The following is a 72089-nucleotide window of genomic DNA, read 5'->3' on the forward strand; positions in this document are numbered from 1 at the left end:
TGCGCAAGCACTGGTGGTCCACACACAGCTGTTGGTGGCGCGGGTGCTGCTTACATCATTGGCGTTTATGCCAATTAGCTTTTCTCCCTATTTGCAGGGTGTTTGTCATGGATGGAAATAGATGGCACCCCCCCACAGCCGTGCAGCGCCATGTTGGAGACTGACTGGTGATTAGAGCAGAGGTGTAACTGTATATGTTTAAAATATATGAATAATAATAGGCTGTGAAGTTATTAAACATCACAACTTATTTCGGATGAATGAGTCAAATAGCCGTCAGGAGCTCCACGGTGAAACATCCCACTGGCTGAGACAGGACCTGTTCCTGTTAAGTGAAACGGGCTTTCCGAGGAAGCCGGCCCAGCAGTGGTCCGTCACGGGGAGCAGGGAAACCGGCGCACTGTGGCAGCCTTGATGAAATCAGCTCACACTAAGGCCGATGTGCTAACAGTGGGGATCAGGGCGGTCAGAGTTATTCCAGGGGTCCTGCCACTCTGCAAACCAGCGGCTGACCTGTGCAGGAGGCCGATAAGCCACAGACACAGAGGGGCCTTCTCCACACCGTAAACTACAGCAAAACCTACAGTTATGTTTCAATCTTTGGGGTGACCAGACGGGCAGGCAGGCAGAAGAGGGCAGTGCTTTTCTTCACTGTTACACACAGTAAAGTAAATGATAAAAAGCGTATTAAAATACCCTAAGTAAGAATTAAAATCTAAGCTTACACTAGGATACAAAAAGAGATTGAGCTATTTTTATATTGTTATATTTTCGATAATCGAAAATTTGGCAAATTAACATTTTATAATAAGAGACAAATCAACTTTATCTGTTAACTCCTATGATAAAGCCCCCCCCCGTGAAAGCATCTCCGATTGAGACAGCCACCGTCTGTCCTGCTCCAGTAAAGAGAAGTAGCGACATACTTCACTCCATTCGCTCCATGTGTTAAGGTGTCTATCATGTGTGAAACAAGCCGTTTTTCTTCAGCCGTGCCTTTTTGACTCTGATGACATAATGCTGGAGAGAGCGCGCTGGGGGAAACTCTCCCCCCCGCCCCCCCCCCACACACTCTCACTTTTATGCACCTATTTAAGAACAGCAGCCTTTCACACCGAGTTCAGCAGGAAGTAGCAGTAAAAAAACGAAATGGGCGAGACCTACAGTATTTCATAATTAATAGGTAGCAGCGCGGGGAGAATGGCCCACGCTGACGTAAAAAGATCAACAAGGTATAAAAGTGATCATTCATTCTGCAGAAAATCACGAATGAAAAACGTGGTGCCATATTTCCCCCCCAATCCCCCCAAATCAAAAGCATAACACATTTGAAATATGCACGGAGCGTTTTATAATCTCTGATTGCTTTGCTTTATTTGGAGGTGGTACAGAGCTGCTCCCTGCGCCTGCCTCTACGATCTCATTTGTTTCTGAGGTGGTCCCCAGCTCACGCCAGGTCACCACCTGCAAGGAGTACTGTAAATTACTCGGTGGGCCTAATTGCCCATGTCCGCCGTATTACTATAAACCACTAGTGCTGTGCTAACTCTATTGTCAGGTACTTAATCAGGGCCACCAGATTTATTTCCTTGCTCTAACTCTGGGGACAACCACAAGCAGAGGCCTGAGTAATTGGATCTTATTTTGCATCTAAAATTAACCACCTATTCTTAGTGAGGGCCGGGACTTGGAAATGATAACAATAATGATATCAAGCAGCACCATATGAGGCCTTGCCTTCCATACTGGGAGCTGCATAATGCATGATAGGCCCAGATGTTGCTCGGAATGACCTTACCTGGGGGGGTATGGTGCCATTATGCCAATCAAAGTGTGTAGCACTTGATCAGTCACAGGCCCAGAGCAGACTGAAGGAACTCAATTATTCAGTCTCTTACCTCACACGTGCACAGCAGAGGCAACAGGCGTCGAGGTTTCACCAGGCGCTCCCGCATGGATCTGATGGAGAGAATGACGAAAACTGAAATTAATAACTTAAATTAAACTTACGACAGGGCTGATTTAACACATTATAAGAGAGAACCTTTCATTTTCCACAGTTTTCACATTTTCCTTTGGTTTTCATATCAGACAAATGACTAAAGGAGGAAGAAGGAAGGACGGATTGAATTGATTCTGTAAAAGAGGTTTTTGTAGTGTAAAACCTGTAGGGCAATATGTTGAGAGCTTGTATCACATCACATTGGAATAAGTCAAAAACCGAGACAGGACCCATTTGAAAAAGAAACTCCTGAAAAACACCATTAGATATTTCAAATAAAAACATTAAAAACACACTCTGCCAAATAGCAATGTATTTCTTGGCACGACGATGCACTTTAACTACAATTATTATATTAAATGTTTGAAATTAATATGTAATCATTTAATTTTTACATATTCTCCATTTCAATATCTGTCAGTGAATGCCTGCACTCTGCGCTTTGTAATATAACTCCTTTTTGTCAATGTGGTAGGTGAAGCAGTGCCGAGTGAGTGGCGAGCGAGCAGTGAGCATGCAGAGGGGATGTGGTCTGTGTCGGGATGTCAGGAGCATAATGGCCAGCCGAGTCATAGGTTATAAAAAGCTGTCATTAGGGATTTCTGTCCTCAGCAGCTCATCACACAGGACCTGTGAATTATTTATTACGCTGGAAACTCAAGTGCCCCGTTACTCGAGTCCGCCTGGTTTCCTGCACTTCCCCTCTTTCCTTGGGCTTGTTTAATAAAGGCGACGCGTTTAGTTGTTATAAAAGTATTTGAATTGGATCCGATTTATAAACAGGAATTCCTTTTATTAATGTATCTGCTGTGATTATGTTTTTTATGGTGGATATAACAAATTATACACCAACAGAGTGCGCCTAATGAGGGCATTTATAAAATCAAAGTGTATAATCAAAGTGTTTATATTATTTGAATGGACCTGGTATTAGGTTTGCCTGCAGTCAAAATGACCACATAATTAGCAACACAATTGAAGGGGGATTTTTTTTAAAGACTGAGTTTCTTGCTTTCTTTTATCCTAATGGCGACAATAAAGTTTTTAGAGGAAATCGTTGCATGAATGGAGATGTGACATAAACATAGTTACCCAAACAAATCCCAGATTTCTTTTAAGTAGATAAGGATTACATATCATGAGCAACATATTCCACAAATCAGCAAAACAGAAAACTACATCTCCCCTAAATCAGTCCCACTTCATTCCCCCCCCCCACAGCTTTTGTCGATGCAAATCAGCTCAGGCGTTTTCCTCACTTTGTTTTGCTCTCGCTATATGAAAATGGTTAAAAATCCCATGGGTCAGTGAAAATGATCCTTCCACTCCGGTCGCCTGCTCTAAGTCAGCCAAAACATTCCAGACTTCAAACGGCAGCTTTGCCTACCAGGGCCATTTCAGTGTCCCAACCTCCGCGGCTCAGGAGGACTTGGTTATTTGGATAAATTAATTTCTGGAGTCTGCCTGAGTTGCAAAAACAACCTCCTGCCTGACAGCAAATTAGTCTAAGTGAAAATCCCGAGAAAACGCATGAGGTTTAAGAAAACAGCTTCCCCCCTCTTTTTGAGCACATTATTGATTTTCTGTTTACCGGCGACTCAGCTGTGTTTAAGATTTCAGACATTTTTCGGTGAGTTTACAAAGAGAATAGAAAAATATTGTGGAAAACATGCGTAAATCCATCTGCTGGCAGGTGAAGCGGTTCAATAGGCAACATCAGATCACGGGCTGTAAAATGCACACACTGTGTACAGTACACAGCTGACAGGGGCTGTATACCATAAAACAGGCCGATGTAAAACTTTTAACAGCTGTCAGTGGTATTGAAAAATGATATAAAACTGAAATCTCTTGAAGACTCAAAACGTTTAAAAACAAATAAACCGGAGAGCAGGGACTGTGAAAATGGGGGAAAAAACGGTTATGGAGGGAAAATTATGCAAACAGATGAAGACAATCCAGAATTAATGGTCCGCAACATTTTCAGGCACTCGGAGAGCTGTCCAAGGACACCATAGGGGAGACTGCATGGCCCCAGTAATTGGAGGAGCATGTAACTTCAAAAGTAAGGAGAGCAGACTGGAGAACTCTCCTCTGAAGTCGAGTCTTAAAGAAAACGTGAAGCACATGTATGCTACAGTAGGCAATCCGGTACATGTGTGAATGAAAATTGTTCTCTTCATTGCCGCGGACATGATACACTGCAGTGTCCCCGCTGAGCTACCAGACTTTTATAAGTGCATGAATTCACTTTCTGAAACTTTCAGGCCACAGCTGCTCCGTCTGAAAATACAGAATGCAGCAGCAGCAGCAGAAAAAAAAGGACAGAAAAGGGAAAGTGGGTCAAAAACAAAACAAGATATTCCACATAATGTCAATAAAACGTCCATAAAATATATCACTCAGCGGATGTGAGATCACCGAAAGAAGAAGAGGAAAAGTGCTTTTTAAAGTGTAACAACCTTTAGTCACAATAAATGTGTCTTTTACAGGGCTGGGGATTTTGACTGTGTTCCCCACCTTTCATGAAATGGATGATGTTTCAGCCGAGCAATTCCAGGACGGGATCGTGAATCCGTGGTGCTGTCAGATGACGATTCAGTCACACTATATGAGGCGTATTTCAGTATTGGTAGGTGTGGTGGTTTAAGTATATCCTAAAGCCTGTGTTAGTGTTTTGCTGCTTTTCTTTGTTTGTGACTGCCCGTTGAATCAATCTTTAGTAAGATGAGCATTTTCCATAGAACAAACTAGTTAATTAATGAAACTTCTATATCAAGAAGAACTTTCTAGATAATCCTATCTCTATCATTCATGGTGCATGTCTGTCACAGACTTTACATAAAGATGGATGACATGACGGTCCCCAAAAGTGAAGCCAAAGCATCTCATTCGCTACCTGGTGGCTGGCTGCAGTATGGATCATCAACTCTGCCTCCTCCGTGTTAGACGATGGGACATGGACTGAGCTAAAAGTCCAAGTTCACATCAAATACATTCTTCTAAAAGAAGGTTTCTGTAATTTTAGGTAGTTCTTATCCCACTGGTTCAAGATTTTACAGTTAGTTTGGTTTAAATTACTTATATGAAGCTATAAAAACAAGGTGAAACGTCATTCGACTCACAAACTGACTCACGATTGGTCGAGGATGTTTATCAGTGGTACCTCACAACCTCTGTGGCTCCAAAGGCGCAGGATGGCAGCGTTCATATCCAGACAGTTGGAGGAAGTGTTATCCATCTTTATATACAGTCTATGTTGTCTGTGCACTGAAAGCCAACATATCATTCGGCTTACGTAACAATAAAAGCTGTCAGGTGACCAACATCAGGAGTGTGACACAGACAGGTAGAGCAGTAATAGCTTTGACTTATATTTAAGTTTAAGATTAAAAACTTGGAAACAGGATGAGACAGACATACCAGGCAAATATCATCTGCCTAATCTTTTGCTTCTTTTCCATAAGCGCAACTCTGACACAAGATGGTTTGTGCAGCATGGACCCGTGGATTTCCAGCCCGACCTCAGAAACCAGCCAATACTCACCAGTAACCTCATCGTAACCAGGTGCACACATATGGCGGCTTCTTGAGTTGATATTTAGACACTGATTGAATTCCCATATTCAACAATTTTGCTAGACAAAGAAAAACATCCCATCAGGGAACCAGTCGACTCGGCGAGATGCTGATTCAGGCCTGCTGCACTATTGGAAAGGCCTGCCTCCGCAGCCTCGCCTCTTATCATGATGGCATAACTTTGACATAACATACACTTCTGTCTTGATGATGTGCTTCGGCCATACATCATGAAAATGAGCCCGGCTCGGAGGAAAATGAAGACAAACTGTATCACGTTGGAATGGGAAAAGCAGAGGGGGAACACAATCTTTCCAAGGTCCTTCTTGGTCTGAGGGAAGAACACCGTGCGTGCATGAGTCAATCCGACCTACACCGACTGAGGAGAGAACGTCCATTTTTAACCTGTTATCCATCACTGTCAAATGTGGTGCACGGTAAAAGAATAATACAAAAGAAAAAGGAGGAAATAATTAGATAGAAAAATGACTGCAGCCCGGGGCAGGATGACTGAGAGTAAAAGCGAAGTAGAGCTGCTGTTAACTTAAGGTCGAATGAGAGTTTGATGAATGTCCCGGGTGCAACTTGTACAGTACCTGCATCGCCCCTTTATTTTGTGGGAGTGAAAGCATGTTATTCTCTCTGTGCGTGACACTGAGGGAAAATGTGAGACGGCACATGCAACACAATACTGTGCAATACAACTGCACACGTGGGTCTGACACATGGAGGACTCGTACATTACATTACTTCCTAGGAAGTATTTTTGCACCCTCAATCCATGTTTTGCACTCCTCTCATCCTATCCAACGGGTGCCTTATGACTGCATACTATGTCGTACTGTGTACTACGTTTTGCGTACTTGTATGTTCTGTCTACTTAAATGTTTACACAGGGGATCACAGAGAAGCAGCATTTCAACCCTGCTCTGGCATAAATAAAGTTGACTTTGACTTTTAGCAGCAACTGAAAGATGCAGAAGTACTTTTTAAATTCTAATATTGATTACTGTTGCAGTAAAAAAAATACTTTTCAAGAAAGGTCAACACTTTCCAGACAAATTTGCAATTAAAATATAGACAAAAAAATGACATTATTGTATAACCACAGTGGGTTTGTCGTGTAAAAGCCTCAGTTCACCGTGTGTGTATTTGTCCCTGCGCACTAGTCCTCCTGCCTCAGCTATGATTCATGGAGTTGTGTCACCGTGTCTCCGCCCATGTTGGAAATGTCTCCACCGCACCACGCTGTCAACACACACACACAGGTGAACATGTGTTGACAAAAAAAAACCACACAAGTATCAGAGGAGCGGATGAAACACACAACTGGAGCCGCGTCACAGCTTCATACCTGCGCTGTGTGTCAGTCACCGCATGCAACAAGTCCTCAAGCCCACAGCCACGTCTTCTCCTCCGTGTCAGCGGCCCCCGGTGTCACTGCAGCCCGGGAAACGTGTCCGACACGGGGGGGAAACAACGCGACACCCCCCGGGAAGTTTGGGGAGCAGCGGAGTCGGAAGGTTACTCTGAGCTGACAGAGTGAGATGACACCATCAGATACATCCGCCTGCTTCCTTGTGCGCGTGCTGCTGCCACTCACCGTGTAGCACGACGAAACAAAGCTTATATTATATTATATTGTAATGTTATACTTCACTTTTAGCGCGTGTGTGTTGTTCTAATTTGTATATTTCTGTATTTATTTTACTAATGCAAGTTAAGGGATTTTATTCAAATAAATCATGTTTTTATTATGTAGAATGGAAAATTTAATTTACATGTATATTAACAACATTTATAATGTTCAAATTGTGAAAAGAACACCATCATCAAATTATGGAAGCAGTAGTACAGTACTGTTCTCCATCTCCCTGCATATGAACTACAGCGCCACCTATAGGTTTCTATAAGGCATATGTATAAATTTAAGGATAGTTTAAGGAAAAAATTAAGGAGTGGGTGCCTGTGTTTTTGACTTCATTCAAAAATGGGTAATTTTCCAATAACATAAACTATTATCATTATTATTATCTGGCCTATTATTAGTAGATGTAATAGTAGTAGTAGTAGTTGTAGTAGAATAAAATGAACACATGTAGACCGTCTTGATTTCTCAGACCTTTATCTAGTTTTTACTTACATATTTTTAATTATATTGATTTTCCTTCCAGACATCCAAATGTAACATCTGAGATCAGATATGACTGAGATGTTTACAATCTATGATGAGAGTTCACGAGCTGATATTGCTAGAAGGGGTCACTTGTAAAAAAAAAACAGATTTAGTTATTATTTAACTTCCCCTGCTCTCGTGTGCTTATAGGGAAGAAGACAAGCTGAAAACATTTGTATAAAAATAGAAATTCTGTGGTTCTTTATTCTATGAGTGTTTCTGGAGTCTTTGTGAATTCTCTCTTTCACACACTGGAGCACACAACAAGCCTTCAAGTATTTCAACAGTTTAAGATTGAGACGAGAAGCATTTGAAAACATCATTCACGTCCATAGCCTCCATATAATATGTGGTAATTGTCATTCCACTCCTTTGACAATATCAGGTGATTGGACTGGATGGTTGGATGGACAGCCCTTAACGGCCTTCAGCAATACATCACGAGACAATTCAGATAATTTGTTGCATCAATTGACTGCTCACGTAATCACATTTGGTTTTTGAAAATGCACTCATCCCAAGGTTCATGTCCGAGCCTTCATTTCAGCATCGCAGCCCACACACCTTCGGCTAAAGGGATGGAGATTGCCGCACATCCTTGAGAGCATTTTTTAATTTCTTGGTGCTCCATCTGTTGAAATGATAAAGTGCAGCCATAATGGAGTGCAACAAGATTAAATTAATCAGGTTTGTCCATTATACCGCCGCGGGCTCCTCACAGATGATTGCAATTTTCTCTGTCAGGCCCATTATTGTGAGATCTGTTTAGTGGGTTGATGCAATTAAAATGGACTTAATGTAAATTTAACAATACAAATAACACTTCTGTCTGTGTACGTTTGAGAGGGGCGCGGCTGGAGGGTCCAGAAGTGCAACGGTAAACACCCACTGCAACCATTTTTAACTTCAAACAAACGGGGCTGCTATTTGATTAGCGCGGGCCGCGGTGATCAATAACTATGTTTCATGTTTTCATGTTCGCCGCGATGTCAAAGGATCTGGTTGCACGGACCACCCTCGTCTGGATGTTGGCTGCAAGGAACACAACACCTTCCACAAAAGCGGATCATGATGCCCATAGATCATTCGAAACCCGGAGAGTTTAATGGAGTCGCAGTGCTGAAAGTGCAACGCCTGTACTCCTCTGCACGAATCTCACGGTTCGGCGCAGTATAGGTGAGGCGGACCTGAGAGAATTTTTATTAATTTTTCCCCGGCGCTGATCTAATATCTCCCTGATTGGTTGCTTCCTCCGGCTGGATCGGGTCGCTGCCGGGGGACGGAGCGTACAGGATGTGCGCTTAACAGGAGGAGATCTCGGGCCTCGCGCCACAAAGCTCCCGCCGCCATTTAAACGGGGGATGGCGGAACTGTCACGCCAAAAATGTCAAGCCACTTTTTATTCTCAGCACCTCTATAATTCCAGATTTATGCCGCCCAGTAAAATATAACAATGCACGAATGCGTTTTCTTCCGAGTGAAAATATTCGTACATGCATTTGATGGGGTTCCTGCTGCCCGGAGACACATTCCTCATAGAACTATCTGGAACCTTTAGAACCACATCTGTTTCAAGTAGTTTGACTGGATTTGAGGCGGCTGGGCTTAATGTTATTGTGGCTAAATGACGAATTACCATAACCAATCAGACAATGCACTTTATTACATTAAACATATGCTACGTTTCACTCTGAGGTCAGGTGTTTTGTGTTAGTCTTCTATCCTACTACAAGCAAAGTGAAACAACCCACACCTGGAGAAAAAAAGGCACATATTTCCTTTGATACAAAGGAGGAGGTTGTGGTTTTATTCAGATATTATTTTTTCTCTATTTCTTTTTAATCACACAATGAGATCTATAATACCTGGTGTGCAACGCTCGCCCCCTCCTCCGCGCGGGAAACCTGAGGAGGTATGCTCCAGTGTGTTTGTCGGAGGCACCTTTCACACGAGGCACATTCCAGTGGTCCTGACAGGCCAACAACAAGTCAATCAATCACATTCTGCACGCCGGTAATTTAGTAGGGTGTCATACTATCTCTTTTGTTAGCCACAGGACGGCAGAGTGAGTCAGGGGCGGGATGCAAGACAACAGAATGCTTTGCAAACAGCTGAGGACACATACTGTAAAAGAAATAAATGTCCCATCGCCTTTTCTCCCACCGGACGAAAAAGAAAACAGATTATGCAACATTTTATGAGGTTTATATGAATCACTGATGGACTATTTCATTCAAACACGCTCAATTTAATACAGTAACACCAGTAACACTTTTGTAGAAATATGATATATCTTTTACAGGATTACGGTCTGACACTTTATTGACCACTGCAGACTAACTGAGGAATAAAATGCCAACTTTAAAGCTGGTAAATAATCAGCAGGATGTATAGTCAACATAGCAACATGAAGGTCACTTTTTCAATTAAAGGTCCAATCTGAAATCCTTCCATCCATCCATCCATCCTTCCACATATATCACTCATGGAGAGCTGGAGCCGAGGTACCCCTGGACAGGTCTCCAGCAAAACGAGTTTGATACCAATCATTTGACCTTTTGCCATTCGACAACATTGTGAAAGAGACCCCCAAGCCCAAATATTGTGGAAAAGAAATGAATGCATGCAACTATTACAATATATCCACAAGTATGTTTGCGGTGTAGATCCATAGGATAAAAATGAGAGCTTAATACCACAAAATACAACCCAGTGTGCCCCTCGGTCTAGTTAATTTTATATGTTTAACTTGCGAGAAATCCAAACATACAAATACAATAACAATCAAAATACTTCCTTGCTTCAGTGGTATATGACCTCGAGGTGATCGCGTCCTCTTGCCAAACCAAACAGCCCTGCAGGTACCGTGCAGTATGTAAAACCATGAAAAATGCAGCCCAATCGGTCGTCTATCAGCGGTTATATTGGAGAGGAAGTATGGCCAGTGTGTGAGACTCCAGCGCAAAATAATGATCCACCCTGTTCCAAAAAATGTTTTATACAAACATACAAGCACCGGCATCAAATGCCAGAATCTCCCACAAAAAGAGCTCGTGAAGCCTCTGTCCAGTGGGATCGCATAAGTATGGGAAATTTGTAAAGCGGAGGAGAAGTCCTCCAAAACTGCTCAGTATGATTATTTGGTACGGGTGGATTATTTTTAATGTGACATGAAGGAGGCTGGCGCTGACTGCAGGACCTCGTCTTCCTCTTTTACTCAGTCGTGATGGATGTATGGGATGCCCAGTAAGATGGCTCCTTTGTTTAACATTTCAGGCAGATTCCTTTTTAGATTATATCCAGAATCTTTTGGGCTCTTAACGGAAAATCACTCTTGGAGTAGGTAATGTGCGTGAAGGTTAAAAACGTCTTAAGGAATACAAGAGAGGGGCTTTCTTATCGGCTCTTCTTGGATATAATATGATTCCACTGATGTGCCATCTCTCTACTTTCCTTTACTGACACCATTTTCCGCAGGTTTGTCTCACATATCTGTGCTTTTATATAATAATACAATAACTGTTAGATGTTCCGGCGAAGAGTACTTGCTTAAAAAAATATTATATGTATCAAAAATACTGCTAGATTTGAGTTTTAAAAGCATTTATGTGCACATTGTCATTTACAGCTACTATCATGCCATTTGAAAGCAGAAGGTTATATTTCATGATGATGTTATAATTGAGTTTTTAGGGGGAAAAACGTATTAGATTTGTTGAGTGTCCACCCTGCTGTTTTATAATGTCTTAAAAATAGGCCACAGCCCATATGGTGTAACCGAGTCAATCATTTCACATACATGTATACATCCAGCAGGACTTAAATGCATTGAAGGTATCAATATCCTAAAGCGGCAAACACACACTGAATGAAAATGTTTCTGCCTTATAGCTATAGGTCAGCAATAGGTGTGGTTGAGTGCGCAGATGGATAGTGATCATGTGGATTAAACTGCATTTAGCCACACTTGTCTCATGGGATTTCCCTTGGCTACATGCAGGCGGACGCCGAGCCAAGCGCAGCTCAGTATTTTGACAGCCGAGCCAGAGAAAACAAAAGTGTTTTGCTTTTCCGTTAAAAAAGAAAGGAGAAAAAAAAGCATGAGAGAGAGAGAGAGAGAAAGAAATGAAGATGTAGTGGAGAGAAACGGTAGTCCCTCAGCCACTGCCTTACTCAATCCATATGCGAGGCTTAGAGGCAGGAAATACCCACAATTCAGTGTAATCAGGGCAGAGGCCGCCTACCCCATTGGAACGGACCTGGTGGAACTGATTGGGCACCATTAAGGGCGAGCGAGAGCTAAATACGCCGCACACTCAAGTGCGTTACACTTTTCATGCAGCCCGGGACACAGTCAGAGTAATGGAAGGGAACAAGTTCTATCTCCCATGAAAATTTAAGTAGAAATGGATTTGTGGAGGTTGCTGCTGTATTAGTTTTAGCTTCACCTTTACCCCAACAGCTTCAGCCTCCTGCCAGATCCGTGCGAGCCATGTACACGCACACTTGCCGTAGTTTGGCGTGACCCATTTCTAAGTTGTCGGAGCCGTGCGCAGGAGGACACGTTATGTAGAAATCGCTGCTGCATATTCTTCAGCTCACTTCTAATCACAGAGGAACACGTGTATTGTGCTCAGTTGCTTTGTTATTTCACAAACTGACTCTTTTCTGCGCTGCCAACATTCAACCACAAGCAAGACTTCTGCAGAGCAGACGACAGCGGGCTTCCCCCTCGAGAAGACAACAGTTGTTTGACAGGCCGGTGGGTTTGTTTCATGATGAGGAGGAGAAACTGCTGGCATGTTAAACCATAATAACACTCCAACCCCCCTTAACTAGCGTGCCATAGCTGCACAGCCTTGCCTCAGAACCAGAGAGGGGTTTCCCAGATACACAAACAGAGGTCGGGCTGCAGCTTGTTGTCCGTAGGGCTTGACGTTGATGGAATCTGAGGAGTCTGCATGTTTACTGATCGTTGGTTTTTGGTTTGTGCTTATTGAGAAATAATTGGGGAGGCTGGAGGAAACAAGGGGAGCGACAGCTGATGTGGTTTCGGTCAAAAGGGGGGTGAACATCTGCACTTGATTTAACGTGTGGCCCAATAAAGACCCGTGGCATTACTGCAATATCTTTCTGTCTCTCTGTCTCCATCTATTGTTGCATCTGTCCGTCTCACGCAGTATATCTCACTCATTCCAAAAGCATCATCCTCACAAAACAGCACAGGACTTTGTGATTCCTCCTTTTAAATATCAGAAATTCGAGAGCCGAGCACCACAATCGAACACGGTCCTATACGTTTTTTGAGTAGGAGAGACGGCTGAAGTAGTTAAATCCTTGATTTGTACGTCTCAGAAATTCTCACAAGTCCCCCGTGCCGCTCCACCCCCGCTCTCCACCTCCCACACAATTCCCAGGTCAACAGAGCTCTCAATATGAGGCGCGTCTGGTCTACTGTGACAGCATATGGTTATCCACTTAAGGTGTCCGGAGACACTCGCTCTTCATGCATTTCCAATAAACAATAGAGTGAGGGGCTTATTCAATGAAAGTGGGTACTACTTTGAAGAAACAAAGACCTTGTCTGCCTCAGTCAAACTAGTGCAGTGTATGTTCCAATGGAATGGGCTGTTCTCTTCTACTTGTTGATGCTCCAGATCTACTTCAGAATTATCCCTGGTCATTAGTGTGTGCTTTCTACATAGGTTTGAATGATTCACTGAACTGCTGTTTTTTTTTCATACACTACATGTCAGCTATTTCGAAGGTCTGTTAAGCAATCTACACATCTTCAGACCCCAGTTCACAACTTTTTTTTTCAAAATAAAAGCTCTGCAACTCATCTTTTTATAAAGCATTAGAAGAAATATATGAATGGTGTGCTTTTAATTTGAAAATAACTTGCCAAAGATATTTCTAAGAATGTTGCGTTCATGATGGAGATCACATTGTTTAAAACAAAATGATCTGGCGTGATTTGACCCAGTTGCTGCTGTTGTCTATCCAATGACGTGGAAGAAGACACCTCGGTCCACAGACTGAGACACTGCCCCGCCCCCACAGACTGATACAGAGCACTGGTCGACTGTTTATTCAATTTCATTTATAATAATATTTATATAGATTCATATTTTATAGATATTGATCAAAGTGTACCAAAGTCGGCATTGCACTTTCTCGGGCCATTAACAATACACATGCCAAGTGTGCAGTTGACTAGAGGAAAGGCTCACGAGAAACAAATTAGTAGGTAGAGGCAAAAAATATAGATCTTTAAATATCATCTTCTTGTTAATGTGACATTTCAAAGCTGTATTCAAATGGTAAATTAGTAATACAGTAAATTTGATTTCAACAATTTCTTCTCTTTTTCAATTTTTTTGTCTTTCTGCAATCAAAGTATCTCCTTCCCTCCCCCCCCCCTCAAGTTGAAATGTCTGGCAATGTCTCTGGCCGTACTGTACGCGAGCAAAGAGTAAACACACCAAATTAGATGCTGATTACATCTTTTTTTGGATCGGGGGAGGGGGGGGGGGGGGGCTAGAATGGCATCACATGACGTTTTATGGGCACTGTCAGTTACCTTTTAAATGATACACTCACTATGGAGATGATGTTTACGTTCAGAAAACAAGTGTGCGTTTTGCCTGTTAGAGGCAGCGCTCCCTAAGTGCTCGGCAGCATCGCGCAGATGTTTGCACTGTAAACACCATAGTGGATATTAGGATGAGGTAAACCCAGAGCGTCTGCAGTCGATTACCACCTCTGCTACTCGGCCTCTTTACTTCTTACGTTGGAGATCTGCGATAAAGCTAATTTTATCCCATCCTCTGCAGCACATTTCACTCACGTACTGCATTGTGCGATTGGATGATGGACAGCCGCTGCCTTTCCACGGGTTTGTGCGCGCTGCAGTTGTGATGGCGACAGAGCAGCAGGCATGATGGAGACGTGCGCTCGGATTGATAGCATCTCTGAAAGGCAGCTCCCCTGGGTTAATGGGGGAGTTATCCTATTAGGGCCCCTCCTTTCCCCTCCCTCCCACGCACTCCTCCCTCTTTCGGCAGGAGAGAGCACCCATCACCGCCCGGACTCTCCTGCAAGAGGGGAAGAGGCTAATGGCCTCTGCTGCACCGTCCGCTCCTCAGTCTTCTGTCTCTCTCTTTGCTCGTCTCTCTGCGTCGTCCTTACCGCTGATTTCCAGGATCGATAATTCTCTGCGTGTGCCCTTGCACTTCCCTCCCAACATGTTGGGGCCATAAATCAGTCCTCAGCGTCTCGGGCAGGAAGGATGCCTCGGCTAGAAAACATCTCAACCAAGTGCAGGTCAGGCGGAAAGGTGAGGACAGCTTAACGGACTGTCCCCAATAGCAGGCCCTCCTCCATCGTTTCTACAAAAGGGAGCTTTTTTTTTCTTGAGTCAAAAGATGGGTGGGGAAGTAAATTAGGAAGCCACATTAAGCTGTCAGCCGGGACTTAGAGCAATACAGACATGGCTTTATACATACGTGCCTTTTGAGAAACCGCACCAAGCAACGCAAAGCCACATTCATAAATATAAAGCATTAGGTAAAAAGAAAAAATGGGAGAAGTTAACTTTATAGTGTGTTTACTCCTCTTGAGGTTTCTAGAATGGAGTTAAAGGAAGCCAGGGAAAATGTTATACTTTAATGTGATTTATTGTCATTGCCTGATTACGTATTGTTTAAATATCTCTGCTCAAATCAACCGCAGCCGATGGAGAGGCCGCACCACAGGAAAAAAACAAAACCACCCTCTTTTAAAATCAATTGGGGCCTGTTCCAAAAGAATCTTGTTGTTTAAAACTATTGGACTGCTTATAAAGATGGACGACATGACTGCTCCCCAACAGTAAAGCCAAAGCATTCCTTTCGCCACCTAGGGGCTGGCTGGAGTATTGGTCTTGAATCCCGACTTCTCCATGTTAACGGAAGTCAAAGTACGCATTAAATCAAAATTCCCCGAAAGTTTCTGTAATTTCAAGTCAATCTTATCAAATATTGTGCACATTTCGTTTGGCTTCTATTAATTATTTGATGCTAGCGAGTTGAAACGTCATAAATGAAAGCTGAGCCTGACTTGCAATTGGTTGAACATGTCTGTGGCTGGGTCCAAATGTACAAGATGGCTGAATCCTGCATATCTCTGGATAACGGGAGAAAGTGGAGACGCATCGTCCATCTTGTAACCGCAAAAACTTAACTCTGCTTTTCCATAAGTCACACTGTCTTCCTCTTTCAAAGATAGGTCCATCATATATACAGTGTCCTCAAGGCATTTTCTGTAAGTCAGAGATGAGAGATCTTTGAAGCTTTCAGGATCGTGAATCTGTGCTCCTCGCAGACTGTTCACTCCTTCCTCCAGAGCTGCTGCTCATTTCCCCGTGGCTTCTGAAGGCAGCACAAAGACGTTGACCTGTAGGCCTCGGTAATGGCCCCTCGGTGGCCATCCTGTCCATCGTCAGCATAGCTGAGTGCTGAGGCGCATGACATTTTTATGCTGCAACATATGCAACTCAACCATATCGGCAAGGGTGCGCTTGCAAGACGTTACTGCATCGGAAGTGAGGAGAGAACCGTAAAAAGTTGGAGAGATTAAAACAATCTTATGGATCACAGTCGATGAGGGTCTACATGTGGCCGCGCTCTCGCTCGCTCGGACAGTAATTAGGAATTGTGCTGCAGGATCTTCAGGACATCAAAGTTGGTATGGGTGAGGTGACTCACCCACAGCGGGGGAGGCTGATATATGGTATGAGGAGGGAGACGGTATGAGGCTCGTTGAGGGGCTCATGAGGAAACCTCTTGGACAAACTCTAGCTGCTCCGCGTTCGCCCTTGTGACCCTTGATCCTGACAGCGTTTGGTCGGGACTGGAGAAATATTGTTGCTTTTTTCGAAAGAGAAAATTCTTCAGGCAGAACAGAGTTAGGCATTCCCAGTGGTTTTTAGTTTTTTTTTTACAGAGGATGAAGGATAGAAAACCTAAGACAAGGATCGTGTTTATCTTTCAGCCTTCCACTGTTTTAAATGATTATAATTTTCAATGAGCACTGCTCCACTTCTTGGGTCTCAAATCCAAGCGCTCTGCTCCTTTATTTCTTTAGGATATGAATATTAACAGTGGAGCCAAAAACTCACAACTAGTTCAAACAGTGTGAAGGAGTTTCTCTGCCAACACTTTAGGATTTTCGAGTCAAAGGTATTTCCAGACGAAGCCAATGTTTTCCCCAGCAGACTATAATTGTGCTGATTTACACCAGGGGACACTTCATTTCTCCTCCTCCCTCCTGCATTAAGCTTCAGTGCAGCACAGACCCACTATTATATCTCTGCATTACCATAAAGAATACACAGATAAGTGGAGACCGCTACCAGACAATGGCTTTTCTATTGCAAGTGTGGGTAATCGTCTTGAGGAGGGAGGCACTGTGTTTTGGCAAATTGCACCAGATTCATCTGGCTATAGGCATCCCCTTTCCTGCTCGCTCCTCAGGTTTCCCCCGCCCCGTCACAGTGGAGGGGCCTTATCGTGCTGCCCGCTCTCAATAGGCAGGGGCCGACACTGAGATTTCAGATGCTGGCCAGCGTCTCTGAGGGAACAGGTGTCCCCTCTGTCTGGCTGCGGTCGAGGTCCCGCGGTGGAAGCATGGGAAAGGGCAGCCACCGCAGAGGTTCTACCCCAGCGGACAGGTAACAGTGCGCCTTTCAGCTCAGCCATGAATTCAGCTAAATTGGCATCCTTTTAGGGACCACGGAAGGCAGTTGGAAGTAGAAAATAAAGAGCGGAAATTCGCCCAATGATTCCCTGTTGGCTTGAGGAGCAAGGTGTTCTCACAATGGGGAAGAGAGAAACGATTTGGATGTGTAAATGAGATAAGAAAAAGGGGTTTTGTCCTGGACTACTTTACCAAGAATGGACCAGACTCCAGTAATAAAGTCATTACATTCAAGTAAAGGAATTATTTAGGCGGTAATTGTTTTCCTCTAATAGCGGATTAGAAGTATATCAACAAAGACACAAGGGTCACCTCCTGGGGACAAACTCTTTTTGTCAGAAAAGAAAATCTGACATGAGACGAGAGGGATTTGGGGCCTTGTGGTGAGCAGGTCACTCTGAGATCAAACGAGCGGCGGTGTCAGCCCTGAAGCGTCCGGCTCATCAGTGTGATCTGAGATCAATGGTGCAGGTGTGGAGGGGAACACAGGGCAGGTAAATATCTCGGAGGCTCACACCACCCGCTCCTCGTCCCAAATTTGCATGAGCGTGGACAGATGTGGTGGAAATAAAAACTTCAAACCAGGATTTAAGTCCTGAAGTCGTAACCGGGGGGGGGGGAGTTTATAGGTCAGGAAGCAACTATAATTAATGTCTAAGTAATGAAAAGTAATTAATGTTATTGGTCCTGCAACGGTTAGGCTCTTCATGTTAACTCTCACTGACAATACATGCGCCCTGTGATCTCCTCCATTCATAAACGTGGCCCAACATAAACAGCTAAATCATCACAGTCCACCGTGGCCTGGAGGAAGCTCCGGGGCTGAGGGAACAAAGGCGTTTGCAGATGTCATGACGTGACCTCTGCGCAAAAAAAGAATTCTGCAGAGTGATAATATATCGATGGGGATGCCATTAAAAACAGTTTCAAGGTCCTCCGCGGATTCATTTGCGCTGACCCAGAATGCAGTATTTTCTTAACACAAGCAGCAGGCCGCTTTGATGTTATCTCCCTATCCAAACAGTGGAGGGCCGGCTGCCCCCGCCCTGCCTGTGGCCGCGGAGGACGGCGTCGATTAATCACAGTGAGGCCTGCGAGAGCGCGCCCATAAATCGCCTCTCCGCTCCTTAAACAGGAGAGTCCCAGGGGAGCAGCGCCGTCATTTATCAACACTCTCCCCTCACTCCGGATGAGGGGTAAATAAAACTCTGAATATGTGGCGGTGGGGAGCAGGAGGAGGGTGTCCTGGGATGTTGAGCATATCCAGTGGTGTAATGGTAAATAAAGAAGTGCCTAAACTCTGACCTCCAAGCAGTCATCAATTTGTTTGGTTTGGTTACTGAGTGTTTTCACACATTTACCTTTGAGGTGCTTCATACCGGTGATATTGTACTTGGTTAACAATCATATAGATTACATCATTGATGGCAGAGAGTTTACTCATAACAATAATGGTAATAACTGTGTGATTATAAGGAAGAAATGCACAAAAGACAAACATTCCATTCTATTTGAGTCTCTTTGTTTAAGTTTTCTGTAAAAAAAAATTAGCTGCCTTTGTTTATTTTCTTTTTCTGTGTAAAAATCTATCTCCCTGCACCAAAAGGCACCTTATAGGATTTTTTTTAACCCTTATTTCCCAACAGATGAGAGTATTGATATCTTTAAGCAAGCATGTTAAACATCACCTGGATTTGTTCATCTTATTTTACTATTATATGGGTTGCTGCTTCGCAAAAATATTTCGAGATGTTGCTTTGAGCTTATGAAAATGACGTCTGTGATAAATAATTGATTAATAACAAAAAAAGGCATATTTAAAAAAAACTGATCTGCATAATTGTTGTCATTTGTTGTGTTGTTCAGAGATAAATGGTGATTGAGCTGCATAATATTTCCCTTGAGTGGAAGTTGAGAACATAATTAAATAGCTTGCTGCTATTTGTTTGCAGTTTTAATATAGTAAAACTAAGTGCAGTGGATTGTGTTGGATTATATTAGACAAAAGCTTGGAGAATGTCAGTTGATAAAGTTGTGCTGATTTCTATTTGATTTCTAACTATAAGGTTAAAATAGTTTTGGACAAGCCAGAACAAATTCTGGATTTATATTTCATACATTTTACTATTTTATCACAGAGAAAACAACAACTCTCACACATATATACATGTCAAGGTCACACAAGAAGAAAGTAACTTGCTCAGTTCAGCTCCCGTTCTGTGGGTTTCAACTTTGGATCCTTGTCTGGACGGATGGAATTTGGTAACTTTTGGAGGAAGACATACTTTAGCATCCATCCTAAAACACAACATCACGCTGGGAGCAATCATGAGTAAAAACATTTTCCCAGGATTCCTCTCCGGGACCGGCGGTGGGGGGTGTAAACATTGCTCCTCGTGTCCGGCAGTAAGACTAAAGTCCTGTGAGACTCTGGGAGAAGCAGCAGCAGCAGCAGCAGAAAGCACTATCTCCATCATCGGTGCTCACCGGCCCTGTCCTCACACTGGCAACCCCACAAAGCCTGCCCGGAGACAGATGACAGCGCCACAAAGACAACACAGGTGGCTGGCCGCAGACCACCTGGAGCAGAAAGAGCTCGGCCACGCTAAGACCTCTTGGAGACTCCACAGAGTTTGGAAATGGCAGTGGGGGAGAGAGGGAGAAATATTATGAATAGGGTGGTGAGGGGCAGACGAGATAAAGAGTCGGATGAAGAAACAGACAGCTATGAAGGGAAATCAACAGAGTGAGCTGAGACAGTAGGAGGAAGTTCTTAGCCATGCTGGGATCTCCAAAGAGATTTTGGTAAATGCACCTATTTGTCGTTATAGCTAAGAACGTAAAGAAAGTATTGTCATGTCCTGGTGGTAAATATGAACCACACCTGCATCCCAGCACAAGCACAACTCCTTCACTGACTTATATGTTACATGTTTAAGATACCAAGTGAGAATTAAAAAGAGAATTTGTGGTTTTGGACAGTATTTATGTCAAGCTTTTTCCAGTGTTATCGACCACTCATAGCACTTTACAATATCGGCCTCATGTACCCACACATTCATTCAGCGCGTCTATATGCAGCATGTTTATCACACATCCATTCATGTCTGATCGGCAAATCTGGGGTTCAGCAGCTTGCCCCCAGGGAGCTAGGGAATCAAACCACTGGTCTTAAGGTTAGTGGACGACCCTCTTTACCTGTCACTCTAGGAGCAGTGTCTTGCAACTGCTGTTTTTTTCACCTCAGTTTTGATCTCGATTAAAAGACACAATTTGTGTAATAGTGAGATGATTGTCGGCAGATTTTCTTAAACTTTTTAGATGTATCCAGACCAGATATCTGCCCATCTGTCCGGTGTTTGTGCTAAGCTAAGCTAACCAGCTGTTCCACAGACATTTGAGTGGTGAATCTCAATCATCTGAATCTCAAGCAAGAAACGAGTTGTTTATGTGTGTCAGTTAGTAGGACTACCTAAAAACTACTGGACATAAACTATCCTAGGAATATTTTTATTTGTTTGTGATCTTGAAAATTGTACAAAGTGTTGTTTTCTTTATGCTGGAATGAGCCATTTATATTTTAATACTTTATATTTACATCGGGAGCAGAGCCCCTCTACTGAGGCAGCCATGCTTTCTACAGGAGTCTAACTAAACACCTTCATAACGGTTTTATGACAACTGAAGACTGCAACAGGTTCTCTTTCATGTTTGGAAGGGGGGGGGGGGGGGTTGAGGGGTATTCAGCTGCCACATACAACTACACCACTAGATGTCACTAAGTTCTACACACTGAACCTTTAATAAGGTCTATGGCTTACCTTGTATTTCCCCCCTTAATTTAATGCAAAACCAGAGTTTAATCAGATGGACACCAAAAATGTTGAATTATATTTCGTTCCACAAAATTTGGGCTCTTCTGTCTTTTTAACCTTTTGTAAAGGGATATATCAGATGTATAAACATTAATGTCAGTATAAATAACATAACATACTTGTCACCCTTTAATGACACATACTCCATGGTTTTATTTATATTGATGGATAAGCTCATCAAAGCGAAACCTACATCTATCACCAGCATCAGCGAGGGCCTCATCTCAAATGTCACAATAAGGCGGCTCACATCAAATCTGACCTCTCCCTCTTATTTCCTTTAACAATAGCCTGTACCGTTTAATGATGATATGGTCTGTCACGCTCCATAGTGCAATTACATGCATTACTTTCAAGAGGTTTTCTCCTGACCAAGATGAATCTCTCCTCGAGACCCGTGTTCGTGTCCACCTTTGAACTGAGAGAGATGCTTTAGTGCCGTGACCTCAATCCATTCCCCTCTACAGAGCGCCGTGAACTTTTATCCAGACAGCACAATCCCCTGGATCAAATTCTCCAGCACCACGGTGAGTCTCTGGAGCCAGTGGTGGACGTCGAAGCCTTTCAGACCTCAGATCAAGTTTTTATTTCTGTGCCGGACATGACCAAAAGTTAGGCTTTGCAGAAATGGAAGAAGGTGAAAGACACGGAGAGAGTCAAAAAAATTCAGACAGCGCGCTGGTCTGGATCAGGGTTGATTTGAAATACAGGACGTGGCTTGTACTCCCAGCGGTTGCCAGCTTCAATTCTTTTGACCTCATGCTATTGCCGGGGCTTTTACACGGCTGTATTAGCAGATATGACCTTACCTGCTGCTGGAGGAGCAGCATTGGAACATCATCATGGCAGTTTGATAAGCCTCAGCTCTGTCATTGTGCTGAAAGCCACCCACAGGAGGTTTCCTTTGAAACATACACATACATACACACACAAAAGTCAAGGGTCTGTTATTCTTATGTTAGCTTTGGAAAATAATCATTCTCCGTCCATTCTGTTCTTTCCTTTTTTCCCTTTTCAGTTTCGTTGTTTCCGTCTGTCCTTGTTGTCGAGTGTAATTTGTTCTCCCTCCCCGTGTCAGTATCCCTCCATAGCACACATGTCTCTTTTCAACCTATTGATAATAAAATACTCCCCCCCGTCTCCTGATTTCACCTCATCAGTGGCACTTCCCCATATGCGCTGCAGTCTCCCGTGTATCTGCCTGTCTTCCATCTGGGTCCTTGGTTGGGAGCCCTTCACCCCCAGCGCGAGGCCTGTCTGTCTGCGAGCCACCTCAGCAGCTGTCATGAAAACCAAACAGACACTTTTAATTGGTGTTCCAGACTCGGGGAAACTGGACAAAAATATTTGCATAATTTCACAGAGGACGGAGGAAATTGTTAAAACATGTGGGGCCAAGGCCCGGGCTGATGTAACCCTACACCCGCCAGCCGAGTGGCTCTTTGGTGCCACCCAGCGCCAGCAGTGCCAGGAAGGAATGGTGGTGGTGGTGGTGGTGGTGGTGGAGGAGGGGGGTGGTCGACAGGGGTGAGGGGAGGGCAGGCGAGGAGAGAGAGGTGAGGAGTGAAAAGGTCATTCTGGCTGATCCTATCAGAGCGTCTCACCTTCTCGTTCTGCTCAGAGCCAGAGAGGACCGACACAAGCGGAGCCGAGGCTGTGGGATCATATGAACACTGCACTGGGTGTTTCTTGTTAGGGAGAACTTTTCTTTTTTTCACTGAAATTTGCTCTATTGCTCTTAAAAATATATGCATGGCTGTTTGCATTTCTCACTTAAGTCTTGATTTTTAGAAAGTAAAGTTAGTTCTTCTTGTATCACTTTTTGTGTGTGATCGCATCACAGTTTAGAAAAGAATAAAATATCGCTTATAATAGTAATTTCCTCTATAAATCTTAGGGCTCACCAGATGATTAACAAGTTAAGAGAGATGAAAAAATAAACATCCTAAATAATTGCCAGAGTACTGGACACTTTTAACCAGATGTTTTCAAATAGAACATTGTGCGCATGTATATAAAACATCTATTACTGTAAAACATTTGTTAAATTAATGACTCTGTGTAAATGATGGAAAACAAACAAATAAAATATACATAATCCAGAGTCCAAACCCCAAAAATGCCCTACTTTCTTAAAGTTGATGTTTAAAAAATCCCAACACATGGTTCATTGTTTTTTTTGGTGATGTTATCGACATGTAAATGCGCTCTGTCCATCATCTCTTGAAGATTATAGTATATAGTCCAAACTTTCTCTCTGGAATCTACGGGAAGCATGTCAGTCCATTATTGTGCATCCAGGTATAAGATAAAATAAGATTAGATATCATAAGGTAAGACAGACTTTATTAATCCTGAGGGAAGTTCTTGTGCCATATTACTGAAATACAATAAAATAAAACAATAGTGTAAAAAATATATAAATGAAAATAAAAATATAAATTTTGGGGGCAAAAGAAAGTAGTAATGACTGTGTGTCTATGTGGTCCTATATGAGTATGCATAAGAACAATATAGAAACTATACAGTATTTTTTAATTTGGACAAATTATTGTTTTAATTGCTAAATCAATAAATCAATCATAAAAATAGACATAACAAAAAACATGAGGATTAGTACATATGAGTGTTGTGCAGCTCTGGTGCAGACCCTGTCCTCCTCCGTCCTGGTTCCCACATAACAAACCCGAGTGGTGGGCGTTCACGGTCACTTCTGAGGCCGGGCAGGACAATTAAACTAGTCTGGGCCATGTGGAAAAGACATAGAGCTTTAAATGCCCTCGCTGGAGATAACATGAGCGCCATGCAGATGGATCACGTGGGAGCCCCCATTTACTGGGGATGCCAGCTGCAGCGAGACACTGCGGCGAGCTTTGTCACCTTGTAAACTGAAGACGAGAGACAGGGAAGCGTGGGGGGGAGGGGGGGGGGGGGGGGGAGCCCGATGCAGCGGTGCCACAGTGGGTCTTTTTGTTGCACACCAGAGGCGGAGGGAACAGAGAGAGGGGAACAAACTGCACGGGGCTTCATAAAAAACATGGAGGAGGCCGGCACGAGACGCCTGAAGTGGCTCAAACCAGCATCAGGTGTCTGTGGGATTTCAAGGGAAATTTCATGTTGCAAAAGTGTATTTTATGGTCGTCGGCGAAGAGAGCCTGTGAAACACAAGCCAGTGATTGTTGAAACGAGATATCATTCGGTTTTCCTTTTTTTTTTCTTCTCTTGCAATATAGATGCAAATGAGCCATCACGATTCCTACACTCCAGTTTAGAGGAAAGGGCTAATTATGAATTCACCAGCGCTACAAGTAATTATTAAAAAAAACATTGTATTGCCGAGGAGCGATTAGATCTAATCAAGTGGGGATAAAGTGGGTAAACAGATCATTAGACATCAGTTCCTTATGAATACAACATAATTATTAAATGATTATAGTGATTACACACCCACCAGGGTTTGTGGCTTGTCTTCATTATCACACTGATTAATCAATGCCACCGCAGGCTCAGGCTGCTGCAATATCTACAGTGCACAGAAGATGCATTATGAGGTCAGGAAACGAGAACATTTCCATAGATCAATGAAAAATATAGAAAATAAACTCAGATTTCGGACATCTGGTTGTAAAAATCTGAAGTAATGTTTTTTTGCAGATGATGCACTCTGTTATATTTTTCTAATCACTACGATTTAAAATAACCAACTTTTAATTAAATGTATGTGAGAACTTACCTGGTAACTATATCATCATACAATGTATATCAGCTTTTTGGATACCAATATATAAACAATGGAAGAGGACTTTTCCCTGATATTCGTTGTGTCTCCTCCCAAATGAATCAATGTCATAGGCCCAGAGCGCAGGAGAAGGATGATGGATGGAAAAGGTCTGCACGGCACCCAACCATGTGTGTGTGAGAGCATCTGTGATGTAGTGACAGAGGAGGAGAGCGAGCATGTGTCCGTCTCACTGGTGCGGAGAGGGAGGAAGAGACGGCCAGGAGAAACAGTGTGCGTGTGTCTTTTCAAGTGTGTGTTTGAGTACGTCTTTCTATGCTGACAGAACAAACGACCTCCCCCTGTCATGCGTGGCCTTGAGAATCCTCTGTGGAGTCAGGGCTCCCATCAGCCCCGCGGCGCTCTCCGGCCGTCCTTGGAGCTGCCTGTTTGTCTCTTTCCACACCGCCGAGCGGCCAAACAGCAGGGTCCTCCGCCTCTCCCACGGGTCAGGTCCCTCTCAACCCCTGGGAAGCTTTGATCTGACGGACAGAAGAAGGGGGTCTGAGAGGGGGCTTTGGGAAGCTCTAAGCTCTGGGTAAGTGTGATGGGGGAGCAGAAAGATAGACAGGAGGGGGGATGGTCCAGGTCAGCGGGGGTCAAAGGCCGGTGTCCATCCTGACTGTCCTTCTGTTTGATAGCTGCAGAAGAAAAACTGCTACCACACACTCGGACTAATGAAGACACACCATTTAATTCTGAATACACTTGCAATAAAAATGGATCTAATTACGTAAACCTTTCCTGAATGCACTCTAGCAAAATCAGGGATTTGCTGGTGAGCACAGTGGAACATCTAATGTTTCGGGTTCCTGATATTTCAGTTAGATTAGTGTGGTGACCAAAACGGAGTTTATAGAAGACCGAATAATCAAGGAGTGAAAGCTTACTGCAAATAAATGCTAATCCTCTCTTTAAAATGAAATATCAGTCAGTCTTAACAAAATTATAAAAAAATACAAAATTTTATGACATTATGAAGCAGCGTGGGATCATTGGAGTTGCTGCCTCCACCAGCATTGCCGATGAAGATCTACCTGACGGGACTCAGGCACAAATCATGTTTGCAGATGAGGTAATGTTTCAAAATGTTTATTTTAATATGCAACAAAAGGCAAATGAATTAGCGTGATCCCTTTCGAGTGACAAATGCAAATAGTGACTAACTAAAGTGAGTTATTCCTTCTTCATGCGTCATTTGCCTCAGAAGTTTTAGCAAAGACGGACAAAGCCACAGGTGAAGTGGATATGAAGCAATCAAAAGGTAATAAAAAAGAAACCTTGGATAATGTAAATAGTCAAAAGAATATATAGAACATGGGTCTAATTTATTTTGAGGATTTTACGGAAGCATTGCTACATATCATATTTTTAAAAGGTCATTTCTGTTTTACACCTTATTTTTGCAACAAAAAAGTATTGCAGGTTTACACAATCAGAAATATAATAGGATATGTTTGTAATTATTATAAAATCTGAATTGAACAGTTTCTTTTATTTATACGCATGTGGATACAGCTAATGTGTCACATTTCCAACAGCAATTACGCCCAGAACAGCCACGACCGGAGAGGGACTGAAATCCACCTTTCTGCTTGTCCACCTGTGTGAGTGGTTGACGTGTGTGATCACTGGGTATGAATGCAGAGCTCCACATGTGACCCCCCCCCCCACCCCCCTCATCTCTCTGCCTCTTCCCCAGGGGCGGCCTCTCTGACCACCACACAGCCATCAGCCGTCCGCTCACTCCCACACAGGACAGCCCCCTTTTGAAGGCTGAGTAATTAACGTGCCATCCGATACACCATCCGGCCACAGAGGCTCTCTAGGGTGACACACGCACACATACACACACACACAGACACACACACACACAAACCTGCATGTGCACTTGCATGCTTACACGCACAGGTGATCCATCAAGCAGTGTTAACTGGCTGAGTGTCGCTGTCAGCTGCGTCTTGGTGTATGATGGTGACCCTGGGGTCGGCCCGAAGAGACCATCATGTGCCATAATGACAATCCCCTCTTCACATATTTGGAACGGGATGCACAATAAAACCAGTCCTGAGGATGTGAGGCTTTAACAATTACCCTAAAGGGGCAATTCCAACATTTTTTTCTCTCTCTCTCTCGCTTTAAAATCTAGTTTTATTCCATTTTGTGAAATATGAGGGTGAATAAAGCCTCATTTTGTTGGATGTCTAATCTAGAGGCTACTTTGAACAGACCTGCTCCATTATTGAGACAATTTATTTTTTCTCCTGGCTTTTCCTTCAGTAAAGTTTTCACTCATACAAATACAAAAAACAAAATAAGAAATCATTATTTAGTGAATGTTGACAACTGTAAAATGTTATATTTATAATTTCATCAATATTAGCAAATATTTTCTGTAATTATAAACATTAATAAAGATAATTTACACTTATCACTCAAAAAAAGCTTGGTTTTGGTTTTAACAATGATTTACTTTTTGTATATGTGAACGTTGTGTATTAGATGTGTGTGTGTGTGTGTATGTGTGTGTTTTCCTGACGGTGCTTCATAAATTACACATGAAGCTTCCTCCGTGTTGCAAAACACTTTAGTTCTAACAAAAGTCACATTAAAAAGAGTAATTGGGGGAATTGTAATGATGATGAAGTCTTGGAAGGCAATTCATTTAAAGCAAGGATCATTATCACCCAAAAGTCAGTTACTTGGCCTCTGTTCTCCAAATGTATAAGACCCACATTGACCCACGTTGCACCTGTGCCGACTCCGCTGTCTTCAAAGGCAGTAAACAAGAAAAGCGACCACGTCTCAATAAAATTCTCCCATTTCTCCGAAATCTTTCCGGGCGTCACGTTCTGCAAGATGACCGTGAAATCACTTTGATTTCTGGTGTGGTCATGCAAAGTTCAGGCCTCTTAAGAAGAAAGGTTGGATTTTGGGTTTAGTTGCTCGTATTTGGCCATCGGAGAAGCATGACAGAATATTTTTTAGAACAGGGTCAAAGGTGATGCGGGAGGCTGTCAGAATAAGACGGATGCCGGGGAAAGCTATCCTTCCTGACATTTATTTGGACTTGTACAAACATTTAATTTGAGTAATTAGCTTGATGAAAATGATGCATCCCTTCTGAGACTATTTGTCAACCTTCCAGAATAAAAGCACCCTGGATAAAAGGCGCTTTTATTTGAGATGATCGCCTTCACATCCACCAAATTCACCTCGATGAAAAGACAACAGAAAGGTTCTGCTCTCCATGAGTTGTCCACCATTGCTCTGGGCATTTCCATGGAAAGCCTGTTTTATCTTTTTTCTTTTCTGTGTGAAAGAGCACTTTTGATGTGGCCAACTCTGCCACGGGCAATGTGTCAGAAGAGAGAGACAAAAAAAGACAAGAGAAGAGAAAAAAAAAACTTATAATCCGTAGTTGCAGGTGTGTTTCACTTTTGTTGCCCCACCAGAAGTTCACAACAGAGTTGACGACAAAGGGCCGAGCCCCATGCGGCCCATTGTGGCCCGCTGAACAATATGGAGGCTGTGAATGGCTAATCCCTCTGGACCGCTGACAGGTTGGGCCTTCAAGCAACCTGGGGACTCATTTCTCCACTGGGCTGGGCCGCTGTCTGACAGGGATGGGAAAACCCAGAGTACTTACAGCGACTGAGCCTTCGCCCCTGAGCAGAGACTGAGAGCCATTGTGAAGGGAAAATATTATCTCCATTGTCGGGTTGTGGCCGTCTTTGTAATGTCAGAAGATGAACTTGGGCAGAATGTGCCACCGGAGGGGGCGATGGAACAGCGGAGGAACCGGCTCTGACTGTGTGAACGGTCTGAAACCGTGTCTCCAAACAAGTTCTTCTGACCTCATTCGGGTTACACATAAAGGATGGAGTCTAAGTATCAGTTTGTGTTGACATTTTCATTGAGTTTAACCATGGAACAAGAAGCAAAGTAGCTAGAATCTGGTAAAGGGACATTAATACCTGAGCTCTTCTATTAAGGAACATGTGTGTCTCAGGAAAGAAAGAGGAACAAACGCACAGAGTAAAACAGTGTGACGGAGTTTCTTCCAAAATTTATAAATCAGATATTGATAATCCTCTTTCAATCAATTATCTGATATCTCAAAGTTTTAACTAATATTATTCATGTGATTCAAATGAAGAGTTCTTTCAACAAAATATATGTAACTTGGATATCAATGCATTGTTTTGTGTATTATACATTTTCCAATGTCTCTATCTCTGTCCACTCATTGGGACAAAGACGACACGATTCCTGACCTTTGTGCGTACATGTGTGTGTTTGCATACCTGCAAGAGCACACCCCAGGTGGACAAAAGGGAAACATGTAGCTGGTGTGTGTGTGTGAAACAAGCCGGGTGAAAGTACACTGCTGGTGTGAATGTCTTTCTGCGGGAGACAGAAAGGCGAGAACATGATAACAGGCCAGAGGACCACCGCCCAGTGCTTGTAAACAGGGCCCGGATAGCTCCACATGCCCCGAGCGCTAACGCTAAGATCCCTTTCTCTCGGGCAACCAGGACACCACCCAAGTAGTTCAGCGCCTGCTCCAACCCACAAGCAGAGCAGGGACAATAATCACCTGTCGCCCAGTTCAGGAGACAATGGAGGATGAGACCGGAGGGGGGAGCCTTGTGAGGATGTTGTTTCGTCAACCCTCCCCACCTCGCGGCCTCCTCACCCGTCCACGCCAATTAATGCATCTTCCCGTCCTGTCGTCTTCCACCCCTCCTCGTCCCCGTTTGGCTCGACCTTCCCTCTCAGAGGGTCCAGCTCATCCTGCCACAAAGAGCCTCCATTCTCTCCTGAGAGGAGGCTGCCAGTCCCGCACTGTAACCCAATCACCTATCTAACAGAGGAGTGTGTCATCTCCGCAGAGGAACAGGAAGTCTCGCACACAAGGCAGCGCTCCTTCTCTCTGCCTCCGTCTCTCTCTCTCACTCAGGGATTACACTTAGAAACGCAAATCAACAAAATCCCTGACAAAGGAGCTTGACATTTAGATTTTGGAGGCGTTTCTACTCCCTGACATGGACGCTTACTTTGCAATGAGCCCTCTCTTTCAATGGCAAGCCTGATTAATATATCAGATATAATAGGTAGATAATATAGAAAATATACTGTATTATACGTATTAAAAGTCCAATGAAGAGGCCAAAATCAATTCAAACCTTCTAAAATGTGATAACTGTGTAGCTGAAGCCCAATATGTGTGCCGTAGACAACTATTGTCACACACACGCACACACAGACACACAGACACACACACACACACACACACACACACACACACACACACACACACACACACACCTGTCGATAGGCGATAATGGATCAATACTTCCTCCAATCACAGTCCAGCTTTGGATCAGTTGCATGTTTCCTGAAACCGAGTTCCTGTTCCACTAATTGTCCAAACACAACATCCCTGCATCGTGTTGCAAAACTATCACAATCACAGCACGTTCTAGAAAAGCGACACCTCCACCGTTACTTTAAATGTCTATTTTAGGACGACAGCTCTAAGTTCAGGGGTCAAGATTTTCATACCTGGAAAGAATGCCTTTTCTAAACAAAGCCCGGACACTCGAGAGGAACTAATCTCCCTACGAGGAAATATATGCATTAGGCCGACGTGATTAAAATAGTTGGGGATTTGCATATCCTTTTTCTCATTAGTGGTATTGAGTGACTGGATATTGAATAACAAACATGTCCGAAGTGGGTTTGGGAAGCTCCGAGGCAGTGAGGCCTATAGTTAGTGTTTCTGAAGCCCCGATGTTGGCTTTGGATCTGTAGTATCTTCCTGTTCAGGAAAATTCTTCCACAAATGAAAATTGCTACCGTTGTCCTCAGTCCAAAGAAGGTTTAACTGAGCTGACCCTCAATGGCTGCTGATCTGATTTTATATCAAAGCAATGTTCAGCGTTTTCTAATTTAATATCTGATCATGTTTTTTAAAGATGTAGAAAAAAGTAATGATCATTTAAACAAAACAATAATAATCATTTGAAAATCCCACAAGGTTGAATAAGTTGAATAAGTCACATTAGGTGATCATACAGACGTCACGTTGCCAGGAAAGAGCTTCACTCTGTTGTGACCATGTTGGCCAATGTCCACAGTGAAGATATGGTGACCTCTGCTGGACACAGTGGGTACTGTTTCCTAAAAATCATAGGGGTCAAATTGTGATCCTGTGTCCTTTAACACACCGACAACTGTCATGATGTTACAACAACAACAACAACAACAACAACAATAATAATAATAATAATAATAATAACAATAATAAGCAGCTTGTTTCTACTTACTTCACAATGTCTCCACCTGAAGTATTTAATCATATCCTCTTTCTTTCAAATTAATGAATTATTAATTACCACCTTTTCATAAAGCAAGCGCAAATTCCGCAGTTTGTAAGATCACCCTACTTGTTCCCAGTGTTGCTTGTATATCGTTGTATTAAAATCACGTACGGTGCTACTTCAATGTATTTGCATGCTAAAAATTAAGTTTTATGGTAAAATAAAAAATAAAATTGATCATAACGATAATTATGGAGAATTGTGCAGCGTCAACACTCTTAGTGTCTTAGAGAATTAATTAAATAATAATATTCAGTTCTGCACATGCACTTGGCTGGGGCGATAATTGCAACTCAGCAACACTAATAATAATGTCCTTTAGTTTCTCACTGAAAGGCTCACACTTGATATCCACAGTGAAGTGTCCATATCAGCATTAAGAGACACAAAGCATTGGATGCTATATTAAAGTCCTCGTGGCTCAGCTGCTCCATGTGTTCACTTTCCTCACCACTAGATGACACTCATGTATCATCATCATCTGCAGGAGCTGAGATGGAACTGGCCACAGCAGAACTGGGCCATCTCTCTGTTTAGCAATGTTTGCAGCCGGCCTTGGCACAACTTGGCACAAACTACTTTTGGTTTCACGGTTTTCACTTGTAAAACGTCTGAGATGTGAAAGCTGAGATCAACTAACTGCAGCAAAGCCAGTCCCCCAAACTCCAGCATGTTGTTGACATGCCAGGTTTTGATTTATGGGACCTCATTTTGGACGCAGTCAAGATGCACGTTGGACAATTGCAAGTAGCTTTCCGCGGGTGCCTCATTGGAAGTGGGTGGCAGCAGAGAGGAGCTGAGACGGAGTGTGAGAAGGCAGCTCATTAGCTGTCCTGCTCCAGCAGAGTGGCTGCTCTGTCCCAGGAGAGAGCTTCAGAGTTCTGGGAATCTCACCAACACACCGACAGCTGCAGCTCCACATGAACCTGATGAAAACTCGTCCTCTCTTCCTCTGCTTCTTCATCTGAAGCACTTTGTTGGTGTGTCCCTCCAGACTGGCCCGGCCCTGGATTTCCATCCATCTGTACTCACATCATTTTGGGGTTTAATTGCATTAAAGGACTCGTATAGGTCAAGAGATCACTGTCACAGCTACTCTCTGTTTGTCAGTCAGATGTGTGCAAGTGGTCATGAGTGTGTGATTCTGCACGTACAATGTGTGTGTGTGTGTGTGTGTGAGTGTGAGTGTGTGAGAACTTCAGCTTTCCCCTGAACTTTGTCCCAGTTTTTGTTACGCTTTCTTTTTTATTTTATTTTCAACTTATGCTGATCTTTGGGTCTCCTTAAATCCATCAATTTTAAATTTACAAAGGATCTTTGCACATTTAAATATCACGCTGTTGTGTGTGGTGCTAATTAAGTAAAAATTTTAGATAAGAAAAAATGAACAAATGCTTATGCAGTGAACAATAAGCCTATGAATAAGAGTAAATTGTGATCTGAGTCTTTCCAAAGTGCACAAATAATTGGCCATTGGTCATTGGCCACAATTAATTTAAACCATCGAGGACCATGAAGCTGAAGAATGTTCATATCCAATCACATTTACAACCTGTGCCCTGTGACTCAGACAGTTTGACATGTGCAGGATGTCAACACAACATGCTGTTAAAATCAATGGAAAAATAAACACTCCAAGTTTAAGAGCAGGAAAAATACATTGGATGATCAGTGTTACCAAACCTTTATCTGAAAAGAAAACATTTTAAAGCATAAAGCATACAACAAACACAATAAATAGATCTCCATAACTGCTGCACACGTGGGCCTTATGATGCTTGATATGTTCAAATCTAATACAAAAACAAAAACTACTTAACCGCACTCAAATACCTGTCAAAAGTACCAGAATACATAAACTTCTATCTAGCAGTGATATACTTTACGATAGTCAACAGCGTAAAAACCCAAATCCAGAGTATACAATTAAACATAAATGAAGACAAGAGGTCACACACTCATTGTAAACTTGCACGACACAATAAAGTTCCAGAGTTGAGGACGTGGGGGCCACACATGCACACGGGCCACACAGGAATAGTATTTTCAAAGATGGGAGAGAACAGGATGTTTCTGTATCATCTCCTCTCGCTCCAGGTCCTATAGAGTCTTTATGCTGTAGCTCCGCAGAGTCGAACCGCAGCAGTGGAGATGTCCTGGTCCTCGGAGCGGACTGTCATCATGAAAGGCCACGTCTGTCAAAGCAGAACACAACAGGTTCATCAGCCAGGAGACCCCGGTGCGAGACAACTCTCCAAGAAACACCACGAAACGCACAGCAACAAGTCAAATGGATCTGCTGAGAAATCACTTAAGGTTCACTTTAAAACAGTTATTTCACTTTCTCACTCTGCATACTTTCTGTCATTATACAAATCAAACTGAATAGACGAAGTTGTGTCCTCCTACCAGGCTGACTGGGCGCGCAAAGCTGTTCTCGAAGCGGTCCTCCTGCAGCAGCTGCCTCAGGTGGGATATGTAGCTGGAGGCGAGGCGCAGCGTGTCCAGTTTGGACAGCTTGGTGTCCGCCGGTACCCAGGGCAGGCTGGTCTTTAGCCTGGAGAAGGCTTTGCTCAGCACTCTCATCCGCGCCCTCTCCCTGGCGTTGGCCGCGTTCCTCTGAGTCTGGCGCGCCTCCCTCTGGTGCGCCCTGGAGACCCTGCGCTCCTGCTTGTCCTCCGGCTCCTCGTCCGAATATGGGTGAGGGTCGTAGCAGCTCGTCTTCCTCACAGCCCTGCCCAGAGGGTCTGCGGCTCTTCTGAAACACGTCTCATAGTCCTCGGGGTCGCTCGCTGCGGAGCCAGTGGACATGGCTGCTCCACCTGCGCCCTGGAGGCGGACAGGAGTGGCACCTCTGGGCACTTCTGGAAAGTTTGACTCTCAGCTTGATGCGATATTTGAGTGAAAGCAAAAAGTTTTCAAGTCAGCAGTGTGTCCCACTTATTTCAGCCTCGAGCTCCAAAATGGCACAAGTTGACAGGACTACAACTGCATGAGGTCACATCTGAAAATAACACCCAAAGATGCCTCATTGCTTTGCCACCCCTCTAATTTAAGTGTCCTGGACTTGGCATGTGTACAGTTTTTTTTTTGTGTGTGTAGGACATTTCTCCTCCCACTTTTTTCTCCAAAGCCACCATGACCTCAGCCAGACCACAACTGTGTTTAAACCTTACCTCATCCGCAACTTGACTATCACACTAAGCCCTGTTAATGAACGCCTCATTATTGGGGCAGAAATGACTCGGAGGATGTCAGAGGATTGATTATTTCCCAACAGGAATAATAATCCCCTCTAATGTTGGTGCACGGAGGGGCATAACTTTCCCCATGGTGGTAGTACACACACAACCCATGGCAACATTTGGGGAATGCACACACTGTGTAAACACTTCCCAGGTTTGTCGGTCCCACAGATGTGTTTCGTTAATAAAGATGTCTGAAAGGACCTTATCAAAAGTGCCTAATCCTCTGCTGGTTTCACAGAGGGATTGGGTTTCTGCAGATGGAGCAGCTTTTCACACGCAGCCCGAGCTCGCCGGGCCCAGCTGTTATCGGTTCCCATGACATCTGGAGCGTTGGCATGACAAGGGTGTGGCAGAGGGACGAGGAGGAACGATCCCCATTCCCATAGTGGGGCGTTTTTCTTCCCTTTACTTTTTTTTTTCCCGCATTTGTTTTGTGTCCACCAAACTTTTCGGTTGAGAGTATCAACCAGCAGCGATGAAAGCGGGTTACATTCTACTGTGGATTGAGATCTACAGCAAACAGAGGGGAGTGGGGAAGGAGAAGATGAGATTGCTCCAGGCCTTGGAGTGAGGCTGCAGAGTTGCACAGTTGTGTTTGCAGAGATTTCAGAGCTGCCGGGAAGGTTTCAGAGAAAGAAACGCTGTGTGTTTGTTGTGCCAAACACTACAGCCTTCAGACAGAATATCAGATGCAGGCTGTCAGATTTGAGAGTTCCACAAAATAAAACGCAGCGGGTATTGCAATGCGAGTCAAGCTGTGGGGGTAAAAAACTGGAGTTTACACGAGTGGGAGCTGCCTTTTCTCTGAATGACTGGGAAGTCCTGGGTCCATATAGCATTTACAGGAATCCATAGATGTTCCCAGAATACCCCAGGTCCCTGTTAGCTATTACTCCATATAATATGTGTGAAATTTTGATATTTTTTACGACAATTCCAAGACTCTGCCAAGGATTACCTAACCGCAGCTGAGATGCATGCTTGATTTTTGGTAGCCGGCCATGCCAGGGTCACTGGAGGGAGGAATTATTGCTCTGCACTGGTCTGAATTCTGGAACCCAACAGTTCTGAGGGCGGCGTGTGATTTAAATCATCTCACTAATCTGCTAATAAGGTCAGTTGTTAAATATTTGATGCCTTCCCTGTCCACATTTGTTTGTTTATCTGTTATTTAGCAGCATTAAACAAAAACTACTGGATGGATGACCACAGAATTAGAAGAATGCTGTATGGGCCACTGAAGAGCTTTTGGTGTGGATCTGGATCAGATAACAGATCCAGAATTTTTTTTTTAACTTCTTTGACATTGTGATATAAAGCGTTTTTTGATGAAAACAACAAATCCTATTTAGGGAACTGATATATGAGTGTGCACTATTCGGTGAATGTGATTGAATTGAAGTGGACTGTTGGGCCTTGGCGGAGGATATGGGCTCTTCTAGTGCTACTCTATAATATCATTGGTTTATAATGACGTTCCAATTCAGTTTTTCGGTGTCAAAGTGCATCTCGCTGGGATTTTGAAACGCTCGGTGGTTTTCCTCTGCTCAGATATCCGGCTCCCCTCTACCAAGAATGCTTCTTAATCCAAGGACACATTCCTGTGCTTCCCACAACCCCGATCTTACCCCACTTTCACAAAACCCCCAACATCAGCTGCACCTTTTGCGGGATCCCTGCTCTTAGCTTAGCCTTGGTCCAGGCAGGCTGCCATCTCTATCTGCCGTCACTGCATCAGTCAGCAAGGTGAGCGGCCTGACGGAGTCACTCAGAGGTGCAAGCAAAGGGATCCTGCTGTTTTCTGATTTTACTCCCACGTTGATAAACCGTCTTTTTTTTTTTTTTAAGCATTACATTAAAAAAAGAATTGGCTCGCTGACATATTCCAACCTCCTGCTTCAGTCACTGCCAAACGGAGGCAGGTTGACACGAAACACTCGGCTCATTAGTCATTCTCCAGACGCTCGAGTAAAAGCAAAAAATATTGTGGAAAAACATCAGTGTAATTGATGGCTACATGGTTATTGTATTAGCCCTGGGAATTATAACATTCAGGGCCAACGGTAATAAATATCACTTGAGACTTGACTTGAAGGGGGAGCCAGGGTTTATCTATCAGCAGAGACTTTCAGGGGGTCGCGACCTTCACTGGGGCCCGGTGCTGGAGAAGCAGAGGGACAGGTGCTCGCTCATGATGTCAGAGGCCTTTGTCTGCTTCTCTCACAGTTTCCTATGATCCCCATTATGGCAAGTGTAAGACCGTACACCGTACCAATCATAGGCAATTATGAATTCAAAGTTATGCCGTTAAATTATTATCGTCTCTGTGGCTTACGAGGCACCACAAGTGAATACTAAGCAGATTCAGGACGCTGTTTAATAATTAATAATTCGAGGATTCACTCAGACCTATGTCTACACCGCATGTTTCAATTTAGTAGAGTGTGAAATTTTTCCCTGAACCGGCAGTAGGCTTCACATCACTTTTCCAGCAGCAAGAAAAGTTCTTGTCAGGCACTAGGCTGAAATACTAAACAGAATATTCTACAATGTTCTGTCTTTGAACATCTGAAGCTTCAGACAACACTTTTTTTTCTGTCTCTTTTGAAAATACTGTCTTTGTGAGATGTAAAGACTTGATATAAATAATTATTCTGCAGTGATTTTACTTCAAGCTCTTATTGCAGCCATTAATTATGCCTGTATTGTAAATTAATGCAAATTATACAAAAATAACACCCATTGCTTTTCATTTTTACATTTGAATAAATGTTTAATGTCAAGGAGGAGGTGACACGTTGTATTAAATAGATGGAGAAGCACATATTTCACAGAAATGCGTATGTACGTATGGAAACACTGATTCCACACAGCTACAGGATATTTATTCATATATTAGTCCCAGTTAAAAGTTACTAACAACATATATTATGTATTTCCTGGAACACCACTATGACTATAAAGTTAAACTCCATATGCAACAGTATTTAGTCTGTAACCTCTAATTCTTAAAAAAAAACACAACACCTACTCGGTTAATTGCACTTGATTGAATATATGTAGATATTAGATGAATTTAAGCTTCACATAGGTTATCGCTTGATTTAACAGAACAACATTGTGCAGGAGTCATGTAATAATGGCCAGATTACCTGCATAATGTGGAGATATTTCATTAGGTAGGGTTAGATAATTGCTTCTGTATCAGTATTCTTATTTCTTCTCACTCTATGGCCTTCATCAGGGGGACCCAGCGAGACACGCTGCGTTTCCTCGGCTGAGTCCGACTCAGAGTCGTCCACTTGCTGCCCTTGACGTCCGGGGGGCCGTCGGCCTCGTCGGCCTCCGAGGTGATCTCCATCTTCTGGATGACGAGTTTCAGGAGGCTGTGCTGCTTCTCCAGTAGACTCGACATCTCTTTCATCCTGCAGAGGAGAATATCAGTTTGTGTTATTCAGTGGCAGACCTAGGTTTGTGTGGAATTGTGTTCAGGCTTCTAGAAGTGATGCTCCTGCGTGGCTCCATAAGCTCATCAGAGAAAAGGGACACTTCTATCTTTGACCTGGCCACAGTCTTTGTTTCTTTAAATCCACTAGGGGCTGCTCATGCATCAAGAACAACCATTAATTGCTCTTTAGCACAGTGACTTGTCACCTATGCATGAGATCATGAACCATTTAAGTCGCATTAAAGCAATTCCTTGTATCCGTTCTCTGTAATCTCAAAGGTCATTTTTTATTTCATGAATCAATGTATTGAAGAACCCACTCTCATATCATCACCATGTGTTCCTCTGGGTGCTTTACCTGCTCTTCTGCTTCCTCAGCTCGTTCTCCAAGAATGTGCAGCCCTGAGACTTGGCCTGCACGCGACTCCAAGCCTCAGTTGGCTCCTCACGGCTAAAGAATATTAGCCATAAAATGTTCTGTTTAAAAAAAGATGGTCAGGGTGAATGAAGGGGAAAATCCCTCTGACATACACAAGTTAGAGAGACAAATCCATATGTTGCAGAGTATCTGTTCGGAGAGTACCCGGGAGCACTTGCGGTTGGGGTAGATGGTTACGGAGGGTTTGTCGACTCGCTTCAGGAACCAGTAAGGGAGCTTATCTTCCAGAGCAGTGTGGAGTTGAATCTGGGGTCAATAAAGTAAAGTAAATCCGTCATATGAAATTATCTTAATCCAACAGGCTGTGTTTGTATTACAAGCTGAACATCCTTGAAGCGTCAGTTGGGTTTTGCTGCATATCGGTCTCATCTTGCACTGTAGTATCTCTGCTCCAAGTGTTAGAAGGATTCCAGAGTAAAATAATATCATCTAGTCCGCATGTGCTTTAGCTTCTCCTTACTTATTTCATAGGCTGTCCATCATGTTTTAAACACAGCAGACTGAGTGAGCGCAGAGAAAGCAGGATAAAATATGTGATGCCTTTTTTTTTATCTGCAGAGTCTACATGTATTTAAACTAGAATGACACTCAGAGAATACAATCGTCCACCAAGGCCCAACGGTCACATTACTATTTGGCTCTGCACCTAATTGCACACACTCATGATTATCGGTCTCCTAAGCAACTTTTTATTTTAAGTGACTTTTTTCAAAATGAAAGTAAATAATAAATCCTGTAACATATGTAAATTGGTTAAGCAAGTTTTTACAAATGCAGATGAGAACATAACCTCCTTGTTGGAGGTAAAAACTATAACCACATGCAGCCTGGTTCAATACATACCTGCATGGCTATTCTTTTCAAGACAGCATTTCTTTGTACTTCAGCAATGTCACCAACGGCTAAACCAATCTACAATGCAACCAAAGACAAATAAGAACCACTCAGTATATAGATCCAATGTATAAATACATATAATACATGGATCATGCACGATACTAATGGTCATACTTAGAAAATGATTGTCTGTAATATGCGAGTTCCACTTTGGATTGTACTCGAGAAGCAGGATCCTCGCCACCAATGAAATGTATCTTTTAGCATCAATACTTACTTACATAGCTTTATGAAATCCTGAGAAATATAAAGACCCACTTACCATCAGGTTCACCAGCAGTATGGGCATGAGCAGCACAAATTGCACCAACATGAGGTAAGTCAGCGGAGCGAAGGGAAGCTGGTTTTTCATGTACGGTCCCAGAAAGTTGCTTTGGTAGTTCAGCTCCCCGACCATCATCACAAAGGTCTGCATCAGTGAGAGTGGCACGGTGTCAAACTCTTCCTGAGGGGGGGACAAAGAAATGGATCTCACAGTGTTAAAAGGTTACACAACATCATGTATTGTACGTGACATTGTGATAAAATATGTATTGACTTGTAGCTCATATGCATAGAATACATGCCACACACAGCATCTGCAATAAACTGGTGTGATTTAGCAGGAGACAAAACAAAAATAACTGTCGCTGAACCATTAGAACGAGTCCTAAAGATGGTGATGTCAGCTGTTTCTCGATAATATGCTGAGTCCCCCCATCTCTTTATTACAGAGCAGATTATTTCGACAACTTTGGCCCACTAGTGATGATATTTGTAATGAATATTCATGCTATAAACAGGAGGAATAGGTTTGGTTTTTGTGATCTTATAACTTGAGACAGTGGACCAGCTCCATCCCCTTGTGAAACTGCTATTTTGCTTATTGCACAGATCAAATATAAAACATGCACGTTAATTGATGAGTTTCAGAATAGTTGGTATCGGTGGATTTTGCTGCCTGAGTTCAGACATGGGATATATCATCTCATCTTTTGGCGAAAGTGAAAAAGCAACTGCTTCTTTGAAATTATTTTGTTAACTTTGACCCTGAAAATCAATGGGTTAAAAATAATTTTTGCTAAGGTTTTTACCTTTTTATCCACACACAGCATAATTTCCATGTATAAAAACATCATAATTGCTAAAATAAGAATTAGACCGGGAATACAATTTTCAATAGGTGAACTGCAAAAAGCCCTACAGCCTCTTGATATTTGTTTTTGTTCTCTCACCTGGTTGAGCATCAAAGCATGGAACGTTAATCCAAAAGCTAACAGCAGGAACAAGAACAGCATCATGATGCCTACTAGGGTCTTCAGGATCTCTCCAAACATCACAACATAGATTCCAATGCCCTCAAACCTGGAGAAACATGAGGGGAATTCAGTTTTTACCTTGAAAAAACTGGAAAAAAATCACCTGATAACGAAATGGGAGCGAACGTTACCTCTGGAGATAAAGGAGAAATCCAATCCATGAGTTCAAGATTGCAAATGCCCCTGCCTGCCAGTGTAAGGAACTTTCCACGTTGAGCATGATGGGGATGACGAACAGCAGGGAGAAGATGGCGGACACCCAGTCACTGCTGTTGGACGAATCTTTCAAGTAATTCCAGCGCTTTACGAAAGAAAAAAACAAAAATAATGTGACAGATAAAACAACTCTACAGGGAGAATATCCTTGACCTGTGAAGCCGGTGCAGTGTATCATCGAAAAAACACTTGAACTGTTTATTACAGGACGTATAATGTGAGGTGACAGTGCTTCTCACAGCTCTAATCAAAATGACCGAGTGTGGAGGTGACACTGTGACTGCTGTCACCCAGTTATCCTGCAGATCTAAATCACAGGGCGCTCATCCGTCACACCTGATCGCTACTGTGTCCATACTGTGTCCGCTGCTGGTCGGCCATATTTATGAGCACCGGCTTTATATGGGCTAATGACATTTTTTTGGGGGGCGTCACAGTACCTCATGTTGTATCTGCACCAACTCCTTCACAATGGAATAGATGTTCATGCCCAAGACCATCCCCATAGAGATGGACTGGAACACACTTTGCTGCGAAATGACAACAGAGATTTACTTAATCTTGAGGGACTGCTTCAAAAAGGCACATGAATCGTTTATCTATAACACAAGGTCTACGTATGAGCTCTAATTGAATCCCGATCAGCACTGTCGTGAGTACCTCTTCGAAAGAAACGGGCACCATGATGACATCGGGCTCCCCGCTGGTGGTGTTCAGGCTGGGCCTCAGAGTCACTATCAGGTGAGTGAGGGGCATCAGGCCTAACATGTACACAAACATGTTGAGCAAATGAGCCTTGCTCCCATATGCAATCCTGTGGATCACAACAGACAGTCAGTTGTGACATTAGAAGAAAGACATTCACAGTAAATAATGCATAACTAGTTGAGTAGAGAGAATCAGTCAATCCGATTGGTTGTCAGAACATCTCCAAACGAAAACGATGACTCTCTGGGGGGTTCATACACACCACTTTGTTGTCAGGTACTTTTTGCTGACAGGGTGTTCGAGAAGCTCGAGCCGGTTGTACTGCACCATCGCCTGCGGAACGAGGGATCACAAAAATCATCAATTACTTCATAAGGTTGACAAAGGAAAAAGAAACACATGTACACATAATGCAGAGCAGAAAACACATCTCACGTCTTATTCCCACCTGGGCCCGCGAAAGATAAAAGCTAAATGATGTGACAGCTTCCTGAAAAAGGTGAGCTAAATAATCCTGGTCGCCGCTTGGTGATTGGCTGCAGTATTGGTTATAAACCAAAGAGAAGGTGCATATTTGCTCACAAGAAAAAGTTGCTTACATTGAGTGAAGCCAGTGGTTGGTACTTCTTGGAAAGGTCCTCTTTTTTTGTTATGAGGGGAGCTTGAAGCCATTGGAAGTTATATTCAATCTACAACACATGGAGTTAACATTTTTTTATTTTGCATGGCAGACACAGTACATTTAATAATGTGTATATAAGTTATGTAGAGGTGTGCTCTGATGTTTACGTGGTAGTCAGGACTGTTGTTGTCATCGTCAGATTCCTTAACACAGCGGTCCAACAGATACTGTTGAGGAAAACACAGAGTGCAGAGTGAGAAGTGAACTCAAAGCAATAATCAAGAGGATTTTTGTTCTCTCAGATGTACGACATTAATGTGTAGTCAGTCGCAAACCTTGAAGGTCTCAGGCAGAAACTCGATCATGTCTAGTATGGGACATCTCTGACTTGAGCCAGGTAGGAACGTTTGTATCGCCTCAACACATCTGGAGGCAGAAATACAGAAATCGATCTTAACACCTAGAAATGAAACAGTTATGACATTGAAGAAAATAACTCCTGACATCGATCGACACTACTTCTCCCAGAATCTGAAATCTGAAATGAATGTAACTGAAAATCTGGTCATTTGGGCTTTTTTCTAATAAACCGGAGTACCGAGAGGGTTGAGAAAATTCTCTGGATTTCTTGAAAAATGCATTGTCGCAAAGGGACGGGTTTTTCTTTAATGACAATTTGGTGTTTACTCAAATACATGTTTTTTGCGAAACATCATCGTTTGATAAATGCTGAATAATTTCAGTCCAATTCCTTTCAGACTGATCTTTAGGCTCCTGCAGTTTTAGGGTATTAACAAGGTACCTGTCACTGTCGATTACCGCGTTGACCACATCTTTCTTGCCGTTCTGCAGCGCTTCATGCAGGAACGAAGTGTCGTTCTTGTTTAGGATGAACTCCGCTCCCCGAGTCAGCATCATCCTGACTGCAGCCACATGTCCCTCTTTGGCTGCGATGTGCAGTGCAGTGCTCTGGTTAATAGCAGGAGACAGACTGGATTTATTATACAACAGCGATGACTGGATTATTCACTGCCACTCGTACAGTATTTATTAGTGACCTGCCTGATAAATACTGTACGGCCTGAAGACTGAGCAGAAAAGTGCTGAACATATTCAAGTCTTCTTAAACCAAAATATTCATGAACTGTACAAAATGATTACAGTGGCCATCACATATTCGTGCAAAATTTATTATGGGCTGAACTGTTTTGGTTTAATAATGTTTACCCCGTCCTCGTCGGTGTTGTCCAGTAACTTGGGATTGTTTGAGACAAGGATGTCCATCGTGTGTGTGTATCCTTCAGAAGCAGCATGGTGCAGACAGCTCCAGCCCTTATAATCACTGGAGAAGAGAGAAAAACAACCAACAGGAATCGGTGTGAGATGGTCTGAGTCGAGGGGCCATAAAAAAGATGGTAGGCAGGCAGACTCAGGAGACTTCTTGTAATTTCACAGGTGAATAGTTTTATTTACAGTGCTCCCCAATCGCCAAGTAACTTAGACCAAATAACAATTAAACTATAAAACCCAAACAACCCATGCTGTTGACAACACAGTTTTTCCCCTCCTGCGGAACTACCGGCACAGCTGATATTTATAGTGTGTTCAATTCACACCTTCAGCCTGAACCATGATGAGCAGGTAACTAGTCACAGTGCTCCTTCTGCACAGATGTCGTTATTATCTTTTAAATTAATTTACCCACTAAAGAAGCTCATTCGCGTTGATCTTTTAAATTAAATATATGGAATCAAGACTTATACTGCTCAAAAATAACAAAAGAAAGAAAAAGGGAACCCCTTCACTTAGTTTGTCCCAGTGATGTCAAGCATGACATCACCAAGAGTATAAAAAACAAGAAATGCTGGGCGGCGCCCTCTCATGGACAATAATGCATAGTGGGTCTGAACAAAGGTACCAACTATATAATAATGTTTTAACCTGTAACATAATGTCTATGTCTTTCTGTGTCTATCTCTCATTATCTCTTTCGCTATAAGTCTCTCGCTCTTTATCTTTCTATCTCTGTCTTTGTATTTATCTCTCTCTATTTCTCTCTTGCCTTTTATCTCTCTATTTCTTTCTCCATCGAGATCTCTCTCTAAATCCCTTTCTTTGTTTCTAGCTCTCCCTCGCTCTTTATCTCTCTGTCTCTCCATCTTATTCTGTCTCTTTCTCTGTCTCTATCCCTCTCAATTTCTCTATCTCTATCTCTATCTATCTGTCTTCAGCTATCTCCGTCTCTACCTGTGTGTCTAATCTATCTATCAGAAGACGCCGGTGACAAATGGTGAGAAAAGACGATTTTTCTCAGACTTTATCACAATCTGACCCACACATGAGAAAACTGAACACAGATGTGAACACTGCAAATAGCAAAAAAACATCAAAACAGATGTTTGCGCTTTCTGTGGACCTACTTGTGAAAGAGAGCTCCTTTACGCAGCAGCAGCTGCACCACCTTGGTGTGCCCCCCTCTCGAAGCCAAATGAAGCGGAGTCAGGCCTCGATCGTCACCTTCGTTCAGCAAACGAGAGTCTGTGATGTTCTCCAGTAGTTGTTGACACGTATTGATGCGGCCGTACCTTAAATAGAAGAATCACAATTAGAAGAACCTTTTTCAAACGGAAATGAAAATCCCCACATCACACTAAAGCCAAAGGTCGGGGGCAGCAACACTTCCTCTTGGTGATTTAGCATATTGCTCAAGGACACGGTGTGGGGCTTGAACCTGTAGTTAAAATATGGAATAAAAGTTTTGCGAGTGTCATTGATAAATGGAGCCACAAGCTGCGAGAAGACCTGAACAGAGTTGAGGTATTATCTTGCTCTGTGATCTTTCTTCATCTCCCAACCTTTTACGAAAGGTCAGCAGCACTTTGTGTGGAGACAGGTGGATGAGTGAAAGTATGATATCAGAGCAGCGCGGCCTTCATTCGTCCTCCAACTCTCATACAATGGCTGAACATGAGAGCAAAATCAATAACAATAATGTCGAACGTCCCCTTATTTCACACTATTAGCAGCATTTCTTCACGCTAATTGAATTCTATTCTTGTGACAATTCAGTCAGGTCTCGGTGTAATAGGTGTGTCACGGCGGTTAATCTTCAAACGGAGGACCGGGTACAGCTGTTCTCACAACTGAGCGGTGGGGTAACGGTTTCATAGGGTTACACTGCTCATTTTTCATCTGACCACTGTTATTCAATTACAAAGATGAGTCTTCAACAAAAGTCTTTAAGGCCTTGAGGAAAATTGTGTGTCAAAGTCCTTTAAATAGCCTCCTTCTAAAATAATTTGATGTCATTGATTAATACACAAGACTTATTATTGTAGAGTAACAAGAACAATGTATTTTTTAACGCGGGGTACACAACGCATTTTTAAGCGTACCCGCTCTTGCTAGTTTTTCCAGGATTACCCACCTAGCCTTTAAGTTGCTTGTGAAAGTGAATTCTTTAGAGAGGGAAACTGAGTAATATATTAAATAAGAGCTCCACAGTTTTAACAGTAATACAGTGGGATACTTTCTGTGGGTGTGAATATTATAAAAGAAGCCAGATAACAGGAACATCCCACACTGGTCTGCAGCCGTGACATCGCTGCTGCTTCTCGGAGGAAATTTGCAAATTCTAAGCAACTCAAATCAGTATTGTTTAGTCCAGTGGTATGGAAATCCCTGATGCCCTCAGGGACCAATTGAACTCACTGGGCGGCAAAGTGCAATGCAGACTTCTTGTCCTTGGACTTGAATGCGAGGCCGACCTGCCCCGAGAGGCCCAGCATGCTCTTTACTGATTCATGGATACCCAGTCTGCAAGCGTAGTGGAGAGGGGTGCAGCCGTCGTTGTCCTCGCAGCCCAGCAGCACCTTCACACTGTTTTGCTGGAGTTAAAAAACATTACAAAGTCCATTGCATTGAGACATTATGACGAACATTTCAAGGTACCGTTGATTTAACAATGCACAAATCCAAAACTTGAATCAGCTGCAGCAGTCATGCAGCATAAATGTCAAACTTTTATAGCCAAAGTTACAGCATCCACTCCCGTATACACATATACTGACATTTTATAAATAAGCTAATAAAGCTGTGTAATGATATTTGTACAGTGACTATATTCACACACTGTCAGAATATAATTATTAAATGTAAATACATCCCCCTTATCTGTGATTCATTTGAGGGCTTTGGCAGGACTCTAGCGTATTATTATTATAGATAAACCTTTCAATATCTTAAAGGACTATAATCTGGATAATTGAGAGTGTAAAGAACCTCCTCCGCATGTCTTTAACACACACAGCTGAGACTCAAGGCAAATTGAACGAGCCATTACAGAAATTGGATTGCAATCTCTTGATGACATCTTTACCTAAGCGGCACACAATGCATAAGCAAACAGGCGACTCTGATTGACAGTACCTGCAGCAGTTCATGGGGAAGATTCTTCAGACCCTTAGGCTGCAGAATGGCCAGGTGGAGGAAGTTACAACCGGATCTGTCTGCAGCATTTACATATGCCCCTAAACATATATAAAGTCATGAGTGTGCACAGCCTGCATTTCATATGAGCATTACTTATGGTGAAATACAAAAATGGGGCTCACCTTTCGACAGCAGCAGAGACACAGATTTCCATGCCCCACAGCTCGTGGCCAGCAGCAAAGGAGAATTTCCTTTACAATCAATGTGGTTTAGGTCTGCACCCTGAGTAGACAGTACACTAAAGCCTTAACATTACAATATCAGTCACCACATCAATGGTAACACACAGTGAAATAAAATTGTAAGTAATTCTTGCACTGCCTAAGCTCAGACATGCACCGCAAATGAATTGAAATGGGAGTCTTCCGATGCATTTTGATATTGAAGATTATGTCGTATGTTAATAACTACCAAGGCCACTGAGACGTTGACCTTTGACCACACAAATCTAATCAGGTCATCTGTGAGTCAAAGTGAACATTTTAGCCAAATTTGAAAGGATTCTCTCAAGGTGCACTTAAGATAACGCGTTCACAACGCAATTAACGCATTCACAAGAACAGGATGGATAGTTCCACAGACAGACGGACAACCAGAAAACCTAATGCCTCTGTCCACTTGCATTATTAAAATGTGTAATGTGCCAGACAGACACAGTTGGAGAGGGGAGTAAACTCTGAGCAAATGTTTGGATTACTTGTGCCAAAAACACATTACTCCTGTATAGTGAAATAACAGAGTAAAACACCATCTTACAGGGCGGATACTAAATGATGGTCAGTGTTCAGTGCCAGGTGAGGTCACTATGTCGGCCATTTAAGTGACAAACACGCTCAGTTTGTCTCCCACTGCAGTGTTTGCTAACAGAACGAGTTGGCGGGAGATAAACGTTCTTGGTTTTCCTAGCAACACAGTTCTGTGTAAATGGACCATTGAGTGTAACAAGTGGTGACAGATGGCATGCAAGCAACAGGTATTCTACTATTAACCTCTACTGAACTGAGAGGTGTGTTTGTAATCCCTAATCGTTTTCTGATGGCAATTGAGCAGTGAAGCCACTCAGATTGGAGATGGTTTATAAACATTGGATAAAGCCCAACTCATCTTGATCGCCCCCTGGTGACTGGCTGCAATATATGGTCATAAATCCCGCCTCATCCATCTTAGTGGCTGGGATCACCAGGGCCCAAAGTCTTTAGCGCCGCCCCTGTCTTAAAATGTTAATTTTTAGCAGTAACTTTGGTTTTAATTAGTTGTTTGATGCTTACTTTTTTATTTTAAACATCAGGATTGGCAACTGAGACTGATTCGTGATTTGTCAGTCGCTCTACTATGGCTCCATCCCCTGATCGTGACTGTGGCTCCAAATTGACAAGATGGCAGCATTCCTATCAGGGATTTTTTAGCTGCATTTATAGTACAAGGAACTGGAGATGCAACCCACATCTTTATATACACTCTACCAACAGATGAAAAAAACATGTATTTGCCCTTTAATTTGCACAGTTTCAGTTTTCACGAAAAAGAAATACAGTTGTTCTGTCTTTTCTGTCACTTAAGATTGATAAAACTTGATAAAGAAGTAGGAAATTGCCTGAGCATAACTGCTGTGAAAAGTGTGTGTGTGTGTGCCATATTTACCAAAGAAATTAGATACTCGGCCAGCTCTGTGTGGTCAAATATTGTCGCCCTGGAAAAGTAAACACAGTTGACTTGAACGAGCCGCACACCATGTGACTTTATGAGTTTAGGTCTTATTGTCAGATGTTAAATAAGGACGTTCTGATTCTGCTGCGTCATAGCATGACATAACAAGCAGATTTACCTTTGTCATTACATCTCTTAGCTGCGGGATAGTAATGCTTCAGTGACGTGCTTTAATAACTAGTTCCTGGTACTCTTGTGGTATTCTCTCTCATAAGTAGAGGAAGGATGATTTCAATGACTGAAATCTGCACACCACAGATAATGCTGTAGCTGGGGGACAATAGGAGCATTGCTGTTGTTGTTTAGGCAGATATAAGTGAGACCTTCATTCGGTTTGGGAGGGGCAATTTACATCAAGGGCGTTAGTACCAGAACAAAAATGTAGGGTAAGGACTTTCTGTTTCTAGATTAAAGAAAACAAAACAAAACACATGCTCACATCGATCTGACCCTTTTACCATGCAGCGGCTCGTAATCTGCTGCTGTATGTGCCAACACAAATAGCTTTGAGATAAAGTTAATGTAGGAAGCAAACCTTATTATGCATTCGTCATTATTATTGTCCCCAATTAAAGTTCATTATTCTGCCGGCCCTGCCAAGCTTTTTATATCTTATGTTCTTTGTTTATTACAGTGTTACAGAGCTGTTATAATGCAGATTGATTTGTGAAATTTTGTCGGGACAATAATCACAAGTCACAGTGAATGCAATGGGTGTATGTTTTAAAGGGGTAGAATCAGTGCTAACGAGTATTTGTTAATGATGTTGTGAAGACATGTTATATCTAGAATTAATAGAAAAGATCGATGCAAATGTGCAATCAACATATGCTACAGCCTGCAGTTGTTAGCATAGGTTAGCATAAAGACTGAACATAGGGAAGCCGCTAGCCTGGCTCTATGCAAGAGCTTCTAAAGCTGACAAATGAACAAGCTCTGTGTCATAAAGTAATAAGTGATAAGTATTATGGTTTTACAGGTGATTATATGCCAACTTTCTTTACAATACAGGCATTTATATTGGTTGACTGGCAATTTCCCATTGACTCCAGTCACTGAGCCCAGCCAAGACACACACATAGCAACTCTTGACGAAAAAGCAAACAAAATTATTTCCTTACATATCAAAATATGATTTTTAAGTCCTCAATGGTAAGCTCAGTGTTTAGCTATAAACACGAGCATTGGACCGCCATAAGCGTGATTAATGAATTAGTCCGTGTGATGGAGGGATAGGTTAAGCCCACCTGTGCAGAGGGGTCTGACATGCCCCGTCAGTTAGATTGATGATGTCGTCCACATGGTCGAAGGAGGAGAGCATCAGTTTGACTACCTCAGTCGCACCCTGGGTACAGGCCAAGTGCAGCGGCGTGGACCTGTCATTCTGGAAAGCATCCGACATGGAAGCATTATGAGTTATGAATATTCACAAGCTCCGCAAACATGCTTGTGTCTGCTCCATATGGCGACACAGTGACATACTGAGTTGGACAGAGGAGAAGATAAACACACTCCAATTAGTATGCATACAGGCTCTCTTATACATGTACACTTCCCCTCATGTGTATTAGCATTAGCAAAGTATCTCCCAGACTTGCTGTCTGAACACCGGGGACTGTAACACAAGCCTTTAACGAGATAACCAGGACAGGCAGAAGGAGGCCAGTGATCGCTCCTCTCGGCGCCACAGTGTAAATGGAGGTAATTTGTATCAATTTAGCCAACTGAAGCTATTACTGTAGTCACTATTCCTGCTGTCGCCCTGGCCACTAGCCCAGGGCAAAACACAACGATCACTCCCAGACGGGCCCGATGAGACTGATGTTTGAGGTTGAAACCCTTTGCCAGGGAACACTTTACACATGTAGGCAAATGCGAGCGAGATTCAAAAACAATGCAAATCTGACATAGCATGGAATGATCATAAGTCCGTAGCTCCCAGGTGTGTATGTATTGTGTATATATGTATGACTGATGCAGGTGGTTGTCTAAGGTTATAGCCATACTTCTACGCTTTAGCAAGGAACTAAACTATGTTCACACAAGCGTTTTGGTATAGTTTGAATCCAGGACCATACGAACATACCCAGCAACGCAAATCATGTGACCACACGTAAACAAGGGAAGCATTTGGTTCCTAGCAGTTGTATCATTGTAAAATACAGAATATAACTAAACAACAACTGTTAACGAAGACAACAGGCTCAGTTACACTTGTAATTGATTATCCATGTTGCACTCTGCACTGGTAGACGAGGCTAATGGTTGTTTTGTTCCTGTCACATGATCGGAGCTTGACAAATCAGCAAGCCTACGTTGTGACTGAAAGACCTAATCAGCAACATCAACATCTCAGTTTCTGCTTGCCAAGACTGAAAGCAGCCCCCCAGTAGTATGGACGCCAAGTGTGTCCGTAAGCAGAGTTGATGGGTTTTCATTTAAAAACTTAGTAGTAGGGATGTACCCTAAATTTACTTAAGTGTAAACCAATGAAGTGCTTTCAGTACCTGTTGTTGGTCAACTTTGGCCCCAGAGGCAATGCAGAGGCGGATGGTTTCAATATTCCCACCATGAACAGCCAGGTGGAGCGGACTACTCTTCGACTTGTCTAAATAGTTGATGTGAACTAAAGTTGAGTGGCCAAGCTCCTCTCCTACAGGGAAGAAGGAAACAGTTGCTTAATTGTCAAAACTTTAGTTAATGCTTGTTGGTATAAGCATATTTGTTTTTATTGCTAACAAGCTCTCAAGGGAATTTCAACTGCAGGACCCCTTTTTTTTTGCATGAAATTAACATTTAGGTTCTTTGATTTTTTTTCAGAAGGAAAGGAAGTGATGAGCAATAGAATCCGTTTTTCCTGACCTTCTCAGTGGGATTTCACAAACTGTAAAAAGAACCCATTAATTCTCTTGCCATACAATAGCAGAGTCATCATAAGTATTTTGTCCCCTGACTGAGCCTTTCTCCAAAAAACAAGATTTACCCAGCGACCTCCCACTGTGGATAAACCCACTGTCAATCTGTGGCCTCTAGACTGTAGACAAAGTGCCATGAGAATTTGTCTTTGCAGACTGAGGTGAACTCTCTTGTTATCTATCAGCCTAATGTGCAGTTCGGCCTTGAAAAAACTTTTTCATTATTGTCAGCACTTTCAGCTTTTTGATGATAGATCATTCGTTGTGTCCTACCGGCCTTCAGGATCACTTCCATGGCTTTCTTTGCACCTGCGAAAGCAGCTGCGTGGATGGGATAATGGCCGAGCTTGTTCCGTTGGCAGAGCTTCGCTCCATGCTTCAACTTTGACAGATCGGGGAATTGATGGGGAGGAAGACAAACAGAGACAATTGGTTGTCAGAGACATCCGCAGTGTAGTGACTGTCAGTTTAAAGCAGAGCTACGTAATCTGTTATGTACTGACAGGCAGTTTTCCTTTAAAGACTGGTGAAGGTACAACACAACTGAACAAAAACTTTTTCTACATACCAGTATGCCTATAGCCTCACAGTTATTGACAGAGCACGCCAGTATCACCGGGTTGTTCCCAAGGTCTCCCTCCAGACTACAGTTTGTGTCAGTGTAAGACAGCAGCAGCTGTAGGGGGCAGAGATGAAGACTCAACAGTGATCTCCAGCTTGTCCTCTATAAATGCGTATGTATATGCATATGTGCGTCCTTCATCTGCCACCATACTGTGACTGCAACCTGTGTCAGTTTGTGGACAGCAGCCAAATGCCATGGGGGTGACATTACAAAGTCTTTCCAAGCAGGCCGTGGAGTCCACCTTTGTCAGTCATGTAAAAAGTTGCCAGATGACTTTAGAAAACAATGGCCGCATGCAATGACAAGTTCATGTGGTTTCAAAGATATAAGAGATTATGTAAAAAAAAAAAAAGAGAGAGAGAGATTTCAAGGCTACATTCTTTGTCCTTCAGCCCACAGTCAAGACAACCTTTTGGTATGATGGGTCCATCAGAGAGCGCTTCTAAATATGATGTATAACCAGCACTTTTCAGGAAAAAAGTGCTGTGTCATTCATATCTATTCCATAGCAGACTGTAATTAAAGATGGACACCTTGTTGCTGTAAATGTGGAAAGTATTGATTAACAGCAGGTGACTTTGACTCTTTCTTTTCTTTAAACAAGATGGCATCGTTTGTATTTGACAAAGTTCAGCTTCATTCCTGTATAGTAGGAGGAAGTGGAGATGCACCGTCCGTCTTTATATATGGTTTGTGATCTATATATTATGATGTGTTACTTTACTGTGTATGTGCACATATCTGAACATGATCAGTGTATCGGGTTGTGTGAAACGCCTCTGCTATGTCCTTGCCATCACTGAGATAACCCTTATTTCACTTGAACACTTTTAGCCTGCTCACCTCCACCAGGTTGTTGTGTCCGCGGGTGACAGCCAGGTGCAGAGGGGACAGCAGGGCCGTGTTGAGGATGTTGGGGTTGGCCCCCAGGTCCATAAGAGCCCTGCAGCTCACCTCTCTGTTCCTCTCCACTGCCCAGTGTAGGGGCACGTTACCCTGCTCATCACAGCTGTTCAGCTCTTGGAGAGGACGCGACAACACAAACACACACACACACAAATGTGAATACATAACGATTTGTGTACTGCCACTTCCTACACGTGCCAGATACAAATCAAACACTCCGTTCGATACAGTAACTTAGAGGCAGAATCATGGTGATTCACGATCCACATATTTTACCTGTGCTGGAGTGCGGCTGATGATCGATGACTGAGGCACGCTTACCCTGTGAGTCTATGACAGTGGTGATGAATTGGATGAGGGGGACGTGGCCCCCTGCGGCAGCGTGATGAAGGGGACTCGCTCCGCATTCATCTTTCCCACTCAGGACCTTTGGGCTCTTCCTCACCAGGTTCTGCAGGAGAGCGAGGTCGCCCCTCTCGGCCAACTGGAACATAATGGAGAGGAGAAGTGAAAAATAACTTCTATCCACGTGGACCAACAGATCATTTAACAATTGCCTTTGTGTGGCTTCTGATGTAATAGATGATATAACAGATATTTGTCACTGCACTCATGTAACATTATTATACAATCAGGTATTTATTCGGCTCTTCACAATGGCTTTCTTAAACGTTGCACAGAACTGGGATTAGTGATAGAGTGTTACATAACTTACATTGTTAAAGACTTGCAGAAGAAAGACATCACGTCTTCAAATTTATTTTAGAAACCTTTAGTTTTTCATGTTTGTCTATTGACCTCATAAAAATTTATATTTTTCAATATGTATATGTACATTTTTCGTACAGTTTCATGTCAGTTTCACCTCAAACACATTTAGGCTCGCCAAGGCTGGATCGTCTTCTGCTACCACACACGTATACGAGCTGTTCTGTCGGGTTAGCTCCCTGTTGAAGTTCATCATTCAACAGAACCTCCGCGGAGACGAGCCCTCATGTAGAGGGACAACAGTGACACGTGTCTAGACACAACCAAGTACACACACACACACAAACACACACATGCACAAAAAAGAATAGTTTCAATTAGGTCCTGTACAGTAACCGAGCACATAAAGCCTGTTTTAGTCGCAAGGGAAACATTAAGTGTTTGTGCCAGAGAGGGCAGATGACGCCTTGAACCATAGACTCCTCTTGAGGAGTGTATCCTGAGAGGGGATGTGGGTAGAGATGACTTTGACTCCACCCAGTAGGGCATTCAGATCTGCCGAGTATTCGGAAGGTCGAAGCCCCTCTGTTTGAAGAAAGCAATTATGTTCTTCACAGCTGGGGGGCAGCGTGTTTGAATCCGTCCCAGGTGTCCTTGCGTGATCCTCGGTGAGCGCGACTGAGGGAGACCTTGTAATTTGTGGCCCCTCGGTCACATTCATAAGGCCAAACGACATGTGACATTCTCTTGGTGGGCGAATTACTACGGTGCAGTTATGTCGGAAAGTCCTCTCGACCTTATGCCGCGGCGCTTTCCACTCGGTGTACACTGTGATTGATCAAAAGTGTTTCTCAGGTCAAAACAGCAGCCCCTCTCGGGAGTTACATTTTCAGGAAATTATTTTCTGTTTCCGTCACTCACTTTTGATTTAAACCACATTTCTGTACAACTTTTCTCAAACACCACATCTCAACAGACAGGCGTTTACTGGCCGCTTTAAGGTGACTCTGACTCCGATCTCCGGAGTAGAGGTCACTATTTGGTGAAATTACAGAGATTAGGAGCAAAATGGTATTTTGATAAATGGCATGAATCTAAATACCTAACTTATTGTCTCAAAAAGAATAGCAAATTTTCTAATCTTTTGTTTTACTTCTACTTTTTTTGTTTGACTGTCCTTGGTATGAGGACAAAATAGTTTTTCTTTTGAATAAGATTTCCTTTACTTGTGCTCATTTCTATTGGTTGGAGGATTTTAAAGGTGTGCTTCAGTCAGGGAAGTTTTGTTTTAGTTTGGTTGTAAAGATTTTATTTGCGAGGATTTGGAAAAAGGGCAGAAGTTTTGGTTGACGAGGTGTAAAATAATTGACAGAGCACTGAAACTGTACTTCTTGTGTCCGATAAACCGATGTTTAATGTGCGTCACACGGAAATTAAGAAAACAAACTTGGAAGCTGGTTTTATTTCTCCCAAGGAATAACCACATATGCAAGCGATACATTCCAGCCATGTTTGTAATGTGATATTGGCAAATCATTTCTACCCAAAAAATCCATTATGATCCATCAATTATTAAATATTCAATATACTTGGATCAGCCTTGCACTTAAGTCGTGACCACAATATAAAATAAATGATGATGAATTTGCGGTGGGCGACTGTCATCTGCACCTCATATCTGTCATCCTCTATGGACCCATGTCCATGTTTACAGCCCAGCCTCGTTTTCCTCTAATTTGGTGACCTCGATAATGACCCAGCGTATGTACCCTCCCTGCTGATTCCTCATTTCCGATCATCAGCGGTAAATAAGTTTCATTGTCCTTTGTAAATGAGACTGTGACTGATCTGTTTGCAGAAGCCGAGTGTGCAGGATGTGCGCTAATGGGCAAATGTTAAACAGATTTCCACAGCTGAGGAACAAGGAGGATATGAAATGATCTACTTGCATGTAGAAATGTGCTTTTATATAGTTCAGTCTGAAATATTACTCACTCGTATGAAAACATACAGAATTTAATTAAGAAGCTTAATTAACTCAGAACACTTTCAATGACCACTCATTTTTTTTATAATAGACAGATTTCTCATGAAGAAACAATGTACAGCAAAATGGCAAAAATCCAATTTAAAGAGGCACAACTATTAGACAATTGACCATGGAACTTAAAAAACTGTGATTATAAAACTGAATGTAAAACTTAAAAAATCATGTGATTATCTTAAATGAATGTAGAGCATATTAAATGAGTTGCTGTGTTCAGATGTTAAACACACTCTGCAGCCTTAGTTAAGTTTACATTTCTAGTTCAAGTGACTTTAAACTAAAAACATATTTTCCTCAATGAAAACATTTGTAAGCATCCAAACTCGCCCTAAACATTTCCTGGACTGTAAAGTTGTGAGCGTCAAAGAAGGAGCTAAAGTCTACTTACTGTGTTTGCGTGGTGCTGCTGACGAGCTGAGCAAACAGGACGCTCTTCCTCGCCACTGCAACAGGGTTTTAAATACCACTGGGAGAGAGCTACTTCCCAGTCTGACTCCTGATGCCCACAAGATGCTGCCCCCCTGCGACAGAGCGACTCTCATGATGCTTTCCCAGACGAGAGGGCGAGCCCGCATGTTGTAATGTGAGAGCGATGCATTCAGCAGCAAACACTGCTCACTGCTGTCTCCACTCCTCATAAGCTAATTAGCCTGGATGCTTGACACCCTATTTACGAGAAAGATGATCTTCAATTTTAATGGGCGAAAAAGTGTTTTGGGGTTTAATTTCCGAACATGAAACTTGTGCGGGAGGAAGCAGAGCACGTGCTCATGTCCATGACAACCTTTTTCAATCGTTTTTCAAGTTTCCAGTCCCGTCCTTGTTGCTGTATTTGATTTGATGTCATCCTGACTTTTAAACAAACTAAAGCAGCAACCTGACCAACCAACTGCGTTTACCATATCGTGTACCATCAATCAAACAGTAACCCGCCGCCCTAGACAAGGCCTGGTTGGCCGCGTATGCTCAAAAAGCCAGAGACTCTTGACAAGAGGGAATGAAGATGACCTCTGAAACCTCCTTGTTGATCGTGGGGATTAAGGAATATTCCTCAGGGAATCTTTATCGGGCGGGATTATCAGATAAGGTATATCATTAACTGAGGATTATACTCGCATTTCTACCAGCGTGACCACATACTTTGATCCTGACTGAAATGGCTTTTTATTAAAAGTTAATTAAAATATTTAGTTTTGAGGTATTTGTGCCAAATTGAAGTTGCTGTCTAATTCAGAGGTAAATATTGTACCTTTATTCAAATACATTGACCCGAAATTTGAAATTATTCTTTGCAAATTCTGAATAACCAATAGATTATATGATCAAATACATTTAGAGTAAGCTCCCCACCTGTACAGAAAGCAGGTAGTAACCGCATCTCAATTAGCTGGGATATTAAACTTTAGAAGACTTTTGCTTAATGGTGAATTCAGGACTTTCTTTCTAAAAGTAGTAGGAGTATTTATTCCACCAGACCAAATGTATTATTATCATATTTAGATTCTAGGGGAGGAACGGTATATTTGAACATTAATGGTTCCAGGATGATGCTTCATTATGACTTCAGATTTTAGCTTTTAGTGACTTTTCTCTTCAACTATCAAATGAATTGTGGTGAAATGAATGTGACTGATATTCACGTGTTCCAGGATAAATTCTCTTAATTTTGAGAAAAAACTTAGATTGTGGACATCATGTAAATCCAAGTTGTTAAAGTCGTGTTTTACTTTTGCATTCAACAGAATTATCACAGTGAGTTAATGTCAACATCTCATTTATCTGCAGGATGGACTTAATATTTTTAGAGGAATATTAAACAAACTGTTTTAAATCCAACTCAATATCAGCATATCCAGTTTGTTTTTGTTAAATGTCATAAAAACTTTAAAAAACTAAATTACAGAGGACTGATTTATTGCAGCCGTAAAATAATTAATGAACCAATACATCCGCAAACAAGCAACTAAATTACTTTTATCAAATTCTATTTTGCTGCCAAACAGCAAAGTACTATACTATCCATCACAGTAAATGTCAGCAGGTATGCTTTACCGAGAACCAGAGTCCACTTCTACCAACAGCACCAAACAAATATTTGCACCGGTTATTGTTCTTATCTGTGAGATCTCCTGTTGTCTGAGCAATATTTGCAGAAAAGCCACACATGCACTAGAAGCAGAGCACAAAGGGGGATCATTATCTCTCCCGCTTAGCTTGATGAATGGCTGGGATAGGGCTGCACTACAAATAAAAACATGAGTATTACCTGCAGAACAATCGTTTGAGTTTATCTTGGAAATTGGCGGTGGGGGCTGACGTGCTGCACACAGAGGGAGATGGAAGTGGAGGAGAAGTCTGGTCAAGTGAGGAGCACCTGTGGTGTTTTGACTACGTTTGTTTTGGGGAGTGACTTTGAGTGTTCCTGTATGTCCAATGCATCGGCAACAACAACATGATTTGAATATTATGCCATTCAGACAGTGGAAACATGTACTTAGCGGTGAAGGGATTCTAATGTCCGGATAGTGCACTTCATCTGTCGAGAGAAAACCACAACCGCTAACGAGTCGGTGCTAGGAAGGCAGGTACCATTATTACTAATACACATAAAACATTGATTTTTCCGTTTTACACACTTGCCCTGATTTGCATATTGAGCGTTTTGCTGGAAACAGAATTACCTCGGGGATCATGTGACAATCTTTGAAAATCATGTCAACCATGAGAGAGGCCATTGGTTTACAGAGTATGAAAAGATCAAGTGTAACGTGTTGCTCACCATAGATTTTCCAATCCAGGGATGAGGCCAAAACATCCCGGATACGGATGTGTGTCTATGGTTTGGAGCCGGACTCTGGACAGTAGTGATTGGGGGTGGGGGGGGGGGTGGAACTTCGGTAGCAAGGTCCAATGGAGTCAGTCTCCGCTTTCAATTGTGATGTTTCACCCTGTTTTTATAGCCTCATATAACAAACTGAAACCGAACATAGTAGAAAAACAAACACAATGTCAGAAACCGTCTCTGAGAAACATGTCCATGTCCCATCCACTCACATGGATGAAAAGGTTTCGTGATTTATGCTGCGGCAGCAAAAACATTAGAAAACAAGAGAAAACCTGCCCCCCCCCCAAAGCTCTCGTTAAAGGATTCAGCCGTGTTGTCAATCTTAATACACAATCTGGTCGCGCCACACTGAAAGTGGCTGAGAGCAGCGATATGCAAAGTGCATTTACCGCTGAGATGTCAGTCCGAAGTTCATCCCGGCCTGAGTGGTGTTAGCGTGTGTGTTCATGTGTGTAGCGGTGGTAACATGTGGCATTGCGTCGGCGTTCCATCACTTATAGATGAGGTTTACCCCATAAGAGTGGCGGTGTCCTCGGGGACGGAGCAGCTGCCCCACAGCTTTCTGACACTTTATTTGTCGCTGCTGAGGAGGCACTCAGTGTTTGACTCTTACATCCAGATCCACTGAATCGTGAACCAAAGCCACTTCCCACGTCAATTAGCCCGTCGTGACTCAGCACAACTTTTATAATAATTCTGCCCACTGTGCACAATCTCCTGCGGTGACAGTGGCGTGCCTTTCAGACAGTGTAAATCATCTGGAAACGGGGATGCGAATTTCAATATAAATGTGTTTGCACGGGGAATCTCTTTAGTCATACCGGGGATTAGATTCTTTCAAAGCGAGGAATTAAGAGCTCAAAGGCCTGCTCTTCAGGCTTTAATGAAATATGGAGTTATGCCAGAGAGACATATTCAAATCATTCCCTTTCCTGAATGGAACAAATACAATATTTGTGTTTCTCCATGTTCCTTTTCTGGGTAATTAGGGCTTTAAAAGAAATTTCGGGGGTTACCTAACAATGACAAGGAACAGTAGAACACATTTAAGATTACAATTCTCCCGACTATACTCAATACACTGAATCTCAAAGTGTCGCTTCAGCCGCCGGCTCTTTAACTCTGGATTTGCACGCTGCCATTACTTAACTCTGCTTTACTCAAATTTTCACTCCTGAAAAATATTGTCAACTGCCCTCAGAGCAGATGTCTATATAAACAAATCTGTGACAGGTTGACAGCAGCATTTTCAGTGATCTGACATCTGAGGTTTTTCACAGGGATTATTGAAACATAAATTGTTAGAAACTCTGACTGCATATCATAAATGTTGATATTATGGATGGGACCCTGGAGATAAATATACAAAGAATTTGGTAGTTTGACAACAAATACATTTTCGGCTGTTTAAAAGAATCAAAGTTTCATAGTTTGCTTTAAAACTTCGATTTTTGCCTCATGTTTTATTTTTTAGCTTGATCCTTGGAAACATTTCCCCTCTGAGAGAAACATGTTGTTCTGACAACTTAACACAATTCCGTTCAAATGTAATTATAAGTGACCGCAAGATAGACGGTTGTCCCTATCTCCAGGAGACATTAAAGTCTGGTTCTCGAGTTTCTGTTTGTGTCAGTCCATCAGCCTCTTCCTCTCTGAGCCTTGTTTTCCGTCTCTAAATAACCGGCGCCGGTCTTTGCTAAGCTGAAGTGAGCTCAGACGCACAGTGTCTTGAGACAAGCATGAGCATTATGACTGCTGGAGCCCCCTGAGGTCTAAATCCCTGATCCCGTTGGCCGTGATTATCCGTGTGGAGTCGCACCGGTCGAATTGGAAAAACAATCATGAGCCACCCAGGCTTGGTAGGTCAGAGACGGTATCATTTTCTATCCCGGTGACACCATCTGCTCAGTTTGTCAGGCCGCGCCCTCGCTGGAGCTTTAGTCTGTTTTCCGGTTTATTTATCAAAATGTGAAAAGTTGTGATCATGTGTTGTGTCTGATAAATTGCAGTTCGCATCCAGATACCATTATTGAAATACACACAGCGTATTACATTTATATACAGATTTATACAAAAACATTCTGCAACTGGTTTGTGTGTGTGGCATAAATTGCCCTATTCCCGAACCCGCTTCTTCATGATCTTTTAAAGACACGTCTGTGATTTGTAACTCTCTGTCCCCGACCAAATCTTACTGATCAGCAACAGCTCCGCGCCGGGGCCGAGGAGGAGAAGGATGTGAGCTGCAGCTGCTTCCGCAAAGCGATCGATGCCCTTCATGTGCTTCCAGGAGGACCACTTCCCCTGAGCCAACCTTTAATCCTCTTTAGAAGTATTCTTCCATCTGTCAATGTTGTGCCCTGCTCCAATCATTACCGCTGCATTTACACTTCAGCGATCCACCTGGTCGATCCGCTCCCCCCCCCCCCCCCCCCCTCCCCCCCATAGGGGCTTACAACGTCGGCAACAGCGAAGTAAGCTTCAACTCCGCGATAAGCAGCGGTGCGAGCAAACAGAGTGAAACTGTCCAAAAAGGGAAGGGACTTATTATTTAGTGTGTGGAAAGTGCTTTTTTAAGTTCTTAGTTAGAAGCTGGGAAACTGAATGATTCACCCCATACATCGGAAGTCAACGTACCATCACCCGTTCTGACATAACTGCAGCGGCAGTTCTATAGGAACAGGGAAAGTCTATGCTACATTAAACTGACAGTCCTCTGTACATATAAATAATACTTTGGACTTAGTGTCAATGACTGAACATAAAGATGGTGGACGTGTCTCTACTTTGCCCGAAGAAGCCAAAATATCCAAGATACATTCGCTGTCATCTTGTGCTGGTGAGGTCATTTGGAGTCAGCATCTGTGGCGTAGAGGACAGTGTGGAACCTTGGGATCGAACTCACAGTGATACACCCACCCAACCAAGAGAGAGTCAATTTCAGCTGTCACTCTTGATGTCTCATCCCATGTTTACAAATCGAAACCAAATATAAGAACTAGATATCACAGCAGAAATTGTCCTTGGTAAATCTGATTCACAAGTATCTTTAAGTTTGTTTTTTGTTTGACCCCACATGGGCCACCACGGTGGGGCTTATGACATATACTACAGCCAGTCACCAGGGGGCCATCAAAGTGTTTTTCTTCACGTTGTATATTTTTAAATAAAGACATTGCTTGTCATTTGTAGAGTTCATGCATATTGAGCGGAGTTAGCCGAACAGATGCACTTTAGATATTTAGTAAGAAATTATAAGCTGGTTTGTAAATACAGGGCATATAGTGGTATTTTTTATAAATAAGATATATAACACGTTTGTAACATACATCACATGAAACATGTCACATCACATGTTTTCATCAATAGTAAGATCATATGACTGTATATCTTGCATTCATTCAACTTAAATGACATCTTGCACCCACAAAAAATATAATAAAAAAATGTAAGTTGACGATGAATCTATGGAAAAGAGAGCTTTTATTATTATCATTATCCATATAAAAGTTAGTAACAAATGTGTGAGCTCCTCACTATAACACAATTCATAAAGTAACAAAAATGATATTTGATGCATTGGTTTCTGACGCTCGGTCAAAATGAATCTGGTCACATACAATTGTCTGGTCAGTGTTTGCAGTTCAATGATCCAATTCATGGAAGCTTCCGATGCTGGTGGTGGCTCAGTAATCCGATCATGAGTCATGGTTAGTTCCACTTGGCTGCAGACAAAGCTTGTTAACCCTGACACCAGGGGGGTTATGCCCGAGTAAACCCTGCCACGACCAGAGCTGACCACCCGGCAGTGTGTTGCCCGAGACAGAAAAGCGGTTTATGTATAATTGTGGTGTATAATCACTTGTCAGCCCTCGGTAGGTTAAACATCAATAAGTGATTGATTACTGATTAAAGTATTAAAAAACAAAAACAAACAAGAAATTAACATTTTAAACCTCTAGTGGCTGTTTAAGATTTGAAAAAAAAAAATATTCTTGCAATGCAACAGTTACAATATACAAGAATATTTTCCATTGAGACCAAATTATCTAACCTAAATTGTTTGTATGTAGCCATAAAGAACCCTATATTTGTTATTAATGAAGTTCGTGGCTCAGCGCAGTGTGTGAGCTCAATATTGCACGTGATTGCACTACTACACTATTATATATATATATTATTCTCTTTGGCTTATTTGGATATTATGGATTCTTATATGATTTTATTCTTTATGACTTTTAATAGTTGTGCTTGGACTTGGATACAAATACCAGACGGTGGTCTTTGACTGAGGAAAGGATCAGTAGATAATTGATTTTTCCACCATTTGGACCTTTCAAGGTAAAGTGAGGACTCACATTTAGAAACCATTAGAATTGGTGTCTTTCTGAAACAGTTCAGGACATACGCTACCATCCCATCATCCGAAACTACAATGGACACCACATTTGAGTTTTTATTGCACAATGGGTTGTTTTTCTTGTTACATGGCACGGCAAAAATAACCCCCTCATCCCCGTACATGAAATCCTCTCATGTCCAGGAATTTTCCCTGTTTCAAGCACTGGTTATTTGCAGAGAAGTGGAGCGAGGGAGAGTTTAGGTGACGACGAAGAGAGAGGATGAAACGCAGGGAGAGACAGCAGAGGAGATTGGGTTGGAAAAGCACAGCGGCTTGAAAAAAAAGGGGACAAATAGGAGACAGAGATGAGAGTCGCCACTCTCCAATGTCCTGTTTACTCGCCCTTATTAAGTGATCGAGGACGTGCGAGCTCGTGGACCGACGGGCATCGTGGGTAATGAACTGTCTCCGCTCTTTCTGCAACCATTATTTTGAAGGTCAGTGGACGGGTCAAGACAGCCAGCTCCACGGAGCGATACCTTCCAAACCGTGGTAATGACGCCTTCACCGCCTCACTTCACTGAGCCGCTCTGAGCAGTAAATGCTTTTCGTCCAGTCACACTCGGCAGTCCACACTATGGGATGGTGAAGGTTCAGAGCCTCTCCACTGACTCTAATGACTGCAGAAAGAGAAAAAACGTGCTCGTTATGCAAATCTTTCTTTTTCTCTTTTTTGTGTTAATTACAGGTTTGCTTCGCTCTACATTACACTGTGGCTTGCGGTGAGTGGTGCAGATGTGGGGGGGGGAGAGGTTGTATCACCCACACAACCAAGGAGATGGATGGACTTCCGTGAACATGAGCTGCTACGTTCAGCTAATGAGCATGACTCCACCTTGTGGAGACAACGCGGACTGGACGCTGAGGGACTGGTGGACACTCTTCATGAACCCATTCAGAAATGTCATACTGTACTGAGACAGGAAATCTGCTCAATTTTTCATGTGAGAGGAAAATGCTTATCAGACAAATTTACAAAAAAAGTGCTTGTGGAGTGCAGTTCCACCCAGAAGCCAGACACCTCTTATTAATCTAAAAAACATTCATGTTTACCTTGTGGCCACTCTATCCCACCTCTAAGGACATTGGTTTTGAAATGTGTTCCACTTCATTATTTAAGAGGTAACACCAAATCAAATGGAGCCACCTCCCCTTTTCCCCCGTCTGCCCCCCGAAATCCAATCAGGGTCGATGAATCTGAAATTGATAGCAAATCTTTATGAGCGCCGGCGCTTACTCGTGCGCGATGAGGGCCACTGAGAAATGGAAGAGAGGAAGAGGAGGTGGAGGGAGAGATAGCCGGTAGGAGACAAGAGAGAGAGAGAGGAAGGGAGAGGGGGGGGGGGGGGGGGGAGGAGTGAGGATACACCGGTAGATTTATGACTTCTCGTTTGGAGCATACTGCTGAAACAGACTCATAAATGTTTTTGATGGTCCGCAAATAAATAACTCCCAGCATGTCTGCTCAGCACACGATAAATAATCCTCAAAAGTTTAATCATTCTCAATCCGCCCCAATTTATTCTGGGGATATTTATGTGAGCCTATATAGTCTGTGTGCTGTGAGGTCCATACAGACGAGGCGTGCACTGTCTGCACCAATCCCCCGTGTGTCAACTTTGATTCGGGGAGATTTTGACGAAGCTGTATGCCGCATTGAAGTGAAAATGTTGGGCCTGCAGGCTTGTGAGAAACCGAGAGTCGGACGTGTTTTTGTTTTCTATCGGTTGTCTCCTCTGTGCAGGAAATTCAGTTTCTTGTTCACCCTCGAACCTCCTCCACGCTCACGGCAAACAGCTTCCCACACTCACAGGTCTGGAGACTCACTGTAAAGACAGCTTCGGTATTCAACATAAGGCAGGGAAAGCATCAGGGGCCGCATGTGTGTGTGTGTGTCTGTTTGTGTATGTGTGCAAAAATGTATCTCCTCTAAGTATCTGCGTGCATGTGTAAAAAGGTGCAGTTTGTACTGTAAGTGCATGAGCATGCGCCTACGAGATGCACTCCTGTGTAGGAAGACATTTGCAGTGGTGCATGTGTTGGAGAGGTGCCTGCGATTGACCAGTGTGTGTGTGTGTGTGTGTGTGTGTGTGTGTGTGTGTGTGTGTGTGTGAGCTCATGTGTGTTGGCGGAGGGTTCCCTGGAGAGGTCGAGCAACAGAGCTGACCTTGCAGTAAAAAAAAAAAGACGATAATTTATTCATTGGCATTGCACACATTTTTCTCTATCTGCTATAAGGTGTTCAGTTGTTATCTCAGCTGTTTTGAAGCGACTCTTTCCTGCACTCTGCGCAGTATTGATTTCTTCCAATACTCCGTCTTGACTCTAGGACATCCAGATTGAGATCCAAATTTATGATGTCATCAGTGCTCCCTCAGTAGCTTCTCCTTCATAATTTGGACTCAGTTTGATGCCGCTTTACAGAGCCACACTTACTCGCCTCCCCGCTTTGTGTATTTTTAAACCCTGAAGCTAAACCTCACTGTAAAAATGTCTCCTGTCGGACAGGGTCCAGCTGGCAATGTCAAACCAATGGCTTTATACCCTTTAGGGTTTCCATTCGGAATAAATTTGATCAATAAAATACCAAGAGGGCACTTAGGGAGCGGACAATTAAACACCTTGCATAGAACCCAGTCCAGCTGCATTTCAAATGACTGAAAGATTATACTGATGAATGCCGTCATTAAAAAAGACAGCACTCAATAGCGCTTCGACAATGGAAAGTAAACACATGAGCCGAGTGAAGACGGATTCAGAAATCACCATTCTAATGCAAACTTGGGCTCAGTCTGTTCTATGTAAAGAGTGCATTATGGAAACACATGATGTTTGCATTGGGTTCAAATCTGTCACCCACTGCGACGTTGAAAGCTCTCAATTTGTGTTTGATGCACGAGTGAAAGTTCTGCCACCGGTTTTCTTGACAACGTAGTCACTGTGCTGTGTAAACACTCTAATTCATTGCAGTAATGGGAGCCGTCTATTGTCAGCGGGGGTGCGTGATTAAAGGCTTTTAAATTGCTTGGTTTTAATCAAACAGGCTGCAGTTTTGGGATCTTAACTCGCGGATTTTGTCGAGCAGGGATAATGAACCGTCACGAAAATGCTACTTTAATGACTTGAATGAATAAGTGAGGGAAGACGATTTGTTTTCCAGGACTACCTCCCCCCCCTCCCCCTCCCCCCTCCCCCGCCCCTTGCTCCTCCTCAAGTGAATTCTCTCAGCACCCGTTCAGGGATTGTATCCAAACCGCTATCCGGTGACAACTTGTCGGTGGCACGGCAGTCCCGCATGGCGTTGCACCGCCAGAAGCCACGGATAGCGATGAAACTTTAATTGAATCCTATACTCAACGTAATTAAACTCTATCAAGTTAATTACCTCTGCTGCTGTCACAGTAATCAAATGGATGGAGTGCGGCTCTGCGCTAACCTTTTCTCTCAGGTGTGAGTTACAGAGCACCCGGGGGATAGCGTTACCGGCGCCGCTGAGGGGCCTGTCCTGTCCTTTCTTCTTGAGGGCTTCATTTCTTTTTTTCTGTCCGTCTGCCAGGCCCGGAAAGGATTTTCTGCCACAGGAGCTCCTGGATGCGGGTCTCTATCAGTGCCGTCCAAAACCCAAAGAAAGTATTCATTGAACAATGATCCAGCTTCCTGGTGAATGTCCCGCCTCAGCCTGATCCCTTCACAAGATTTGGGTGCCATGATCCAACGACCACCACCTGTCCTTTGGGAGAGATGGGTCGGGGGTGGTTTTACTCTCTTTTTTACAGTGACAGCAATAACTCATTTTGTTACTTCTAATCAGGAACTCCGCTTTTGGACGAGGGCTCAGACCTTTGCGCCGGGCACAGAGGACGTGCTGAGCTGTGCAGGGTTGCGAGGCACACACCGCATGATGGACGAGGGGGAAGAGAGTCTTAGTCCCAGCATGGATCATTCAGCCGGCCTCGTCATCAGGGATTTGGAAGCGCGGGGCTCGTGTTTGGCTTTTGAAAGTGCCGTGAAAAATCAATCAGGAAACTGTTTTCCAAAAAGAGGAGTCAGAAGGCTGAGATGATCTTATCCCACTCACATTTTCACCTTCAGATAGTCTTGAAACGCGGATACTTCACCTTTGAACGACTTATCCAGTACATGTTGGTCTATCATCACTTTGTGGATTAACTTTCCTTTTTACACCTCCAGGAATGTATCCAACAGGGTTTTTCTTTGGCTCAACAGCAGTATGTGTGTCGGTACCTAACAGGGACACAAGGGATATGCTCTGGTACATCGAGTGCATTAAAAGTTTACGATTCGCCCAAACAGCAAGACTGCCCTTTTCCCAACACAACTTATATAGCAGAGAGGCAACATTTAAGTGGCCTGGGTCAGATTTACAGTGATAGGAAAAAAGCCTATTGACTTCCTCTGATTGCTAAGTGTATTAAATTTAAAGGCCATCAAGAACTGTGTGTAAAACTCATGACATGCGCCACACAGGCAGACCTTAAAAATACGCCTAGCTAAACACACATCAGCCTCGCAGCACATGTCCGCGTGCTATTATACGACAAAAGGGCGTGCCAGTCAGAGCTGTGCATGCAGACATAAGTGTGGTTGTCAGATCTGTTTTTACCAGGTATTCAGATACATTAACACAGTCAGAGATGAATTCAGGGCATCAGCCTTTTGAACTTCTGCTAGTGAGAGCGAATGGGAGGTAAAACCCAATGAAGCCTTTCCTTTCCTGGGCAGCTTTAAGAACCCATTAATGACACAATATGTAGCAATTCTTTATTAAAATGTCTAAAAATGGATGTGGATCAACGGGCGGATATCTTTCTTTCATTTAAGAAAATGAGTAGGTTATTTGACCACTTCCTTTTTTCTTTTGGAAGCTCGAAACACTTTTTTTTGTCTTCATTCTGATGACAGAGGAGAGGAAACAGGGGATGACATGCAGCAAAGAGCACAGGTAGAATTCAATACTGTGACGCTGCAGTTAGGACTCAGCCTTTATCCATAGTGTTGCTAAAGTGTGCTAAAAGAACAGCCTCACCCACCCTCTTCTTCCTCTGTGTAGAAAAACAATCTTGTTCTAGTTTCAGCTCCTTGGAGATATCTCATGCCCAATTTACTGACTTCTGCCTCTGCCCATCCTATTCTGTGTGGCATCCAGAAATAATAAGGGTGAACACATGCACCAGCCTCAACAGATTGAATTTGAGAGCAACTTAATGTGTGTGTGTGTGTGTGTGTGTGTGTGTGTGTGTGTGTGTGCGTGTGCGTTTGTGTTTGTCTGTCTGTGGTTGTTGTTGGTAGAAAGTCCGAGAGAGCAGAGGGCAGAGAAAGACACACAGAGAGGACAGGAGCAATTTATCTATTTCACAGAAAAAAGCAAAGGGATCCCTGGACTGCGCCATTTGAAGAGAGCACTTGTAGAAATGGTTCAAGGAGAAATGGAAGAAGACGAAACAGACAATTTAAGAATGAGTTGCAGCCATGGCTCTTACAGTAAATGCTAAACTGGGATGACGACCAAAGTGATATCATTTTACTTCTCTGTCGCCTGATGGTCCCTGTCAATCCCCCCGTGTTCCCCTCAGCTACTTGTACAGTTTTCATTTTAAACGCCCGAAGACCGCCTGGATCTAATTTGCAGTTGGACGCTTTAATTTGAAACCCGTCATTTTAGAATCAAAAACCTCCAGGTAATGTATTTAAAACCCGATTAGGATTCTAAACAGTCTGGAGATGATGTAATAGAGCAGTTGATATTATGTTTTAGGCGAGCACATTCCCCATCACATTTTCAACACACCAGTTGGAATACGGCACAGATCGTTAATCCAAGCTTGGCCCCCAGCCCCACGCGTTCCGTCCTCTGATACCACGACGCTGTGGGTCAATCCCTGTGGGACCCACTCAGGGGGGGATCGCCTGGCGTCAAGGACAGGATCCAAGATCAGCACCGGTGACCTCTTTAATAGACTGCTTTAAATTAGAAGGCACTTCCATCAAGAGTCCATCAAGAGCCTTGACATCTCCGGCAGTTTGCATTATCTTTAAAGTCCAATATGGGTAACCTTGAAGGACGTGAGCGAAATGAAACGATACCGGACGCTGATAGTGACAGAACATATCAATTGTGTACATTGGATTGGTGCACGTCGGGTGGCTTGTGGAATTGGTAAATGCAAATGTCCAAGGTTATCACTCACTTATGTACAAGACATACGTGCACACACACACACACACGCACACACGCACAAACACACCAGTTGGCTGAGGGGATAGAGGATTGGATGTCAGTGCGATGCCATCTCCAACACTTAAAGCCCAGAACAGGCTCACTGTAGCCCAACGTGACCACAGGCCCACGTCAGCAGGTTAACTACAGCCGGAACAAGGAAACATGATGGGACGACATCATACTCTAGTTGTTGACCTTCACTCGCAGACAACGTATGTTGACACTCGCCTACAGTTAGCCACATTTGTAAACATTTCTCAGCGATTGCACTGTTCACAGCGGGAAACGAAAGGCAGACATGAATAAATATACTATAAGTGAAAGAGGTTTTAATCTAGCATGAACAAAATGAATTAATGCAAGCGGGGATCATTTACATGAAGAGGTAAGAACTCCCACAAGATTTTAATGTAACCGCATCTCCAAATTTATTTGTAGAGCACTTTCCTTCTTAATTTAATAAATTATGTGTAATAGGAAAGAGGAAATAATTTTTGTCTGTTTTAAGTCTCTGCTAAAAACATACTTTCTTCAGAAGGCATACTCCTGAATTTACTTGGGGTGTCATGCAGGCTATTGTTGGTCTTTTACTTCTATTATTGTTATTTTTTACCCATTTGTTTTCTCGTTGTGCAGTTCTATGCGCTGTGTATTGAAAGGTGCTCCTTAAATTCAATAAGTTTAAATAATAATTATAGTAATAACAATAATGAATTGTATTGAAAGAATATAATTGATTACTAATTTTGTTTTTATTGAATCGTATGAAAGTAAATATAATTCAAAATTCACCAAGAGATGTTTTCTAAAGAATGTTTTAAGAGGGGATTTTAAGGCAGAAAACCAAAGGTGCACCTCATGTGCAGGCTCTTGGGGAGTTTGTTTAAATCTTTAAAAGTCATCAATAACAAATTGAAATGGATGCGAAAATAAATAGGGAGCCAAAGCAGCGAGCCCAGAATCTGTGTTATGTGTTCACCTTTTCCTGAACTGTGCAGTAATTTATACCAATTGAAGGGAAATATAGAGCCTTATAACTTTGATCTTATCATTGATTCCCATAATTAGTACAAAATAATATATAACATTTTAATTTCTCAGTCAAAGACAGGCTACCGACCTGGACCTCCGTGATATCTGGTTATATTTCCAAGCTGCTGTTCCTATTCGTTCCCATTATGGCGTCTATATTGAAAATAAAATACCCACTTTCACCATGTTTTGATTTTCTTAGTAAGATTCATATTATTATGCCAATTTCAAGGTGGAGACAAAGTCAGCATCACTCACCCCCAATTTAAAAAGACCCCGTCCTCTCCTGTTCTTCTGTGAGAGGAAGAAAGAAATTTCACATTTTCCTATAAGGAATGGTTTTGGTTTCCTGTCCATATGATTAATCATTCACATTCTTTCACAGAAGGACTCATAACACCCCAACACTACCTGTGGACCCAATTACACAACTGACAGCAATATTAATGCAACTCCCTGACTTATGGAAGCGTAACACGGCAACCTTTGTGTTACATCAGCACGAGTCATACACACAAGGAATATGCACAGACTAACAGCCTGGCTCAGATGCATAAACATGGATTTATGTCGTTTTGGCATCTTTCAGTTCAAGAAACGGCTTATACTTAAAGTACTAAAGTATCACCAGAATCCTATGATTTAAAAACCCATTCGCTAACTGGTTTGCTTGCAATACTTACTGCGATACACCACAAACTTTAAACTAAAACCCCCGTGTTTTGAACATAAAATGGCACATTCAGCTTGGAAACATAAAAAAACAGGCAGGTGTGGACTGAATGTACTTAATGCTTCGCCCCCGAGCTCAGGTCCAGTCTGAAGTGACTTCATTGCTATTCACAGCGCGGCGTGTCCTCGCTGTCTTTCACTCCCGTGTACATCGCGCAGTAATCACTGGAACACGCTGGAGGGGCCACACCTGCCCTGATTCCATAAACGCTTACATTCTCAAGACGACTCTCGACGGCGGCGGCGGGTCAGATTGCCGGCCCGGTTGTTTTCACACCAATTAGGCCGACTGCATTATATACACATTATCACCCAGCCACGAGCGCTCAGGGTGAAGGTGCAGCAGTGAGTGTTTTGTCTACCCTGCAAGGCAGCGATATCCTCACTGACGAATGCTGATGAGTGTGGCACCAAGTGGAGAAGTGTGGAGGTCACACTGAAGCTGCCCTGCGAGGGAGGTGGAATTCTTTACCTGGAGAACGGTGATGCTGCTGTTTGGAGTCAAAGCCAACTGAGGCATCTCCTCCTGTTTTCATGACTGTGAGAGAAATTGACCAGCAGAGATTCCAATAAAAAATACAGGTGTGTGTATGTATTCATGCAGCTTTAGCGTGTGTGTGTATAAAGGTATATAGATGCAGTTGCTGTGTGTGTGTGTGTGTGTGTATATATTTATAGATACAGTTGCAGTGTGTGTGATTATGCAGCTGCAATTGTGTGTGTGTATATGTGTGTATATATGCAGTTGCTGTGTGTGTTTGTGTGAGTGTGTGTGTATGTTTATTTGTGTTTATGCAGCTGCAGTGTGTGTTTGTCTATGTATACAGTGGATATAAAAAGTCTACAAACCCCTGTTAAAATGCAAGGTTTTTGTGATGTAAACAAATGAGACAAAGATAAATCCTGTCTGAACTTTTTCCACCTTTAATGTGACCTTTTACGTGAACAATTCAATTGAAAAAACAAACTGAAATCTTTTAGAGGGAAAAATACAAATAAAAAACTAAAATAATGTGGTTGCATAAGTG

At 42.8% G+C, this 72089-nt stretch overlaps 2 protein-coding genes across 2 annotated transcripts; both read right to left on the bottom strand.

The window, feature by feature from the left end:
- Positions 1–33645: 33645 nt before the first annotated feature.
- Positions 33646–34345, bottom strand: LOC128426048 (musculin). The gene is made up of 2 exons (XM_053412905.1): positions 33944–34345; positions 33646–33729 (listed from the first exon to the last, which is right to left on the bottom strand). Exons 1-2 carry the CDS (start codon positions 34343–34345, stop codon positions 33646–33648), a joined length of 486 nt encoding a protein of 161 aa, XP_053268880.1.
- Positions 34346–37688: 3343 nt separating this feature from the next.
- On the bottom strand, positions 37689–56308 carry trpa1b (transient receptor potential cation channel, subfamily A, member 1b). The gene is made up of 28 exons (XM_053412709.1): positions 56198–56308; positions 53920–54075; positions 53376–53538; positions 52992–53167; positions 52092–52199; positions 51797–51905; positions 51116–51261; positions 49856–49992; positions 48543–48591; positions 47024–47123; positions 46839–46939; positions 46122–46297; positions 44831–44995; positions 43638–43752; positions 43213–43379; positions 42746–42836; positions 42578–42637; positions 42388–42477; positions 42051–42121; positions 41741–41894; positions 41521–41610; positions 40996–41165; positions 40781–40910; positions 39829–40011; positions 39513–39581; positions 38814–38915; positions 38589–38707; positions 37689–38207 (listed from the first exon to the last, which is right to left on the bottom strand). Exons 2-28 carry the CDS (start codon positions 54016–54018, stop codon positions 38006–38008), a joined length of 3342 nt encoding a protein of 1113 aa, XP_053268684.1. The 5' UTR covers positions 54019–54075; positions 56198–56308; the 3' UTR covers positions 37689–38005.
- Positions 56309–72089: the final 15781 nt, after the last annotated feature.

The sequence above is a fragment of the Pleuronectes platessa genome, chromosome 20, assembly GCF_947347685.1.
Source record: "Pleuronectes platessa chromosome 20, fPlePla1.1, whole genome shotgun sequence".
Lineage (NCBI taxonomy): Eukaryota > Metazoa > Chordata > Actinopteri > Pleuronectiformes > Pleuronectidae > Pleuronectes > Pleuronectes platessa.

What these genes read in the sequence shown, in the direction of transcription:
- trpa1b (XM_053412709.1), bottom strand. Translation starts at nt 54,018, where the DNA reads ATGATGAACTTCAACAGGGAGCTAACCCGACAGAACAGCTCGTATACG. An exon ending in GTCTCTGCTGCTGTCGAAAG is followed by an intron (nt 46,940 to 47,023) that starts GTGAGCCCCATT and finishes ATATATGTTTAG; the next exon opens with GGGCATATGTAAATGCTGCA. An exon ending in AAAGGAGCTCTCTTTCACAA is followed by an intron (nt 43,753 to 44,830) that starts GTAGGTCCACAG and finishes TCTCTTCTCCAG; the next exon opens with TGATTATAAGGGCTGGAGCT.
- LOC128426048 (XM_053412905.1), bottom strand. Translation starts at nt 34,345, where the DNA reads ATGTCCACTGGCTCCGCAGCGAGCGACCCCGAGGACTATGAGACGTGT. An exon ending in TTGCGCGCCCAGTCAGCCTG is followed by an intron (nt 33,730 to 33,943) that starts GTAGGAGGACAC and finishes CTGCTTTGACAG; the next exon opens with ACGTGGCCTTTCATGATGAC.